At 42.4% G+C, this 71012-nt stretch overlaps 5 protein-coding genes and 1 long non-coding RNA gene across 9 annotated transcripts in view; 3 read left to right on the top strand and 3 right to left on the bottom strand.

Moving 5' to 3' along the window:
• The first annotated feature begins 30920 nt into the window (after nucleotides 1–30920).
• On the top strand, nucleotides 30921–36526 carry pai2b (Polyadenylate-binding protein-interacting protein 2B). 2 transcript variants are annotated; one of them, XM_014194631.3, is made up of 4 exons: nucleotides 30921–30998; nucleotides 32364–32536; nucleotides 34491–34664; nucleotides 35540–36526. In XM_014194631.3, the coding sequence occupies exons 1-4, from the start codon at nucleotides 30989–30991 to the stop codon at nucleotides 35594–35596; spliced, it is 414 nt and encodes a 137-aa protein (XP_014050106.1). In that variant the 5' UTR covers nucleotides 30921–30988; the 3' UTR covers nucleotides 35597–36526.
• Nucleotides 36527–36541: 15 nt separating this feature from the next.
• On the bottom strand, nucleotides 36542–42766 carry LOC106602212 (uncharacterized). Its single transcript, XM_014194722.3, has 8 exons — nucleotides 42289–42766; nucleotides 41976–42101; nucleotides 40603–40689; nucleotides 40074–40368; nucleotides 39771–39905; nucleotides 38922–39027; nucleotides 38164–38350; nucleotides 36542–36826 (listed from the first exon to the last, which is right to left on the bottom strand). Exons 1-8 carry the CDS (start codon nucleotides 42310–42312, stop codon nucleotides 36785–36787), a joined length of 1002 nt encoding a protein of 333 aa, XP_014050197.1. The 5' UTR covers nucleotides 42313–42766; the 3' UTR covers nucleotides 36542–36784.
• Nucleotides 42767–42807: 41 nt separating this feature from the next.
• Nucleotides 42808–48602, top strand: LOC106602211 (docking protein 1). Its single transcript, XM_014194717.3, has 6 exons — nucleotides 42808–43073; nucleotides 43985–44143; nucleotides 44535–44693; nucleotides 46242–46311; nucleotides 46549–46724; nucleotides 47242–48602. The coding sequence occupies exons 1-6, from the start codon at nucleotides 43017–43019 to the stop codon at nucleotides 48169–48171; spliced, it is 1551 nt and encodes a 516-aa protein (XP_014050192.2). The 5' UTR covers nucleotides 42808–43016; the 3' UTR covers nucleotides 48172–48602.
• Nucleotides 48603–48762: 160 nt separating this feature from the next.
• On the top strand, nucleotides 48763–62385 carry LOC106602207 (semaphorin-4F). Of its 3 annotated transcripts, XR_006769534.2 has the most exons (16): nucleotides 48763–49199; nucleotides 50242–50375; nucleotides 50803–50862; nucleotides 52075–52173; nucleotides 53534–53633; nucleotides 53716–53826; nucleotides 54834–54973; nucleotides 55129–55310; nucleotides 55539–55683; nucleotides 55912–56116; nucleotides 56247–56356; nucleotides 56524–56666; nucleotides 57266–57321; nucleotides 58029–58611; nucleotides 60472–60555; nucleotides 61337–62385. XR_006769534.2 is itself a non-coding variant. In XM_014194709.3 (15 exons), exons 1-14 carry the CDS (start codon nucleotides 49097–49099, stop codon nucleotides 58565–58567), a joined length of 2127 nt encoding a protein of 708 aa, XP_014050184.2. In that variant the 5' UTR covers nucleotides 48763–49096; the 3' UTR covers nucleotides 58568–58611; nucleotides 60472–62385. The 3 variants fall into 3 exon arrangements, 2 of the variants coding, with proteins under 2 accessions (XP_014050184.2, XP_014050185.2); XM_014194709.3 differs by having other exon boundaries at nucleotides 60472–62385; XM_014194710.3 differs by lacking the exons at nucleotides 60472–60555; nucleotides 61337–62385 and having other exon boundaries at nucleotides 48763–48920; nucleotides 49032–49199; nucleotides 58029–60022.
• Nucleotides 62386–67388: 5003 nt separating this feature from the next.
• Nucleotides 67389–69022, bottom strand: LOC145878544 (uncharacterized). Its single transcript, XR_014391984.1, has 2 exons — nucleotides 68864–69022; nucleotides 67389–68758 (listed from the first exon to the last, which is right to left on the bottom strand). It is a non-coding gene; the product is annotated as an uncharacterized LOC145878544 (long non-coding RNA).
• A 1629-nt stretch (nucleotides 69023–70651) lies between these two features.
• LOC106602167 (erythroblast NAD(P)(+)--arginine ADP-ribosyltransferase-like) overlaps nucleotides 70652–71012 on the bottom strand; it is a 2022-nt gene continuing 1661 nt past the window's right edge. The window contains exon 2 of the mRNA XM_082973949.1: nucleotides 70652–71012. This exon is cut by the window's right edge and continues 1374 nt beyond it. The gene's annotated coding sequence lies outside the window, so the exon portion shown is untranslated.

The raw sequence follows: 71012 nt of genomic DNA, 5'->3' as shown, positions 1-71012 counted from the left end.
TTGTCCCAAGATCAATCAATCAGCACTGCTTCCTATGCGATCAACTTCATCCTGGGTCTCCCCAAAAATATCTACAGCATGTTGATATTGACTGAAGTAGAAGGGAGGATGGCCTCTGCGTTCTTCGCTCTCAACCTGGCTGTGTCTGAGGTCCTCTTCTGCCTGTCAGCTATCTTGTATTTTATCTGGCTACACCACCCCACAATCGTTGTTTTGTACATCATGGTATTTTCTTAAGGTTTTCGAATGACAGGCCGTCCCATGTTCCAGTGCTGTATCTGTATGGAGCGCTACCTGGCAGTGGTGCAACCTGTGGTCTACCTGAAGTACAAACCCCTGAGATACAGGGTGGGGTGTTGTGGTGTTGTCTGGCTGATGGTGCTTGGGTCCTTGCTGTTCCTTACGATTGGGAGTGAAATAACTTTTATGTTTACTGGGGTGAGTTTCTGGTGTTGTTTTTGTTGAAGCTATTCTGCTGCCTTTCAGTTCTAAGGGTTCTGAAACATCCCGGGTTGGGGAAGAGGAGATGGAGTGGATAAATAATTTACATTCGTCATTTAGCAGACGCTCTTATCCAGCGCGACTTACAGTAGTGAATGCATACATTTCATACATTTTTTTTTTCTTTCCGTACTGGTCCCCCGTGGGAATTGAACCCACAACCCTGGTGTTGCAAACACCATGCTCTACCAACTGAGCCACACAATAACACAAAGATGAGTGCCCTCAGGATGATTTTGATCATAATGTTGTCTATGGTGGTGAATTATCTTTTTGTTAGCCTTAAGCATTTGTTTCACCATCAATGTGATCACTGGGTTGGTGCAGCCCCTCCTCTACCTCCACAGGGATGGGAAACTGTCCTGTATCAGAGGTCTCCAAGAGATAATAGAGGCTACATAATAGGCTTTATTGTGTCTCGTAGGTCTACCACCTGAATCCAATGGTGAGTTGTGTAATTGATGTGTATATAGATATGAATAGTGTAATTGATGTGTATATAGATATAAATAGTGTAATTGATGTGTATATAGATATGAATAGTGTAGTAATTGTTTATTGATGGGCTCATCTGCAGAAGAGATTGGAGTCTCAGCATGACTCCTTGCTTAAATAGAAGTAAATAAAATTTAAAAAATCACAAATATAAAACACCCAAGAGATGCTAATCTCTCAACGTTACAATAACAGGGGTGGTTAGCATTTTTGGGGGGGAGGGGGGTATGTCATTTGTGCATCTTTAACTTTCTCATTCATCATGCATTCCGGTTTATGTGTAATCATGGTAGCATCCACATGAATCTAGAAGTGTTTTGAAACATATTCTATTCTTATTTAAATAAAAAGACACTGTATGTCATAATTTAGAAAAAGCTAAGTGGCCCCAGCAATCCAATGCAAGTCAATGGTACCTGAATTAGCATTTTCATACCTGGAACCAAAAAGTGTTCTAACTGGAACCAAAAAGGGTTCTCCTATGGGGATAGCCGAACAACATTTTTGGAACCCTTTTTTCTAAGAGTGTAGTTTCCCCACGTTACCCTATATGTCAATCATTTCCCATGAAAGTGGAAGAATACATTTTTTTATATTCTTTATAGAGCTAGAACTATACATTACTTTCATATCTATATTTAATAGTGACATGGGGTGATAATACCCACATTGTACATGTTTTTATTTTATTTTTATGTTGCATTATCATGTTTATTTGGTGTTTTTCTTTAAATACTAAATAAAGACTTTTGCTGATCTATACATGCATCCTTGTATTACCTGTTGTAAAGCAGAGAAAACGTCCAGACCTCATTACTAGTGCTGAGCAAATAGCCTACATTATTATTATTAAACAATGTTGTTTAAATTACTTTAATTCCAATTTATTACATTTTTTCTGATCCCAACGCGCCATTTTTCTACAGAGAAATCAATTCAGGAACTATGTGGAAATCTGGGCTGAGGGCAGTTGTAGTTTTCATTCAACCTAGTTCAGCACAGAAACATGGAAATTAACTCCAACTCCAATGGATAATGGTCATTGCATCAGTTTTATCCGGCTCACAGACCGTTCCAAGAGGAAGAGGCAAAGCAAAGGGTTTCACTAGCACCAAAATAAGTCCAATGCATTTCTATGGGCTTATTTTGACCTAAGCTTGTCGACCTGCCTTCCCGCCCTCGGGATAACGACTCCCATTGTTAGGGCAGTGTCACGGTTGTCGTAAGGAGGAGCGGACCAAAGTGCAGCGTGTGTGTCGTTCCACATTTTAGTTACACTGTGAAACTATGCAATACATATATATATATATATATATATATATATATATATATATATATAACCTTGAATAACAAAAAAACAACAAACCGTGACGCAGACGTGAAACATACACTGACTCAAAGATAATCTCCCACAAACCCAGGTGGAAAAAAACCCTACTTAAGTATGATCTCCAATTAGAGACAATGAGGACCAGCTGCCTCTAATTGGAGATCATCCCAAACAATAACCCCAACATAGAAATACAAAACTAGAACCTGACAACATAGAAATAGAAAACATAGAGAGAAAGAAACTGTCACACCCTGACCTACTCTACCATAGAAAATAACATCTTTCTACGATCAGGACGTGACAGGCGGAGACATGAGCATCTCATCATTGTATACAAATCTCTAAAAGAGAAATGTACACAACGACTGGGAGAGGGGAAGTTAGTGATTTTACTTTGAAGAACTATAACTATTTCAGCAGACAGCTCTGCAGTGTACCTAGACAGGCTACAGTGAGGGGGAAAAAGTATTTGATCCCCTGCTGATTTTGTACGTTTGCCCACTGACAAAGAAATTATCAGCCTATAATTTTAATGGTAGGTTTATTTGAACAGTGAGAGACAGAATAACAACAAAAATCCAGAAAAACATATGTCAAAAATGTTATAAAATGATTCGCATTTCAATGAGGGAAATACGTATTTGACCACTCTGCAAAACGTGACTTAGTTCTTGTTGGCAAAACCCTTCTTGGCAATCACAGAGATCAGACGTTTCTTGTAGTTGGCCACCAGGTTTGCACACATCTCAGGAGTGATTTTGTTCCACTCCTCTTTGCAGATCTTCTCCAAGTCATTAAGGTTTCGAGGCTGACGTTTGGCATCTCGAACCTTCAGCTCCCTCCACAGATTTTCTATGGGATTAAGGTCTGGAGACTGGCTAGGCCACTCCAGGACCTTAATGTGCTTCTTCTTGAGCCACTCCTTTGTTGCCTTGGCCATGTGTTTTGGGTCATTGTCATGCTGGAATACCTATCCACGACCCATTTTCAATGCCCTGGCTGAGGGAAGGAGGTTCTCACCCAAGATTTGACGGTACTTGGCCCCGTCCATCGTCCCTTTGATGCGGTGAAGTTGTCCTGTCCCCTTAGCAGAAAAACACCCCCAAAGCATAATGTTTCCACCTCCATGTTTGACGGTGGGGATGTTGTTCTTGGGGTCATAGGCAGCATTCCTCCTCCTCCAAACACGGCGAGTTGAGTTGATGCCAAAGAGCTCCATTTTGGTCTCATCTGACCACAACACTTACACCCAGTTGTCCTCTGAATCATTCAGATGTTCATTGGCGAACTTCAGACGGGCATGTATATGTGCTTTCTTGAGCAGGGGGACCTTGTGGGCACTGCAGGATTTCAGTCCTTCACGGCGTAGTGTGTTACCAATTGTTTTCTTGGTGACTATGGTCCCAGCTGCCTTGAGATCATTGACAAGATCCTCCCGTGTAGTTCTGGGAGGATTCCTCACCGTTCTCATGATCATTGCAACTCCACGAGGTGAGATCTTGCATGGAGCCCCAGGCCGAGGGAGATTGACAGTTCTTTTGTGTTTCTTCCATTTGCGAATAATCGCACCAACTGTTGTCACCTTCTCACTAAGCTGCTTGGCGATGGTCTTGTAGCCCATTCCAGCATTGTGTAGGTCTATAATCTTGTCCCTGACATCCTTGGAGAGCTCTTTGGTCTTGGCCATGGTGGAGAGTTTGGAATCTGATTGATTGATTGCTTCTGTGGACAGGTGTCTTTTATACAGGTAACAAACTGAGATTAGGAGCACTCACTTTAAGAGTGTGCACCTAATCTCAGCTCGTTAGCTGTATAAAAGACACCTGGGAGCCAGAAATCTTTCTGATTGAGAGGGGGTCAAATACTTATTTCCCTCATTAAGATGCAAATCAATTTATAACATTTTTGACATGCATTTTTCTGGATTTTTTGTTGTTGTTATTCTGTCTCTCACTGTTCAAATAAACCTACCATTAAAATTATAGACTGATCATTTCTTTGTCAGTGGGCAAACGTACAAAATCAGCAGGGGATCAAATACTTTTTTCCCCCACTGTAAATGTTGTTTATTTTGTCTGTAATTATTTTTATTTTGTCTGTGAACTTGAGATGTGTGGGGTTGTGGAGGGGAGATGCTTCACATGCACAATAAAGTTTGTGTGTGTGTGTGTGTGTGTGTGTGTGTGTGTGTGTGTGTGTGTGTGTGTGTGTGTGTGTGTGTGTTCTATCTAGAACACTCTACATAGGGTTCTTCAAATAACCCCCTGTATATCGTTCTACCTAGAAGCCTCTATGAAGGGTTCTACCTAGAACCCTCTATGAAGGTTTATATCAAGAACCATTTTATCATCTAAAGGTTCTTCCTAGAATTGTCTATGAAGGGATCTAAGAATAACCCTTTTATCTTTGGAGGGTTCCTAGAACTGTCTTTTTACAGTTCCACCAACCTTTGTAACCTTTAAAAATGTGTGATTTATGACACTAGATTACCTATATAAGGCCTTTCTTTGAGGTCCTAGTTATACACTAACACAGTGGTGTTACGAATCTCCTGGTTAACAGGCCACATCAGGCCTGCAAGTCACATTATGCTGGCTTGCAAAGTGATGTGTAATTCCTATTGGAATCCAGCCAGAGTTCAGATATCCAACAAGTGGATTTGTTAATCACCTGCAACCGGCATTCAGAATGACTGGCAGGGTAGTGAAGATTGTATACGGACACTACCTCCATCATCTAAACTGGAACAACCATCTCAGTAACGAGTTCAATAAATCCAATTACTAACAGATTGGATAAGTTTAGACATGGAAAATGAGTTAAGTTAAGGACTTGTCACGCCCTGACCTTAGAGATCCTTTTTATGTCTCTATTTTGGTTTGGTCAGGGCGTGAGTTGGGGTGGGCATTCTATGTCCTTTTTTCTATGTTTTGTATTTCTTTGTTTTGGCCGGGTATGGTTCTCAATCAGGGACAGCTGTCTATAGATTAGCTTTAATATTGTGGAAAGATTGTCGTTTCCATCAATGTAATTGTCTGCATCACTTCCAATCCCCCATATATTTTTTTGCAAAGATATATAATAGATATACACATACATACTGCACGTATAGAGGATACGTGCAGCTTCTAGAGTCGATTATCAAGCTCCTGTTCTTCAAATACCAGGATCTGTCGACCATTACCAAGCAGCTGTATGCTCTGTAAAGAAGAGCAGGTCAGAGATTGGATTCTTGTCTCCAATTACGGGTATAATCAGAAAACAATGTCTCTGGATTTTCCCTCAGCAGTGGCCCCTAAATGGAATAAGCTGTCCAGGGTACAGGGTTGTAAAACAGGGGAAGGCGGTCCATCCACTTGTCCCACAAAGACTCCATTGCAGCTAGCTTGTCTCTCTGCCAACGAGCTGGTCTGGTGGCAGACCAGCTCGGTTATCGAAGTGGATAATCCTGGAAATAATGTGAAAGTTTTCCAGAGACACTGTTGCACGGAAAAGTTCTCTGCCAGGATCCACAGAATCTCACATGGATTCTGTGGATTCCCCAATGGATCTGGAAACACCAGCAAGGATAAGAACCCCAAAGTATGCATGTAAATGAGTTTGGTCCATCTCCTTCCACCTCTTTCCAAAAACACGTCTTCTCTCCAAATTAGTGCAGTCCAGAATTATTTTCTGGATAGTGTCTGGGATGAACACTTCAAAAGAAGACTTTATGTCCTGCACACGAATAACCGCCATCCGCGTCGGCACTGGTTGCGTCCTTATCACATTGACAGCCATGTGGAGTGGCTCATTCCTTGGGCAAGAAGACCATTCAATTGCACAATTTTTTGACATCCATATTTATCCTCCTGCAGGCTGCTGATGAGCTGGTTGCTGACGGGCTGGTCCTGGGGCTGGCTGAGCGTCAATCTCATCCTCTTCTTCCAACTCACTGTCAGACTCCGAATTGACAGAAACATGATCTTCATATTCTGAAAATTCTTCATCTTCCAAAGTGAGAGACGCTCCTTCCACACTAGCTTCTTTCTCTGCAAAAAATATTTCTAAGGCCCTCTGAGCAGAGATTATTTTTGCCATACTGATTGATTGTGGTAAGGAGCCACACATGCGTAGCTATTTATTTGTTGGGTCCCTCTTCCAATTTGCACCAGGCTCGGGTAGTGTGGGAAAATACTGCATTTTTTACAATGTATCAAAATAATGTATCGAAATAATGTATTGTAATAACATTGTGCAGGTTCCCGCAAGACATTGTGTAGTTTCACACCCTACAAAGGGTAAATAGTGTGAGAAAAGTGCGAGACAGGCAGACAGGCAAGGAGACAGACAGGTTCTTGGTGCTATGTTGAAACAGCAGGCAAAGGGAGGAGGAAGACAGAGTGAAGGCACACAGCAAACCTTTTTGTTTCATTTTTACTTGTTTTCTACTAAACACATACTTTTCCACACTGTTAATACACTCGGGTCCAGTGGACAGGAACACCACATATGTAATATAAATGTGTAGGACGGCGCACAGTGTGCACTCAATGAAAATCTGTTATTTACATGTTCCTTGCCGAAAATGAGCCAAGGCCAATGAGACTCGGGTTGAAAAAATTATTAATTGTACAATTTTTATTTTAGTAAACATTGAAAATGGGTCCCACAGACTCGAACACCACACAAGGGTTAAATTGTCTTCATACTTCAGAGAAGGAAAAGGGGATATTTTCTTCTACCAATAAACAATGTCAGTGATATCATTTCACAATAGGAGATCATGGTATTGACTTCTCACCTGCTATCTCTCTTCATCCCTGATCCATGATCCATCCATGACTTCTGAACTGTATTGAGTAGCTAACTGCTTACCTTTCTTAATTTATTTAGTTTTCTTAGATTTCCTGATGTAAACATATTCAGCACTTAGCTGCCATGCATACTGAAACTAAACTAAACTAATATTTTGTTCTCTCCAGTACTTCCACTGAAGATATTAATACGCCAGTGGAAATGCCTCCTCCTATTCCTCTGGATACTGCTGGGATTTCCATGCCAGTAACCTTCCCGTCTATGTGTCCATCAGCATGGTCTACTTTGTGCTTGGCGTACCCATCTTCGCATACGTCATGTGGCTGATTGCTACTGGCAACTCCATTTCCCTGAGATCTTCATTTTCAACATGGCCGCCGCCAAGCTCATCTTCTGCCTGTGAGTTTTGGTCATAAGCACTGTCTACTTCTCGCCTCTGACCTTCTACACTAGGTAGAAACCATCGTCTTCCCTTATGCCGTTGTCTACTGCAGCCACACCCTGTTCTACTGCTGTATATGTTTTGAGCGCTTCCTGGCAGTAGACCACCCTGTGGTCTTCCAGAAGTACAAATCCATGAGGTACAGGGTGGGGTCGGTGATAGTGGTCTAAAGAGATGTAGCAGCGTTCACTTGTTGTTTTACGCTTACCTTCCTGAGTTTCCTGTTTCTGGATACAACATCCTCTTGGTGATAGTAGATCTGTTCTGCAGCCTTTCCATCCTCCCCATCTTGAAGCGCCCCGAGTCAGGGCAGGGAGAGATGGAGAGAAGAGGAGGCAGAAGAGGAGGAGGAGGAGAGTGGACTCAGCTCCCGTTCATCATCATGTACTTCCTGTTTGGAAACATAAAGGATTATGTGTACATAAAGGATTATGTAAACACATCGACAGTGTTTCCATATTCTTCAGTTGTGCCTATGGGTTGGTGCAGCCCCTCCCCTACCTCCACAGTGCTGGGAAACTGCCTTGTATCAGAGGTCTCTGAGGAAAAGGTGACACCAGGCCTCCCATTCATTTTAACATTGTCATTCTCTTCATAGATATAAACTTAGATCAGGAAAATGGTGTTAATATGAGACGCATACTATTTTAAATGATCTCAAATACTTTTGTCTTGCCTGGCTGGTGGAACTAGTAGAATAGTTCCTAAACTACTAACCCTGCCCATCTGGCACCCCAGGGCTCCGGGGTGACGTTTCCGTCTCACACAACGTGAAGTTTCCCCTAGGTACAGATCTAGGATCAGCTTCCACTCCCCCAATCATAGCCTTAACCGTTATTGGGGAAAGTGCTAAATTGACCCAAGATTAGTGTTTAGGAGCAACTTTAACCTCCTGCCACCCCAGTCTAGATCAGTGATCCTGGAAGGACTAAACACTTCTGGTTTTCAGCCTCTCCTTCTAATAAGGGACTATTTCAGACCTGGGACACCAGTTGAGTGCAATTAACTTTCAGTCTTCCAGGACCAGAATTGAACAACCCTGGTCTAGAGCAAAGTTCAAAGCATTTAAAATATTTCAAATAGTATTTGAAATAGTAGTATCTGTTGAGATAGATACTGTCACGACTCCTACCGAGGGTGGCTCCTCTCCCTGTTCGGGTGGCGGTCGTCGTCACCGACCTACTAGCTGCCACCGATTCCTTTTTCTGTTGGTTATATCTTTATTAGTTGCACCTGTGTTCATTTAGGTAATTAGTGGTGTTATTTAAGCCCGCCTCCCCACCTGTTCTGTGTGCGGGCTTGTTACATTTAGTTTCACTATGTTTGTGTAGTGGATCGTGTTTTGGACTTGGACTTGTTACGCCTTGTTGTTTTGGACATATTCTCTTTTGTGGTACTTATTAAAGAAGTATTGTACCAAACATTTTTCTGCCTCCTGCGCCTGACTCCACACCCAAGCGTTACAGCGTTACAGAAGCCCGCACCACAAGCATGGAGTCAGCAGAAGCAGCCACCACCCCTCTACCATTGATGGAGGAACGGGTCCTCCATCACACCACCGTCCTCCATCGGATTGGGTCAGCCATGGACCAGATAATGGAGAGGATGGACCGATGGGAGAGGAGTGGTCTCCTCACTTCACTTCCGGCTCACCCGACGAGTCCACCTACTCCACTCCCTTCCCCGTCTCGATCTGGGGCACTGCGTCTTACACCTCCGAGGGAGTACGATGGAGCAGCGGCAGGGTGCCAGGGGGTTCTGTTACAACTAGAGTTATACCTGGCTACCGTGAGGCCGACTCCCTCGGTGGAGGAGAGTGTGAGCCTCCTCATCTCCTGCCTGACGGGTCGAGCATTGGAGTGGGCCAACGCTGTTTGGAATGGCCCAGACTCAGTAAGGGATAACTACCCTGAGTTCACCCGCCGTTTCAGGGCCGCATTCGATCACCCCCCAGAAGGTCGAGCGGCGGGTGAGCAAGTGTTTCACCTTAGGCAGGAGATGAGGAGCGCGCAAGACTTTGCCCTGGAGTACCGGACCATGGCTGCTGAGGCCGGGTGGAACGACAGGGCCCTAATGGACCACTGCCGGTGTAGCCTCCGGGAGGATGTCCGCAGGGAGCTAGCATGTCGGGACACTACACTCTCCCTAGATGAACTGATCGACATGTCTATACGACTGGACAATCTGCTGGCTGCCCGCGGGCGTTCAGAAAGGGTCCTGCATTGATTATAGAGGTCTCAATTCCATTACAGTGGGGTTCAGTTACCCGCTACCTCTCATTGCTATGCTGGTGGAATCATTTCACGGAGCATGTTTTTTCACGAAACTGGATCTCAGGAGCGCTTATAATCTGGTGCGTATTCGGGAGGGAGACGAGTAGAAGACCACATTTAGTACCACATCGGGCCACTATGAGTGCCTCTTCATGCCGTATGGGTTGAAGAATGCTCCTGCCGTCTTTCAATCTTTTGTGGATGAGATTCACAGGGACCTGCACAGGCAGGGCGTGATTGTGTATATCAACGATATCCTGATTTACTCCTCCACACGCGCCGAGCATGTGTCTCTAGTGCGCAAGGTGCTTGGTAGACTGCTGGAGCATGATCTATACGTCAAAGGCTGAGAAGTGTGAGTTCTTCAAAAGAGCCGTCTCCTTCCTGGGTTATCGCATTTCCACCTCAGGGATGGTGATGGAGTGTGACCGCGTTAATGCCGTGCGTAATTGGCCGACTCCAACCACGGTGAAGGAAGTGCAGCGGTTTTTGGGTTTTGCCAATTACTACCGGAGGTTTATTCGGGGTTTTGGCCAGGTGGCGGCTCCCATTACCTCACTACTGAAGGGGGGGCCGGTGCGTTTACGGTGGTCGGCAGAGGAGGACAGAGCCTTCAACCAGTTGAAGGCGCTGTTCACTGATGCGCCCGTGTTGGCTCACCCGGACCCCTCTTTGCCGTTCATAGTGGACGCGTCCGAGGCTGGGGTGGGTGCCGTTCTATCACAGCGCTCGGGTACGCCACCGAAACTGCCCTTTCTTTTCTAGGAAGCTCAGTCCGGCGGAGCGGAACTATGATGTGGGGGACCGTGAGTTGTTAGCTGGGGTCAAGGCTCTGACCCTGTGGAGACATTGGCTTGAGGGGGCTAGACACCCTTTTCTCATCTGGACTGACCACCGGAACCTGGAGTATATCCGGGCAGCCCGGAGACTGAATCCACGTCAGGCACGGTGGGCCATGTTTTTCACCCGATTTCAGTTCAGGATTTCATATAGACCAGGTTCCATGAACACCAAGGCTGACGCGCTGTCCCGCCTCTATGACACTGAGGATAGGCCCATCGATCCTACTCCCATCCTTCAAGCCTCTAAGCTGGTAGCACCAGTGGTATGGAAGGTGGACGCGGACATTGAGCATGCGTTACAGGTGGAGCCTGCGCCTTCTAACTGTCCTAGAGGCAATAAGTACGTTCCGCTTGGTGTCCGTGATAAATTGATTCGATGGGCTCATACGCTACCCTCGTCGGGTCATCCTGGGGTGGCGAGGACAGTGCGAGGCCTTAGGGGGAAGTACTGGTGGCCCACCTTGGCTAAGGACGTGAGGTTTTATGTCTCTTCCTGTTCGGTTTGCGCCCAGAGCAAGGCTCCTAGGCACCTTCCTAGAGGGAAGTTGCAACCCCTCCCCGTTCCACAAATGCCGTGGTCTCACCTGTCGGTGGACTTTCTTACCGATCTTCCCCCGTCTCAGGGGAATACCACGGTTCTGGTAGTTGTGGATCGGTTTTCTAAGTCCTGCTGTCTCCTCCCGCTGCCTGGTCTCTTTACGCCCCTACAGACTGCGGAGGCTCTATTCACCCATGTCTTCCGGCATTACGGGGTGCCGGAGGACATCGTCTCTGATCGGGGTCCCCAGTTCACGTCCCGTGTATGGAGGGCATTTATGGAGCGTCTGGGGGTCTCGGTCAGCTTGACCTCCGGTTATCACCCCGAGAGCAATGGGCAGGTGGAGAGTGAACCAGGAGGTGGGTAGGTTTCTGCGGTCGTACTGCCAGGACCGGCCAGGTGAGTGGTCTAGGTACTTACCATGGGCTGAGCTGGCGCAAAACTCACTCCGCCACTCATCCACTAACATGTCGCCTTTCCAGTGTGTGTTAGGCTACCAGCCAGTCCTGGCTCCATGGCATCAGAGTCAGACCGAGGCTCCTGCAGTGGAGGATTGGGTGCAGCGCTCCAAGGAAACCTGGAGGGCTGTTGAAGAATCTCTGAAGCAAGCAGGAGGACGGCAGAAGAGGAGCGCTGACCACCACCGCAGTGAGGCCCCCGTATTCGCACCGGGGGACAGGGTCTGGCTCTCGACCTGAAACCTGCCCCTCCGCTTGCCCTGCCGGAAGCTGGATCCGCAGCATGTAGGGCCCTTCAAAGTCCTGAGGAGAATAAACGAGGTGTGTAATAGATTAAAACTCCCTCTTATTATCGTATTAACCCCTCGTTTCATGTCTCTCCTCAGGCCGGGGGTAGCTGGTCCCCTACAAGACGGTGGGGTGCCGGAGGTCCCTCCGCCCCCTCTGGACATCGAGGGGTCCCCGGCGTATACAGTACGCACCATTCTGGACTCAAGACGCTGGGTGGGGGGCCTGCAGTACCTCGTGGACTGGGAGGGGTACGGTCCGGAGGAGAGGTGCTGGGTGCCGGTGGGGGACATACTGGATCCATCATTGTTAGAGGATTTCCATCGCCTCCATCCGGATCGCCCTCCGGGTCTACCCCGAGGCCGGTGTCGGCACGCTGCGGGAGCCGCGCGTCGGGGGGGGGGGGGGGGGTTTTGTACTGTCACAACTCCTACCGAGGGTGGCTCCTCTCCCTGTTCGGGCGGCGGTCGTCGTCACCGGCCTACTAGCTGCCACCAATCCCCTTTTCCTTTTTCTGTTGGTTATGTCTTTATTAGTTGCACCTGTGTTCATTTAGGTAATTAGTGGTGTTATTTAAGCCCGCCTCCCCACCTGTTTTGTGTGCGGGCTTGTTACGTTTAGTTTCACTATTTTTGTGTAGTGGATCGTGTTTTGGACTTTGGGTTTTGTTACGCCCTGTTGTTTTGGACGTATTCTCTTTTGTGGTACTTATTAAAGAAGTATTGTACCAAACATTTTTCTGCCTTCTGCGCCTGACTCCACACCCACGACGTCCAAGCGTTACAGATACAAATAGTATGTGTTGAGATGCTGAGTCTAATCTCTAATCAGGGGCCCATCTAGATCAGATAGAAACTGAAATTGTTAATCTTTAATTTTTGATTGTAAATCACTTCTGATCTGATTTTTATCATCTTGTTTTATCCTCCTGTACTTACAAGAAAACACCCCCAATTGTTAATTTTGTTTCACAGTAGTTTGTTACCCAAAGGATTTTCCCTGATTAGTCTTTCTCAAAACACTTTTTCTAACTGTTAATTTGAGTAAAATGTGTTGCTTCTTTTTAAGTTTATTATTTGTAGGTTTTTAAGAGGGTCTTGGCTGACTAAGTTGTCATATCACTGCTTTAAACCAAGAGTGCATCTTATTTGCCTACAAACTGACACTCCTCTTGTTGGTGCTCTGGTTGACGTCTGAAATGGCACCCTATGCCCTATATAGTGCACTTCTTTTGACCAGGACCCATAGTGAATAGGGTGCCCTTTTGGATGCCCTGTGCTCTAAATCACCACATTCACGTGTTTCTCAGGTGTGGCAGAGCAGGACAGGGTTGGCAGAGATTTGTATTAGCTCCAACACCACAGACACAACCACACCACACACCAGGCGAGAGGGAAGCTGTGTCAAAACAGGTTAGCAAAACCTTTGTTTTTTATTCATTTATGTAGCTTATGGCCAAATATATTTGTTTAACATCTAATGTATATTTTTATTTCAATATTGGCAATTTATGCAGATTTATTGACACATTTTGATACTTCGTCAAGTTTACAAAGTGATCATCTCTATTGCATATATTATCTAGAAAGGATTGTAAGAGAGTATCTTTTTTACTTTAGCTCCATCAGGTTTTTAGCTGCCTATGGTACTCAACATTTTACATGTATTTTTCAACCAGCAGAGTGACTTAACTTAACACCCTATTGTTCCAAAAATCTGCTGAATAGCTTCTACCCCCAAGCCATAAGACTGCTGAACAGCTAATCAAATGGCTAACCAGACTCGCTACTGTTATTTTATTGTTGCTCTTTAATTATTAATTATTTTATTATTTCTATTTTCTTCATTTTGTAAAATATTTAGTAAATTCTTTTTTAGCACTTATTTTTTCTTAACTGCATTGTTGGTTATTAAGGGCTAGTAAGGCTTGCTTTATTGTAAGTAAGCATTTCAATGTAAGCTCTACACCTGTTGTATTCGGCGCTTGTGATATTTATCATTTGATTTGATTATATACTGCAGTGGTTATAGAATGATTATATGTGCGTTTATAAGATGAATAAAGACTGATATTATAGCGAAAATAAATACTTTGCATGATATTGTTTCTTGAACCTGTTGTTTCTGTCTCTCTCTCTCTCTCTCTCTCTCTCTCTGTCTATCCCCATCCCTCTACCTCTCTGTCCCTCTCTCTCTCTCTTTGGCTCTTTCCCTTACAGATCCCAAGAATTTTCACGCATTACAGTTACATGCATCATTGAGATGAATGTATCTGAAGTCAATGATACGTCCAACCCTCCTCCGATTGCCCTCCTTAATCCGGGTGTACAGGGTGTTCATGTGGCACATTATGTCCCCATGCTTACTGCTTCCTTTTCAATCAACATCATCCTGGGTCTCCCAACCAATGTCTACATACTGTGGCTGATACTGACTGGAGCTGGAGGGACGATGGCCTCAGAGTTCTTCTCTCTCAACCTGACCGTGTCTGAGATCCTCTTCTGTCTCTTTAATACCATCAGCATGGCTGGTCTCTACATCCAGTCTGGTTTTGTCCGCAAAGCTTCTCATTTTTCTTTTGGGTTACTTTTCTCTGGTCGTCCTCTGTTCCAGTGCTGTATCTGTGTAGAGCGCTACCTGGCGGTGGTTCACCCTGTGGTCTACCTGAAGTACAAACCCCTGAGATACAGGGTGGGGTGTTGTAGCGTTGTCTGGCTGATGGTTCTTGGGTCCTGCTGTCTATGTTTATTTGAGTTGTTTTCACCACCTTTTGTTTACTCTCTCTTTGTCCAGACAATGATCTATTTTTCTCTGATGTCATTCTGCTGCCTCTCAGTTCTCTGGGCTCTGAAACGTCCAGGGCCAGGGGATGGGGACAGGGAGGGGACAAACAGCATTAAGATGAAGGCCTTTAAAATCATTTTGATTATCCTGGTGTATGCTGTGGTGTCTCAACTCCCAGTGGCATTGATGGCACAGACTCAAAGTTACATTCCATATATGGAGTTTTTTTCAGGAACGGCCATTTGTTTCTGCCTCCATGTCATCTCTGGGTTTGTGCAGCCCCTCCTCTACCTCCACAGGGTTGGAAAGCTACCCTGTATCAGAGGACTCTAAGATAAAAAGTTAAATCTCTTCAACCCATTAGTGCCTTAACAAATGTAGGATATGTCATTATATTTATGTTTTGTGTTTTTCCATAATCATTTGTGAATTGAAATGTATTATTTTTTACTAAATGGATTTTATTGTTTTCCATTCCTGATGTTTGAATGTATTTCCAATGTAATCAGTGGCCTAAAAAGCAGGGGTTGGAACCAGTTCATAGAACAGAACAGAAAAATAAGACCAAACCATGAACGAAACTGATCTATACTGTTCTAAAACAGAAACGTTATTTTTAAAAGCATGAGAACTGGCTTTTACATTCCGGGAGTCTTTTTTTATGTCTGCAAAAATGCTTTCAAAGCGCTTTTACAAATCCCTCACTTTGTCACTCAGAAACATATTACAGTGTATACCTAACTTCCATCTGAAAATACTTGCCAGTATTTGCCAGTAGGCAAGCTGCCCTTCCCCTTCTGAAGCATAGTTTAGTAGCTTCTTGAATTTACAAATGTGATTTGGAAATTAGGGAGAGAGATTTTAAATTAGAGAAGAAATGGATTAACATTTTCAATGCTAGTTAAGAATACTGTAGTTATCACGTTTCACTTTGGGTTCATTAACTCCAAAAAGGTATGTATGGTTTTATAATCAATTCGGTTGCTGCTTTGCACTCACTGGTTTGTTAGCTAGCTGGTCCAACGTTAAGCTAACTCTCGGAATTTCAAAGACATTCACAGTTCCTTCATAGAAGCTGCTCTTCCGAAGGTATAATTCTGTGGGCCTATTTCAGATAATGCATGTCTTAACAAAAAGATGCACAACGCTTCAAGCCAAGCTTCCTCCTGCTCCACCCTTTCTCGCTCTCTCCACACCTGCAGAATTTCAGACGCATCTCGCGCCTTACACACACCTTTGTCCAATGCATGTTAAAAGTTTTCCCGTTCCGCTCCGTAACAAGCTGCTCTATCCACACTGACTGGTTAAGTAATTTAATGTCGATCTAAATGTAAAAAATAAATACAAATCAGAGGTTTTAAAAAATAAATAACGAAATAACTAATAAATAACAACCGGTTCAGAACTTTATTTTGATGGTCGGAACAGTGGAACAAGAACAAAAAAATGTATGATTCTATTCAGAACGAAACAATTGGAAAATGATTTTGGTTCCAACCCCTGCTAGAAAATGATGGTTGGATTCCACCCGCTGTAGATTTTGTTTTGATAATATTGGGCCATCAGTTTATGTACTCACACAGTGTAAACCAGCCCAAGTCCATAATTAGATATATAGGCCGAGTTTCAAACCAATCTAGCAGGTAGAGAATGCTGCTTTTAAAGGCAACGGAAGAGCGTTCACGGAGATGGTATTCAAGGTAAACACTGCACATGTCGGCTCAATTGGAATTTACATTTAAATGTCAATAGCGCTACAGCATAGTTTCATGTTCAGCTGGCTAATGCAGAAACAGACAGGCACCAAACATTTACATGTGTTTTCTCTTGAAATTATGGATAATGATTGTGCTTGAAAGTTAAAATGTAGATATTGTTGGGTTGATGGGATTAAATACATTATTAATAAGGATCTCCCTGTCACTCTGTCTTCTTTAAAAAAGTAAAAATAAAGGATATGTATGTATATTTATAATAAATCATTACAATAATTACAATAACAAATAAAATAATAACATTTCAACATACTTATTCTTAAAGTCAATGATCAGGTAACACTATTATGGTATCAGAAAATTGCATTACATAACATTGACTAGTTCTGTATTGACTGCCATATTGTTTAACTAGGGACCTGAGTTTTTCATGAACTTTTAACCTGCCCTAGTTTGGGGAAACTCAGGCCCCTATCCATCAATAACACATTCTACACAACACAACATATTCTCTTCAACCATACTAAACACCACTTAGTATTGTCATAACCAGTGGAAAACACTTGCATGTCAGGTGTGGTCCATTATGTGAGGTGATGGGCAGCATCAGTTTACAGACAGGAGCAACACATGTTTCTTGGTAGTGGTGTAAACCTGATCCTAAACTTGATCTTAAGACTGATACACCTAAAGTAGACATCTCCTCTGCCAGCTCTATGGCCATAACTGGTGGCAAGGACAGACTGTGGGAACTACGTCCTCTGTTTGACAGGACCCACTGTCTCAATCAGTATTAAAAGATGACAAGGGACAGGGGTCGGTACTAAATAGGAGGACTCACTATCTCAGTCAGGAGTGTTTCTTATAGGACAAGTCCAGGTTGTCCCTCCCTTATTCAGTCCATTCACTTCCAATTGGTGCCTAATGAACATGACCCTGATCTGCCATTTATTCTGAGGTAATTTGCCTATGCCTTGCCACAGGAGCAAAAAGATAACCGCCAAGCCAGCTCTTAGGTAGAATAGTGCTTGAGATACGTTAGCCAGCCCACTGCATATGCATAGTAGTGGTTGATAAGTGGTCAATGATTGGTAACCTGGTTTACATAGATTAATAGTTGTGGTCAATGTAGATGAGTGGTTGTGGTGAGGTTAGATAACCAATTCTATCCAGAAAAGTTGTAGATATGGTAACCACTAGATGGCTAGATAGATATGGTAACCGCTGGATGGCTAGATGTTAAACTGTGGTAGATATGGTAACCACTAGATGGCTAGATGTTAAACTGTGGTAGATATGGTAACCGCTGGATGGCTAGATGTTAAACTGTGGTAGATATGGTAACCGCTGGATGGCTAGATGTTAAACTGTGGTAGATATGGTAACCACTAGATGGCTAGATGTTAAACTGTGGTAGATATGGTAACCGCTGGATGGCTAGATGTTAAACTGTGGTAGATATGGTAACCACTAGATGGCTAGATGTTAAACTGTGGTAGATATGGTAACCACTAGATGGCTAGATGTTAAACTGTGGTAGATATGGTAACCGCTAGATGGCTAGATGTTAAACTGTGGTAGATATGGTAACCGCTGGATGGCTAGATGTTAAACTGTGGTAGATATGGTAACCGCTGGATGGCTAGATGTTAAACTGTGGTAGAGGAGAACTCAGACAAATGAAATGGTGGTACGTAGAACCATAGGGGAACCCATTTTGGTGCTGGGTAGAACCCTTTGCAGAGGGTTCTATCTAGAACCCTCTATGTAGGGATCTTCAAATAACCCCCCTTCAAAAAACTGTTTTTGATTTGTCATTAATTTATGTAGATTGATGAGAAGAATAAAAAATCATGATTTTTAGAATAAGGCTGTAACAAAACGTAACAAAATGTGGAAAACTGAAGGGGTCTGAATACTTTCAGAATGCACTGTACAAGAAAGAGCAAGAAAGTATTTCTATCATAGTGTAAGAAAAATGTTTCAACCCCTAAAGTCGATTTCCGCGGCCCCACGAAAATCTAATAAGCATAATACTTTTTAAAAATCCCTTTCAAATTCTTAAGCTAGAGTTATCTGGGATTTTTTGGACTATCTGTTGAATTGTTTTAAGAAGGCCATAGCAAGGATCATTTAGATATTTGATTTGGAATTTTAAGAAGTATCCAAAAAATCTAAATAATTATTTCATGAAACATTGAATTTGGCCTTACTGCATTAACTGGTAACAGAGGGACCTTCAGAGGAGTCTAATGAGGCTTGTGGGTGTCCTAGAGCAAAACAACTGACATGTACATGTTCCTGAGAGACTTACCTTTCCACATATTAGTGTGTAGCCCAAACTGTTCGGATGCTTCAGACAGAAATTGGCAGATCGGATGTACCGACTTCAGACGAGTCCTTCTTGTGTGGGGGTCGTAAAGCAAAACAGAGAACACCATTGTGTTCACAAGAGTCTCATCTTTTCATAGAGGGGTCAATAGTTTTTAGGACTAAACCGTTCTGACGCTACAGACGCTATTTTCTCATGGTCTGACAAACACAGCCTAGCTCTGCCACCTTTCACCTTAGACGCAGAAGTACGACATCGATGGATTGAGAGCCATACAATGCAACAACAACAAAAATGGATTTCTCTATTTTAAACTGACGGATTGTGATGGGGATTGTTTTATTATGCTAATTACATTTCCACGGGCCGCGGGAATTGACTCTTAACAGAAAAAATCTTGCATAATAATTTTTTACTTTCAAAGCAACTGGGAAAAATCCATGGCAGGCATTAATGTCACCTTAGCTTGCTACATAACTTCTGAGTGATAGGAAGCACGAGCACCAATCAGCCTACACCACGGCGCACACACCCGTCATCACTACGACAACTACAGTAGACATGTCAACACGTGACTGCTGTCTGACCGCACACAAATCCGATTTGGTCACTAGTAACTTGCTGTTTCGACAGTCAGTATTCCAAAACTGATTTGAAAAACGAAACTGATTTGAGAATTAAGGCCTGAAGTGTGAACAAGGATTCACAAAACCTCCTCAATCAATCATAGACTGTGTATGGCCATTAGGTCCTGACAAACACAATCATTTGAATAGGTGTAATGACCTGCTGCACCTGTTTGTGACTCACAGGTGTTCAAGCTGGGACTATTAGACCTGACTTGTGTTCAGGACACACCACATGGAAAAGGGGTTAAAAAACTAAGATGATCAATGTTATTTGATACTGGTAGGAAGTACCTTCTCCATTTCCATCAGTTTTGCCCCTGTTATGTTGTGTCTGTTGTGTATGACTCAGCATTCAGTTCTTGATGGACACAGTTTCCAGGAGAGAGAAGAGCTCCATCAGTCGAGGTTTGAAATTGTTATTTTTCCTCTTTAACATCAGTATTGTTGCTGTAGAAGAAGTATCCAGTTCACTTCTGAGGTTTTCCGGTTTAGTTTTCAGTACAAGTTCTGGAATTAAACAATGTTTCATGGCAGAAAAAAATTAGGTATGGCATAATTTATCCACTTTTGTTATGAATATCTTACAGAAATGTGTATTTTCAGTATTGAGGAAACACCTTAAAAGGCATTTTAAATGAGCTGTATATTGTATGATCTAGTGTTGATATTTAATGCATCTCTCTCTCTCTCTCTCTAATATTCTCTCTCTCTCTAATATTCTCTCTCTTCCTTCCACAGTGATCCTTGGGACATCAAAGCTGGTACTTCCAAACTGAGCTTGAGGTTAGGGCTTTGTGATGGCCACTCCAATACCTTGACTTTGTTGTCCTTAAGGCATTTTGCCACAACTTTGGAAGTATGCTTCGGGTCATTGTCCATTTGGAAGACCCATTTGCGACCAAGCTTTAACTTCCTGGCTGATGTTTTGAGATGTTGCTTCAATATATCCCCATAATTTTCCTTCCTCATGATGCCATCTATTTTGTGAAGTGCACCAGTCCCTCCTGTAGCAAAGCACCCCCACAACATGATGCTGCCACCTCCGTGCTTCACGGTTGGGATGGTGTTCTTCGGCTTGCAAACCTCCCCCTTTTTCCTCCAAACATCATGATGGTCATTATGGCCAAACAGTTCTATTTTGGTTTCATCAGACCAGAGGACATTTCTCCAAAAGGTGCAATATTTGTCCCCATGTGCGTAGTCTGGCTTTTTTATGATGGTGGTCCTTTGCTGTTGTTCTGGGATTGATTTGTACTTTTCGCACCAAAGTACGTTCATCTCTAGGAGACAGAACGCGTCTCCTTTCTTTTTTTCTGATATCTTGGCTGATTTCTTTTGATTTTCCCATGATGTCAAGCAAAGAGGCACTGAGTTTGAAGGTAGGCCTTGAAATACAGCCGCAGGTACACCTCCAATTGACTCAAATGATGTCAATTAGCCTAAAAGAAGCTTCTAAAGCCATTACATAATTTTCTGGAATTTTCCAAGCTATTTAAAGGCACAGTCAACTTAGTGTACGTAAACTTCTGACCCACTGGAATTGTGATGCAGTGAATTATAAGTGAAATAATCTGTCTGTAAAAAAAAAATGACTTGTGTCATGCACAAAGTAGATGTCCTAAACGACTTGCCAAAACTATAGTTTGTTAACAAGAAATTTGTGGAATGGTTGAAAAACGAGTTTTAATGACTCCAACCTAAGTGTTTGTAAACTTCCGACTTCAACTGTACGTGTTTATAGGGAGGTACAATCAACTTTATCATAAAGGATGCAGTGGTGAGTGTCTGTCAGATGTTATACAATGAAGTGCACTATCATAAATTGTGTCCAAGGGCTTCATACAACTTTTAGCTGCATTCATGTTTGTAATATCACCATCATCTATAACAGGAATGAATGTAGACTGAATGATCTGTTTTCTACTATTTAGTGAAAGGCAAGCCCTATTCCTACAGAAGAAGCCTAACTTAATTCTTCATTTCTTGACTAACTCGTCAACATGCTTTTTAAAAGATAGCTTTTCATCAATCCAGCTTCATAACACTTTTAGCTGCATTCATGTTTGTAATATCACCATCATCTATAGCAGGAATGAATGTAGACTGAATGATCTGTTTTCTACTATTTAATGAAAGGCAAGCCCTATTCCTACAGAAGAAGCCCAACTTAATTCTTCATTTCTTGACTAACTCGTCAACATGCTTTTTAAAAGATAGCTTTTCATCAATCCAGATGACCAGGTATTTATAGGCGGGGACACGATCAATAAGGGCACCATCTGACGTACTTATGCACAAATCATCAGTTACATTATTACGTGATTAGGAAAATAACATGTACTTGGATTCAGATCAACTAAGGCTTTCTGCAAGGTAGTAAAAGCAGACTGAAGAGTCAGAGCCTGAGCTGCCGTAGGGGCAGTAGCATATACAACAGTGTCAACAGTGTTAATCTTGGGTCTGCAGTTTATGTACACACATAGAGTGTAAACCAGCCAAATAGCTTCTCAAATTGTTCATATTTTGCAAGAAAATTGTGATATAGGCCGGGACTCAAACCAATCATGCTTGTAGACAATGCAGCTTTTAAAGGTAATGGTACGTTCACGGAGATGGTATTCAAGGTAAATGCTGCACATGTCGGCTCAATTGGAAATTACCTTTAAATGTCAAGCGAGGTAAAGGATTTCATGTATTGAATCCCGGCCATAATGTACTTGTTGTAAATAGACCTAGTGCCATTCTGTTTAAACTTTAGCGTGACATTTTATTGGTTGAGAGACCGACAATTTAGCGGGTTAATGCCGATATAGACTGGCGACAAACGTTGGCATGTGTTTCTCTTGAAATTATGAATGATTATTTTGCTTGAAAGTTACTATGAAGATATTGTTGGGTTGATGAGATTAAATACATACTTAATAATGATATTCCTGTCTCTCTGTCTTCTTTAAAGAGGATAATTAAAGCATATATCTGTATATTTGTAATAAATAATAACAATAATTATAATAACAAATACAATTATATATATATTATATTTTTCCATGAAATCAATGGTCAGTTCCAGCAATAATGGTGTCATGAAATTTACATTGAATACTTCTGCACTGGCCACCATGTTGTGTAACTAGGGCCTGGAGTTTATCCTGACTTTTTGACCTGACCTGGTTTGGACAAACTCAGGGCCTATCTATCCATAACACATTCTACACAGCACTGCATATTCTCTTCAACCATACTAAACATCACTTAGTGTTTTCATAACCAGTAAATATTTGCATGTCAGGTGTGGTCTATTAATTGAGGTGATGGGCAGCATCAGCTTACAGACCGGAGCAACACAGGTGTCTTAGTGGGGGTGGCTGATGGTGTGGTTGTAGGTGAGGGAGGGAGGGAGGGAGGGAGGGAGGGAGGGAGGGAGGGAGGGAGGGAGGGAGGGAGGGAGGGAGGGAGCAAAAGAGAGAGCGACACGTGTCCTCTCTGTTTGGAGGGTGGTTAAAAAGGTTAAGGTTCAAGAACTCATTCTGAATGGTTAAGGTGAGAGTTAAAGTTTGAGATAGGGTTCAAATAAAAAAGTGTCCCCGACTGATCACGAGTCATGGGATTACGCTCATAACACCCAAACAAAGCGTACTTGATGGTATTGCGCTCCCTGTTGCCCCTAGTGGCCGTTTTAAAAGGCATTTCCCGACATCCTCAGGACATGGATAGGCATCTAATCTCCCTGTGGACACTGGACTGTATCAGGTGTATCAGGTGTCACTGAGGAGGAGGTGACTGAGTCGTTCCAAGAATAGATTGCCTTTTGGGTAATGTAATTTTGTAAAAATGTATTTCTTTCACCTCATTAGAACATTCCAAAATATGGAAAACACTTTTTTTCGAATCTCCAGAGAAAAATTACTTAACGGAGACACTTAAAGTAACAGAGTTGACCGTTGAATGCAAGCTTAAAAAAAATAATCGTACTTGTTATTTGCCTACAATCTGACACACCTCTTGTCAGTACTCTGGTCGACTTCTAAAATGGAAACCTATATCCTATATTTATTTATTTTATTTTAGTTCAACTTTATTTAACTAAGGCTCTGGTCAAAAGTAGTGCACTTTATAAGGAATAGGGTACATGGTTTGTGGTCTACATCAGCAGGTTGAGATGACACGGCAAGCAGGTGTGGCAGGGCAGAGATTTGGATATTTAGTGTGAGGTCATCTGTTCCAGCACCTGTGACAGACACAACCCACCACACCTCAGAGGACAGAGACACTGAATCAATAGGCTACAGGTGAGTTAAATAGTTTCATTTGTATTTTTAAATTATAATTTTTCATTTTGAATTTCATTCATCTCAACTGATATAGATTGATGTAGCTTGTGAGCAAAAATATTGTAATATTAGCAATTTATACAAATATATCGACATATTCTGATATTTTGTCATGTTTACAAAATGATCATCTCTATTGATTATATGATCTACAAATGACTGTGAGAGAGTATCTTTATTAATTTAGCTTCATCAGGTTTTTTGTGTGATTCATTGTGATTTTGGCACAGCTGCACACCTAGTTGACGGTACTCAGTGTTTTTAATACATTTTTCAACCAATGTAAAAATAATCTGTCATTACCATAATAATACTGTATCAACACCCTATTGCCGTGGGTGCAGAATGATTATATGTGCATATATAAGATGAGTTCAGTCTGCAATTATAGCGAGATAAATACTTTACATGATCCTGTTGCTTGTATAACTTTCCTCCTCTCTGTTTCTGTATCTCTCTCTCTCTCTCCTTTCTATCCCTCCCTCTCTCTTCCTCTCTCTTTCCCTCCTTCCCCCCACCCTCTCGTTCTTTTGCTCAATTTTTTGGTGTGCTTTCTTGTGGTTCTAACTAGGCTGCACACCTAGTTGACAGTATGCAGCGTTTCACATGTTTTTCAAACAGGGTAAAAAAAAAGGTGTATTTACCAGAGTAATACCTAACACCCAATTAGACTGGTAACAGAATGATTATATGTGCAAATATAATATCAATAAAGACTGATATTATAGCGAGAGAAATACTTTGCATGAACCTGTTGTTTATATAACAATCCTCTCTCTCTATCTCCCCCTTTCTCTCTCTCTCTCTTTCATTCTTTCTTTCTTTCTTTCTATCTTTCTATCTCTCTCTTTAGCTCTTCCCTTTACAGATCTCAAGAACTTTCTCACATTACAGTTACATACATCGTTGAGATGAACTTAACTAAAGTCAATGATACGTCCACATCTCCTCCTGTCTCCCTCATTGATCCTGGTGTAAAGCCTTTCCTTGCGGCATACTTATTCCCCTTTCTTGCTGCTTCCTTTTCAATCAACATCGTCCTGGGTCTCCCCACCAATATCTACATCCTGTGGCTGATACTGACTGGAGCGGGAGGAACGATGGCCTCAGAGTTCTTCGCTCTCAACCTGACCATGTCTGAGATCATCTTCTGCCTCTTTAATTCTGTCAGCATGGCTGAACTCTACATCCAGTCTTATTTTATCACAAAAGTTGCTATTTTGTCCTATGGGTTTGTTTTCACTGGTCGTCCCCTGTTCCAGTGCTGTATCTGTGTGGAGCGCTACCTGGCGGTGGTCCACCCTGTGGTCTTCCTGAAGTACAAACCCCTGAGATACAGGGTGGGGTGTTGTAGTGTTGTCTGGCTGATGGTTCTTGGGTCCTGCTGTCTATTTTTGTTTTCTAACTATACACCAATGTTCTTCTACTTTATATTTGCCCAGTCAATTATCTATTTTTCTCTGATGTCATTCTGCTGCCTCTCAGTTCTCTGGGCTCTGAAACGTCAAGGGCCGGGGGATGGAGCCAGGGAGGGGACAAACAGCATTAAGATGAAGGCCTTTAAGATAATTTTGATTATCCTGGTGTATGCTGTGGTGTCTCAACTCCCAATGGCATTGATGGCACAGACTAAAAGTTACATTCCCTACATTAACTTTTTTACAGGAATGTCTATTTGTTTGTGCATTGTTATAATCTCTGGGTTCGTGCAGCCCTTCATCTACCTCCACAGGGTTGGGAAACTACCCTGTATCAGAAGTCTCTAAGACATGATGTTAAATCATTAGTGCTTTAGAAAATGTATAAATGTCATTATATTTATGTCCTATGTTTTTTCATATTAATTTGTGATTGTTTTCAAATTCATGATGTTTGAATCTATTTCCAACGTAATCAGTAGACTAGAAAGTGATGGTTTGATTCCCCGCCCTGTTGATTTTGTTTGGTAATATTGGGTCTGTAGTTTATATACCCACAAAGAGTGTAAACCAGTACAAGCACTTCTCAAATCTTCAATTTTTAGCAAGAAAATGTGGATATATAGGCCGGGATTCAATCCGATCGCACTTATAGACAATGCAGCTTTTAAAGTCAATGGTACCGAGTTCGCGAAGATGACATTGAAGGTAATCGCTGCACATCGGCTCAATTTGAAATTACCAATGTCAAGCGTTATATAGCGTGGCTTTGCATTGAATCCCGGCTATAATGTACTTGTTTGTAAAAAGACCTAGTGTCTTTGTTTCAACTTTAGCTTGATATTTATTGGAAGAGAGACAGACCATTCAGCTGACTAAGGCAGAAACAGACTGACACCCAACATGTACATGTGTTTTCTCTTGAAATGATGGATGATGATTGTGCTTGAAAGTTACAATGTAGCTTTTGTTGGGGATGATCTGATTCAATGAATACTTATTAAGGATCTCCCTGTCTGCCTGTCTTCTTTAAAGATGATACACAAAGGATATGTCTGTATATTTATGTAAAAAATAACTAATTATAATATCAAACAAGGTAACAGAAAGCATGTTGTCCCCCACGAATGAAGCAGCAACCCCACAACAATTCAAGCTCAAACAAGACAAGAGATATCCTTCTTCAATTATAGCCCCTTGGGCTTATAAGTGTCAGTAAATGACGGATCTCTATGGCTAGATGCATCTTTTAGTCAATTTTCATAAATATCCCGCCAGTGCTGACTGAGATATCGCATGTGACTAACGGTCGCCTCCCTGATTTAATTGTGGGGGACAATACAATAATCATATTTCAATATATTCATCCTTGAAATCAGTGGGCAGTTCCAGCTATAATGCACTAATCACCATATTTTGTAACTAGGTCCTGGAGTTTTTCCTGACCTTTTGACCTGACCTGGTCTGGAGAAACTCAGGGCCCTATCCATCCATAAGGCATTCTACACAGCACGGCATATTCTCTTCAACCATACTAAACATCACTTAGTGTTGTCATAACCAGTGGAAAACATTTGCATATCAGGTGTGGTCCATTAAGTGGGGTGATGGGCAGCATCAGTTTACAGATGGGAGCAACATAAATGACTTGGTGGGGGTGGCTGAGGGTGTGGTTGTAGGGGATGGAGGGAGAGAGAGAAGGAGAGAGAGAGGGAGGGAGGTAGGAAGGGTCGGACATGTGTCCTCTCTGTTGGGCCAAAAACATGACCTTATTGGATGCAAGGTTTTCCCCTTTACCTCCATGTTTTTATTATCCACAGAGTCAGTCATTCCAATCCAGTACTCATCATCATAGCAGCAAACTAGAACACAATATATCTGCCAGGAACCAGCAGCTTCCATCACTTTGTTACACTCTTCAAAAGCCTCATAGGTGCAAAGAGAGTTTGCAGTGACACAGATTATGCCATTAAGTTTGACGTGGTCCTTGGGAAACCCATAGATGAACATACATCTGATTTTCTAGTTTGCTGCTATGATGATGAGTGCTGGATTGGAATTGCTGATGCTGTGGATTATATTAAACATGGATGTAAAGTTGAAATTCATTCTTCCCAAGTTATCCAGCAAGATCCTATTCTTGGTCAAACAGAGGGGACACATGTTGTGTACCAAAAACAAGCATCATCTGCACCATCAAGGAACCAACCACTGCAACTGGTCACCAATATGATTCGGGACGTAGCAACACAGAAGATGCAATGAAGAAAGAAAATGAAAAAATGAAATGAGGAATGAGTAGTCCTCAAAGCAGTTTTTAGTTTTCTTGGGCAAGTACATTGTTCTAATTTAACTATCCACTCTGCATTTATAAATGATATAATTTGAAGTTCAGCCTTGAATTAACATTGGGGGGGGGGTTCTTCACACTTTTTTCAACTAATAGTAGGAACAGCACCAGAACATGGTAATATTAGGTTGTGTGATGGTACAGGAACCTAGGAACTTCAATGACTGATTTCTCTGAACAGGCAGAAATAAGCATCACCAAATTCACAAAGAATATATAACATAGCATGAAGAAACAATACCCCTAGCCGCAGCTTTGTACTACTTGTCAGACATAGAGAATTAAGCATGTATACTGACCGTAGGGGTGGCCTTGGCGTGGGGTTTCTGGGGTTCCGTGGGGGGCTTTTTTTTTTATATACCCACAAAGAGTGTAAACCAGCCCAAGCACTTCTCAAATCTTCAATTTTTAGTAAGAAAATGTGGATATATATAGGCCGGGATTCAATCCGATCGCACTTATAGACAATGCAGCTTTTAAAGTCAATGGTACCGCGTTCGCGAAGATGACATTGAAGGTAATCGCTGCACAGCTTTGTACTACTTGTCAGACATAGAGAACTAAGCATGTATACTGACCGTAGGGGTGGCCTTGGTGTGGGGTTTGGGGGGTTCTGTGGGGGGCTTTTAACCGTTTATTTGGATTCCTCACATTTTAATCAATGTTAAGGAAGATGTTGGGTACTATGTTTATTGAATATTATATCAATCCAATGAATTGAAACGGCCAATTTGGGTGCAATTAATTCACTTAATTTGTCTTTCAACAAAACAATGTTGCAGGAATGCTTATCTTATCAGTTTATAACTACAGAAACTATTTCAGAACGACGAGATAATGGGTGTCGAAATCCTCTTTCTTGTCTTTTTGAGATGGATAACCCTCTATAGGGCGGAAGGTAGCCCAGCGGTTAAGAGCTTTAGGCCATTAACTGAAAGGCTGCCTGTTTGAATCCCCAAGCTGAATAAGTAAAACATCTGTTGATGTGCCCTTGAGCAAGGCACTTAATCCTAGTTGCTATGAGTGTCTACTAAAGTGTCTACTATTAGTCTAATTTCATCGACAAACAGGCAGCGCAGTTTGTAAATGTCAGATGACAAAGAAAAACATTTGCCGCCAACCATTGCAATGAATTCAAATTAATTAACGCATGTATGCGCTAATAGCATCTGTTTTTGCAGTGTCATGGCATTTCCATAGCCTTGTCAACAGACGAGGTGAGGTGACATTTGAAGAGCCAGGGACAGAGAGGGGAGGCAGTAGTCAAATGGAGGTAGTTGCATATGCTCAGCGGCAGGTAGCCATCGGTTAGAAGCCATACAGCAAACAGAGGGTCATTGGTTCAAATCCCAATCTATTTCCTGCCGTTATGCCCGGGAAAAAGGCAATTAATGCCTACATTGCTTCAGTGTGTGTCACAGCCAGGTGTGTGTGTTTGTCAGGGGGATGGGTTAAAAGCAAAATACATTTCTGGGACTTGAAAAGAAAACACACATGATGTGAATCTTTGTCAATATAACGTTTTCCTAGATTTCTGAAAATTATACATACAGTATATGAAGTAACCACATAATCTCCAACCTTTTTAACCTGTCTCTCCTTTCTGGGGATGTTCCCACTGCTTGGAAGGCAGCCACAGTTTGTCCTTTATTTAAAGGGGGAGATCAAGCTGATCCTAACTGTTATAGGCCTATTTCTATTTTGCCCTGTTTATCAAAAGTATTGGAAAAACTTGTCAATAATCAACTGACTGGCTTTCTTGATGTCTATAGTATTCTCTCGGGTATGCAATCTGGTTTCCGCTCAGGTTATGGATGTGTCACTGCAACCTTAAAGGTCCTCAATGATGTCACCATTGCCCTTGGTTCTAAGCAATATTGTGCTGCTATTTTTATTGACTTGGCCAAAGCTTTTGATACGGTAGACCATTCCATTCTTGTGGGCCGGCTAAGGAGTATTGGTGTGTCTGAGGGGTCTTTGGCCTGGTTTTCTAACTACCTCTCTCAGAGTGCAGTGTATAAAGACAGACAATCTGCTGTCTCAGCCACTGCCTGTCACCAAGGGAGTACCCCAAGGCTTAATCCTTGACCCCACACATTTCTCAATTTACATCAACAACATAGCTCAGGCAGTAGGAAGCTCTCTCATCCATTTATATGCAGATTATACAGCCTTATACTCAGCTGGCCCCTGCCCGGATTTTGTGTTAAATAATCTACAACAAAGCTTTCTTAGTGTCCAACAAGCTTTCTCTACCCTTAACCTTGTTCTGAACACCTCCCCCAAAAAACTCATGTGGTTTCGTAAGAAGAATGCCCCTCTTCCCACAGGTGTTACTACTACCTCTGAGGGTTTAGAGCTTGAGGTAGTCACCTCATACAAGTACTTGGGAGTATGGCTAGACAGTACACTGTCCTTCTCTCAGCACATATCAAAGCTACAGGCTAAAGTTAAATCTAGACTTGGTTTCCTCTATCGTAATCACTCCTCTTTCACTCCAGCTGCCAAACTAACCCTGATTCAGATGACCATCCTACCCATGCTAGATTACGGAGACATAATTTATAGATTGGCAGGTAAAGGTGCTCTCGAGCGGCTAGATGTTCTTTACCATTCGGCCATCAGATTTGCCACCAATGCTCCTTATAGGACACATCACTGCACTCTATACTCCTCTGAAAAGTGGTCATCTCTGTATACCCGTCACAAGACCCACTGGTTGATGCTTATTTATAAGCCCTCACTCCCCCCTATCTGAGATATCTACTGCACCCCTCATCCTCCACATACAACACCTGTTCTGCCAGTCACATTCTGTTAAAGGTCCCCAAAGCACACACATCCCTGGGTCGCCCCTCTTTTCAGTTTGCTGCAGCTAGCGACTGAAACGAGCTGCAACAAACAGTCAAACTGGACAGTTTTATCTCAATCTCTTCATTCAAAGACTCAATCATGGAAACTCTTACTGACAGTTGTGGCTGCTTTCTGTGATGTATTGTTGTCTCTACCTTCTTGACCTTTGTGCTGTTGACTGTGCCCAATAATGTTTGTACCATGTTGTGTTGCTACTATGTTGTTATGTTGTGTTGCTGCCATGCTGTGTATCTTGTGTTGCTGCCTTGCTATGTTGTTGTCTTAGGTCTCTCTTTATGTAGTGTTGTGTTGTCTCTCTTGTTGTGTTGTGTGTTTTGACCTTTATTAATATTCTATGTATGTATTATTATTTTAATATTTTAAAATCCCAGGCCCCATCCCCACAGGGGCCTTTTGCCAGGCCGTCATTGTAAATAAGAATTTATTCTTAACTGTCTTGCCTAGTTAAATAAAAATAAAAATAAAAATAATAATCGCATGCCCATGACATCAACCTCTCAGTTGATGCGCTGAGGTAGGTATATGACGACTGATATAGCGGGCTAGGGGAACTCAACGACGAAACGGAAGTCCCCCGTGAGCGTCTTGATGGAATGTAGTGAGTTGGCTAGCTTGATAGCAAATTAGCTGTAAAGTCGACGAATTGCCCTGTCAAACATTGAAGATATATCGAGTGGTCTTTAAATAATTATTCAACGATGCCAGGTAGCTACGTTTTTGTTGCGCTACTGGCTGCTGTGCATTCCAGATACAATTTGACCTGAATCGTGTGTGCATGTCATGCAGTTAGCCTTCGAGCTAAGTTTGGTTTAGCTTGTTACTACCACTACCAGCCAACAGTTTTATAGCTAGCTATAAAGACAATCCAAGGTAGTAAGAAGGCTTTGCTGGTTACAGATGACGTAACATTCACTCTGTACATCAAAAACAGCTAGCTAGTCAAGTTGGTCCATGTGTGATCCAATATGCGTGTTTTTATATATTTCAAGTTAGTTAGCAAATTTCGCTAGCCAAGTAGCTTTCTAGCTCGCTAGTGGTATGCCAAAGCCTTGTTCGGAGGGTGTTATGTAGCGAATGTTAACTTAAATAACTAGCTAGGTAACTTGTTTAATCAGTGATTTGATGGCTATAGTAAATTTAGTCGAAACTACAACTCATTTTATCACAAATTATTTTCACACTGCTTAAGTTGGCTATCTAGTTAGTTAGCTAGTCCGTGCTTGTTTTCTGAGTTCGCTAGCTATCACACTTGCTAGCTACGTAGTTAGCTAACGTTGTCTACCAACTAGCAAACTACCTAACGTTGTTTACCAACTAGTAAGCTAGCTACTGTAACTAGCTCACTAGCAAACCGACAATACTCAAAATAGGATTTGTGCTGCGATGAACGGTAACGTTAGCTGTAAGTAACGTTACTCCAGTTAGCTAATTGTCTGGCTGGCTTGTTGCAGCTGTGACACGCAGGTAGGCCTCGCTCCGTGTGGGGTTTGTTATCACATTTTTCTCATGACATGTGCATCCTTCAATGCTGACGATACAGGTAACGCGTTAAGTATAGTTGAGTTCTGCCGTTATAACGGTATCAACTGGCTTGTTAGTAGTTGTAGCCACGTCAGCTGTAAGCGCAGCCACTGACTCGCTACTCTTGGTCTATAACTAGTATGATACTAGCAAATATTAGAACTAGCCTAACACTTTCATCTGTGATACTACTAGCTAAGTAGTAAAATAATGACATCTGCACTTTATTTGCGTTTTGGCAATATATACTTTTTCATGTGTTGGTAGATAACGGTTTAACTTTCTACTCTTATGTTTTAGGTACGTTTTTTGACCTTAATGTTTATTAAACACGTAATTTATTCAGTTTACCCAAACTGAGCTTTACTGTCAATTTGAAAACCATTTGCTTAGTTTAAAGTGGGTTGCCATTTATGTGTATGTGAAAACGTTAACCCTGCAGAGCCTGCGGAGATGAACAGTCCTGAGATGGCGAAAACACCAGGCGGCAGCAGTGCCCCCGGGAAAGAGAATGTGGCCAATGGGCACAAGGAGGGAGAGGTGGGCAACAACAACAACAACAACCCCTTTGCTGACTACATGTGGATGGAGAATGAGGAGGATTACAACAGACAGGTCAGTGATTTAGGACCACTCTTTATGTACATGCACACATACGTATGCACACAGGTGCACACACACACGGACACAGTGATAGACAGAGGGACACCCACACAGATGTACAGACCACACACACACACACTAAAAGGTGAGGAATGTTGCCCTGGATAGATATTGCCTGGACTTGTACACAGATCTAGGATCAAGTTACTCTACTCTCAGGATCAAGGGACATGTACATTCTTCCTTGCAGATTTTCTCAAGCTCTGTTAAGTTAGATGGGGAGCGGCAGCCAACGAGTTACATTTGTCCCATCAGATCACAGAATCGTTTGTCTTATGCGCTGTCTTTCACATGCCTTTCTGCAAACTCCAGCCATGCTGTCATGTGCCACTCTAGAAAATAAGGGAAAGCCGCACACTCTAAGAGCTCAGATGCAAAAATGTAATAACCTAATAACCAACGTTTCGACAGCAAAGCCGTCTTCATCAGGGTATCATCACAAACACTGCGAGATGAGTCATTTATATTGTGTCAAGAGACACACAGGTGTTTGTAATCATGGCCAAGTGATGGTTAACTCAAATATTTAAAAATAGTTTTCTACTCCGCTAGCCAGCACCTCGCCTTTTATAGGTGTGCGTTTCTTTTTTCTAGATTGTCATGTGCCACTCTCCCGTAAAGCCCAGATTGGTGAAGTGCTGTAGAGACTGTTGTCCTTCTGGCAGGTTCTCCCTTGCTCAGTTTGGTCGGACGGCCAGCTCTAGGCAGAGTCTGGGTAGTTCCATATTCCCTTCCCCAGATATATGCCTCATCACAATTCTATCTTGGAGATCTACGGACAGTCCCTTGGACTTCATGCTATAGTTCATACTCTCTCATGCACTGTCATGACATAGACTGATCAGGTGAATCCAGGTGAAAGCTATGATCCCTTATTGATTTAACTTTTTAAATCCACTTCAATAAGTGTAGATGAAAGGTTTTTTGAAGTCTTGAGACTGAGACATAGATTGTGTATGTGTGCCATTCAGAGTAGTGTTATATACCAGTACCACGATACCAAACTGTCATGATACTTATGACACCAACATTTTTAGAATACCGCATTACTGTTTCGTATGATACTACCACATCTAAAGAACCCACTGGCGCCTGTTTATAAAATGCGTATGAAGTCAGTTTTGTTTCTAAATTCAGTAAAAAAAATATATATAATAGTTTATTGTATTTGCCGGTCCTTATATGCGACGGGTCCAATAATGTTCATAATGTGTCATCTCTGATCAGCCAGCCGCATGGCCCACATCCCCTTCCAGCCGTCACTCACCTGCTTCTCTTCGTCCGCTCTTCCTGCACATCTATTCTATTTTTTTCCATCCATTTTTTTATATAATTTAGCCGGCGATCAGGGATGCATACCCTTATCATTCTTCCTTACATTTGATACATTGGAGCAGCCCGCAGAGTGAGCAAAGTTGATACATTGTGTCTTTTCATCCTTGGTATAACCAACAGCATTGGCCAATCTGCGTAGGCTTTGCAAGTTGTCACTCAGCAGTGCCAGAGAGGGAAAACGGATTCGTGACAGTCATGCTTTCAGCTTCAAAGGAAAGAAAACGGCTTGTCTCTAGCTCAAACGGTAAAAAATTCAATAGAACCCATATTACGTTGGAGCATTGTGGTCCACATGGTCCAGCATCCCTGTGGAATGCTTTGGCCACCTTGTAGAGTCCATGCTCGGATGAATTGAGGCTATTCTGAGGGCAAAATGGGGGGGGTGCACCTCGATATTAGAAAGGTGTTCGTAATGTTTTGTACACTCCCCTCGAACCTGGGCTGCCCTCCAGTGCTCTTTGAGAAGGAGGCAAGGATAGAGGACATGAGGAAAGACATGTTAAGAAATAATCATCATCTACTGCTGATTGTAATCCAGCCCTATTCTTTCCCTATTGTGTGGTCATCCCAGGTGGAGGAGGAGCTTCTGGAACAGGAGTTCTTAGAACGCTGTTTCCAGGAAATGCTGGAAGAGGAGGATCAGGATTGGTTCATCCCCGCCAGAGACCTCGCCCCGGGGGTGGGGCAGATTCAGCAACAGCTCAACGGGCTATCTGTCTCCAACGGCAACGCAGATGAACTCGCGGTAAGTCCTGTCAGAATGTTTGTCCGTCAGAATGTGTCACAGTCTGTTTACTCTCTACACGAGCAGCATGTCTGATGAGCGTCATCGACCAAAACGTCACTATATTTATAGGGCCAGTTTCCCAGACACAAATTAAGTCGAATCCTGGACTAAAAAGCATGTTCAATGGAGATTCTTTATTCAGTCCAGGAAGAGGATTCATATTTTGTCCTGGAAACCGGCCCTTAGAGTTCACCTTAGAGTTACAAGGCTGAGAAGTTCAGTATTTGCTTTGGAGTGTCATCCACATTCAGTACCTAGATACCTTAGGTAGCCCATCTTCTCCAGTTGTTTGATCAGACACCATACCTCTTCTACTCTTAGGGACGGTCTCTCTTCTCCAGTTGTTTGATCAGACACCATACCTCTTCTACTCTTAGGGACGGTCTCTCTTCTCCAGTTGTTTGATCAGACACCATACCTCTTCTACTCTTAGGGACGGTCTCTCTTCTCCAGTTGTTTGATCAGACACCATACCTCTTCTACTCTTAGGGACGGTCTCTCTTCTCCAGTTGTTTGAACACAGACACGATACCACTCCTTCTCTTGGGCCCGGTTTCCTGGAAAAAGATTAAGCCTAGTCCTAGACTAAAGACCATGCTGAAAGGATATTCTCCATTGAAATAGGTTTTTAGTCTAGGGTTAGGCTTAATCTGTCAGGGAACCGACCATCAGCTGGAGACACTATCCTGTGGTGCATGTTACAATCCGAACCATCTGTTCGGTGTCTGCTCTTGTCAGTTTTTAATGTTGAGGCCCTGTTATTTTTACCTGTTCTCTCAGGTCTGGGTCCTTTTTATTTGCTCCTATACTAAATCTCTCCTCTCTTTTTACAGCGCAAGAGCAGCTTGAACCCAGAGGCGAAGGAGTTTGTTCCGGGAATGAAATACTAGGGTCCTCCCGCCAGTAGGGGGAACCCTCATAAAGACTCTTTGTGACTGCTGGCTTCCCAGCAGACACCCTTGCACTCGCCTGCTTTTGGGCTGTGTGGGGTACATGGGGTGGGGTTGGAGGGTGGGCTTGGGTATACTCTTCAATAAGCTTTTGGTCGCATTCCCCTGCTCAGATGTTGCATGCATCAACCTATGGTTACGTGCCAAGTCATCTACTGTGCCGTCGGGCACCAGATTGCTATGACATGTGGTTAGCTGATAAATAAAATGTCTATCCAGGAGTTGTAAGATCTGGAATGCGTCAGCACCGTCTTAGTAGGGGAACGCAGCCTTTTATTTCCGTTTTGTTCCTATGTGGTTAACTAGGCAAGGGGCAGTGATGGGAGAAGGGTGGGCAGGGGCCATATCAGTATAAAATAATCCTATTGGACAGAATGGGAGGGGCCATCAGTATAAGATTTTCTTATTGGACAGACGGCAGAACTGGAGGTCAGATCTGCATAGAAAGTTTGTTTATTTTTGTTCTTTCTCCTCGATCTCAAGTGCAGCCGTGTAAGTCTGTCGTCGTGGTGATCGTGGCTGGAGATTTGTCTCTCCCCTGATCATTGTTGCGGTTTCTTTTTTTCTGTTTTCTGGATGTTTTTCTTTTCCTCAGAGGCTGGTTTTAGGGTAGGTAGTGTGTAGGGGCGAAGTAGGCTTGGCGAAAGATGGACAGACTGCAGTGTACAGAAGGATTGGATGCAATCTGGCTGTGGGGGTGGAGCTGACTGAAGGCAACTTGAAACCTGCGAGGGACTTCCGTGGCAACAATTTCATTTTTTCGTTTGGTTGATATGTAAAAACTTGAGTTGAGATCCTGTCACAGTGTGCGACTTGCATTAACAAATGAGGACAAAGTATGATGGAATAAAGATCAGGTACCCTCTGGGACTTTGGTGTCTTGTTCATTGTTTTATATACAGGTTTGATTCTGTTATTACATGTCCAGTAACCTGTCATTACCTTAGCTAAAAGTCCACTAAAAAGACCACGCTGTGGGTTTTGATAAAAAATGTTGACACAAACAAGTACCTCTGAATTGTCAAAATACCTTTTTTTCTATATTAACCTTTGTCAGGTTGAACATCGAATAGAGACCATGCAGGTCTAATCCTGCAAGATGGTTCAGGTCAGTTGTCTCTGTTCTGTCTACGCAGGGCTGGTCTTGGGTCTGGACAGGCCAGGGTAGTTCTGCAGCAAAATCAGAGGAATAACATAATGAATTGTATTGTCTTTCCTCCTTTTGCTCAACTGCCTTTAAATTATTGAAGTTATCAGTTAATTGTTTGGCTGGATTTATACTGCAAGTGTAACCTGATCCCAGACCTGTTTGTCCTCTTGTCAACACCATCGCTGTCATTGTGAACCCAAACATGGTATGACAGTGAGGTTGCATGATGGTACAAGAAGACTCTCACTACACCAAACCCCTATTCACATCGACGGGAACGCAGTGGAGAAGCTGAAAAGCTTAAAGTTCACTGACAATCTGAAATGGTCCAACCACACAGTGTGGTGAAGGCGCAACAGTGCCTCTTCAAACTCAGGAAGCTGAAGAAATTCGACTTGGCCCCTAAGACTATCACAAACTTTTGCAGATGCACAATTGAGAGCATCCTGTTGGGCTGTATCACCGTCTGGTACATCAACTGCATCGCCCACAACCGCAGGGCTGTCCAGAGGGGGGGTGGTCTGCCCAGCGCATCACTGGGGGTACACTGCCTGCCCTCCAGGACACCTACAGCACCCAATGTCACAGGAAGGCCCCAAAAAATCAAGGACATCAACCACCTGAGCCACAGCTGGGTGAACCGGTAGATAACCTAGCTATCAGTACAGGTGCATCAAAGCTGGGACCGAGAGACTGAAAAACAACTTCTATGTCAAGGCCGTCAGACTGTTATATAGCAATCACTAACCGGCTACACCCCGGTTACTCAACCCTGCACCTTAAGAGGCTGCTGCCCTATATACATAGACATGGAATCACTGGTCACTTTAACAATGTTTACATACGGTTTTACTCATTTCATATGCATATAATGTATTTTAGTCAATGCCACTTCAACATTGCTCACCCTAATATTTATTAATTTCATTATTTTACTTTAAGATGTGTGTATTGTTGTGAATTGCTAGATACTACTGCGCTGTTGGAGCTAGGAATGCAAGCATTTCACTACACGCGATAACGCCTGCTAAATATGTGTATGTGACCAATACGATTTGAAATGTAAACGTTAATGGGGTAGGGACGTCCCTTGGATTCCGGATAGCAAGGGCCTATGTGAATGTACAACCTATAGCATATAAATCTCAATCTCTGTGTAGAGCCCTCTGTGCACCATGAGGTGAAAGTCACAGCCTCTACAGTGTCTAGTGTAGTGGTGTGTAAGTGCAGCCATATGTTTACTCTAATAGGGAGCCTTAACTGGGTCTTCGTCCCAAAATAATTTTCACAGTGCACCATAGGCCCTGGTCAAAAGTAGTGCACTACGAAGAGAAAATGGTTCCGTTTGGGATATTACCTTCTTGGTGAAGTGCCTCTGATACTCTGAGCGGATGTGCCCTTGGGTTTGGTCTGCGGTGTGGGCACCAGGCTGGTACTCGGTGGTGCAGGGCTCCTTCTCCAGGCCACTAGGGGGCTTCCTCTGCCCAGGGACGTAGCGATCAGGGCCCTGGTACCGGTCCTGGTACTCTGACACCCAGGCCCTCCTGGATGGATGGAGAGGATAGGATGGTGAAGCATATTAAAGTCTGTCATAATTCGGTCCTTCCCCTCGGCCCTAACCTAGCTATGTTTTTTATTTTTTTATTTAGGGGGTAGATAACCTAGTTATGTTTGCAGATCTGAAGGTCTGTAGGACAGGTATAAGCAGTAGTGGTGGAGCTGCTAAAATTCCACATTACTCCCCAACTGGGTTTATTGTGACATCACTTTTACCTCTGGCTATTACAGACGCCAGACTACATGATGGACAAAGCCTCTGCTGCACCACTTGACTGTTAATGGGTTGCTGGGTGAAGGGGATTGCTATGAATCACTGTATGTGTGAATCACTATGTAATCTGCTCTGTAGTAGTCTGCAGTTATCTGTTGCAGTGAACAGATTGCAGGAGCTTGAGACAGATGCAAAGAAAACTGGCATGGGGTAGAACGAGCTGGAGGAGACTGTCCAGAACAGAGTGCGAAGTGCCATGCCTGTGCACCATGGCATTAGGTAAGTAAGTATGAACAGATCCCTCCTTTCAATCCGTGTCGGTATGTCGATGTGATCCACTGTACCAGTTCAGTGTGGCTTCAGGCTGGATGCGCGGGCCTCTCAGTGTGGAGGGGTTGTCCCAGTGTGTGTAACTCTGGCTGTAGGTGGTCACACCGTCGAATGGCAGTCCTACACACACACACACACGTGGATGAGAGTTATCATGAATAATCCCATATACAGCTTCATACTGCACCTACGTCACAAGTTTAACATGTTATTGCCATTGAGGTTTGGCCAGCAGGCTCTCGAGAAAGTAGGTGGCTCGGCCCGTATTAAAGCGTCTCAGAGTAGGGAGTGCTGATCTAGGATCAGAGTGGATGGTGGTGGCACTGCCCGTATTAAAGTGTCTCAGAGTAGGGAGTGCTGATCTAAGATCATGGTGGATGGTGTTGAGTACTATGTTTCTCTCTACTGGGTGGCTATTGGATCTACCAGGGTGCATGAAGGCTGTACATCCCAAATGGCACCCTATTTGCAATATAGTGCACTACTTTTGACCAAAACCCTATTCCGTATATAGTGCTTATAGGGTTCTGGTAAAAAAAAAAGTAGTGCACTCTATCTATCTATCTATCTATCTATCTATCTATCTATCTATCTATCTATCTATCTATCTATCTATCTATCTATCTATCTATCTATCTATCTATCTATCTATCTATCTATCATAAACACACACACATATACATACATACATACATACATACATACATACATACATACATACATACATACATACACACACACTCATGTTCTATTTGGGACATAAGGCTGGTGGTAGAAAGCCTACCTAGGTGCATGAGGTTAGACTGGGTGGCTATGGGTATAGAACAGTGTTTAATATATTGTTATGTCTCTATAGGACCTACCTAGGTGCATGAGGTTAGACTGGTTGGCTATGCGCTGGTTGATCTGGCCTTCCTGCCTAGATGAGTGGGTCATGTCCCGACGGAACTGCTCCTCCCTTAACCGCTCCACCTGCAGCGGGAGCTCCCCATCACTTCCTGTGACAACAGGAACAGGTAGTACACACACATATGTTATTGGTGCTGGTCTATCATCTTGCACTAAAGGAAACAAAAGCGGATAAAATGTGGAGTTATAAGGCCATTCAAAGCCTCAAATAAAAACATGTTGTCAATACAAAATTAACAGGGTATTCCCTCTCTCACCTTCTCCACTGCCGATGTGAGGCAGCTCCACCATGTCCTTGGGTGTCGTTGTGACCCCTGTTGGGTCCCCTGTTGCCTGTGTCCATGCCTCTTTCCGGGCAGGGCGGGACGGGATGGAGTTACGGACTGAGGTCGAGGGGAGAGAGGGAGAGACCGACCTTCGTTCCCCAGAGTCGGAGCTCGAACGCTGTGGTGGTATCTGGCTCTGCCCCTTCTCTGGAGGAGCTGTCCTTTCCACTTGGATCATACTGAAATTCTCACTCTCCAATGTAGCTGCCCTCACTGTTCTCCCCTTCTGGAGAGAGACACAGAGAGAGAGACACAGAGACACAGAGAGAGAGAGAGAGAGAGAGAGAGAGAGAGAGAGAGAGCACAGAGAGAGAGAGAGAGAGAGAGAGAGAGAGAGAGAGAGAGATATTTGAGACTGACTAAGATAATATCAATGCATCTACCATTAAATGCCCCTAAGGTATGCCAGTCAAAGGACAGGTAAGACAAATAAGTTAGTTCTTGTGGCTGAGGGACTCACCTGAGTGAAGGCAAAGGCGGGGTTCTGTGGGCCGTTGGTAATGGTCTGGAAACACTGTCTGTAGTACTGAGCCCACATATCCGCCAACTGAGAGACAGACAGGCAGAAAGACAGACAGACACACAGATAGGCAGACAGATAGACAGACAGGCGGGCCAAATCAGGGCAGTGTGAATGTGTACAGTGTGTTAAGGGATCAACAAAGGTTCTTCTACGATCCTCAAAGTCCTTCAAAGAACCGTAGGGTTCTTGTCACTGAAAATTGCCCCAAAAGGTTCTTAGAAGAACCCCATAGCAGGTGGGGTTCATCGAGGAACCACCTTAGTTCTTGGGGGTTCTTGCAGGAACCTAATTGCCCCTCTGAACATTTGGATTTGAATTTGAAAGGACAGCAGGTGCAGGCACTTAACTGAAAAATGTAAAGATCTCCTCAATTTAAGATAAGGATTGTCCCTTGTATGATCTAAATGTATATTGTTTTATGATAATACCATCTATCTTTTCATATTTGTGCAAATCTTTCTAAAACAGAAAATTGACAATTTAATGGATATAAAACCAACAAAGAGATAAGAATATGTAGGCTATAAGAATATGTTGAAGGCTAGCTGTATTGGGTGCAGATGACTGAACTGATCACCTTTGTGTCTGTCTTCAGGTATACAGAGGAGGAGGCATACAAAGGTATGTCAGTTGGTATTGGTATGTTATGCAGATCACATGTACCATCCTCCTCCCTTACCTCTTCAATGAATATCCCATAGGCCTTTACATTATGGACAAGGTATGTGTATGAAAACCATTATCAAAACAGTTTTTTTTCATTCACATTCACCACAAAAACCTAGGTATGAATACTGTCGTGTGCATGTTTTGTTAATCATCTGTATAATTACTATTTTTTTGGATTCACAGACTTCACCCTCCCTACACCTCTGATGAATATAACAGGAAACCTGTTCGATCACCATGCACTGCAAAATAATTCTGGCTGTGGATACGGAGAACTTTAACACAGTAATTTAACATCAACAGGCCAGAAGATATACCCATGTGACTTGGAGTTCTGCTGGGAGTTCACCTCATATTGAGATGAGTGAATTCTGCTTTGCCACTAAAATCATAATAAACACTGACAATTAAAATATTGTGTTATTGTTATGGTGATTGTTAATAATACATTAAAAAAAAATAGGGGGGGGGGGGGGGTAGTTCTTCAAAGAACTTGGGTTCCCCCACAGTTTCAATTTGAAGAATCCCTAAAGGATACTCCAGGAACCTTTTCCTTTTAGAGTGTATGGCGTTAGTATACAAGTTGAAAAGTGTTGGTGTGTGTGTGAGAGAGAGGGAGAGAGAGAGCGAGTTAGTTGTACCTTCTGGTGTGTGGTGCAAGATGGCTCTGCATGGAGCCTGAACAGCCTCAGGTGCCGATCACTGGGGGGCTTGTAGTCAGCCCCATAGGTGCTTTGCTGCCCCACTCTGGCCTGAGGGCCCCGAGACTGGAGGAGAGAAGAGTGGAGAGATGGATGAACCCTCACCTTTAACCAACCAAGAGCATCAGTGAAAAGTCTTAATTCTCTGGAAGCATTATGAGACAATCTCATTGATTACCTATTCTTACTAGTTGAATAGCCTAGTGTTTATGTTATGAAAATTCTCAAATATGGCCACCCGTGCTAGACATACCTGAATTTGCCTTAAAGAGTGCATTAAATTGCTCTTGTTCCCTGATATTTAAGATGGTCCTTCGTCAAGGATAAATCGGAGTCAACGCTAGCGAAACTAAAACAGGCTACATGAGACAGTGGTTAAATGTGTGTTGGAAAACCCATAATAGTCTATGTTCCATAGAACGTTGGAGTCAAAATAATATACTTTTTATCGATTCCTTAGTTACGCAGCGATATCATAAATAGGGTGATGTCACAGCATTCCAAAATAATCTGAGTCTTCGTAGCCGTTCTAAAAACAATGGTCATAAATGAAAGAAAAATTAACAATACAAATATCGTAATAAAATCAACCATGAATGGGAGGTTTCACTTCCTTCATTCTTCACAATACATGTCTTATTCACTGTATGGTTCTCTGTGTAGGCTATTATTCGTTGTATGATATCACAAGGGTTGGTCTTTGTACATTCAGGTAGTAAGAGGGACGTGCATTAACGCCCTGGACCAGACGTAGTAGCCTGGGGGCGTGAGAAAGGTGTGGACGCAGTCATAATTTCACAGTAGTATTTGCCGCTAACGTAACGAAAGAAAGAAAAGCACACCTACATTTGTCAGGGGGAGAGTTTTGCCGTACAAAAATCACAAGTGTAGGATTATGATACCGTAAACTAACATATATCAAAGTCAAATCCAAGTTAGTGGTTAAAGTTCACTTGTATTCCGAGAGTCTCTTTGAACATAATGGACACTCATGTGAAAGCAGGACAAGTTTACCTTCAACACCGACATGTAGAAAAGGTAAGCACGTAACTTTATTTAGCTCACTTAATTGTACACATCCTGGTACCTTATCTATCTTGTTTTTGTGGAATGACAATAATAGTCAATAGGAACATATTGTATTTATTTCGAATTTGAAAGCAGCTTTATAACAGTCTTGTAATGTAAGTTTTTATTTTGGTTATTTCGAGTGTTTTGATATTGGCTATTGCTGTTATCATGTAAACTGCCACCCCCTTGTTTATTGCATGTACTGTGTATGACAGCAATCTAATCCGTATACCATTCCATTTTACATTTGAATGTATATGATTGCAGTATACGAGGACATTTACTGTAGCCTACATGTTGAAGTCTTACTTGCAGAGACAGGCTAAATTGGTAATGGTGCGTGTGTAAAGGTATGAGGGTAGAACGGATCCTCACTTGCGTGCCCAGACACAGTACTGCTCCCAGTTTCCTCATGGCACGTTCCAACATAATGTGTCCCAAATGGCACCCTATTCCCTTTTCAGTGCACTACTTTTGACCAGGACTCACAGGATCTCTGGTCAAAACTAGTGCACTATGTAGGGAACAGGGTGCCATTTGGGATGTAAACCGAAACACTGCCAGGCACACGTAAAACAGAGGGAGGGGCCAAGGCAGTACTGTACCTGAGCACACATACCTCATCTACCACTGCACCTTTATTTAATAATAGGCCGATGTGCTGGGGGGGGGGGGGGGGGGGGGGGGGGGTGATGATATTCTGAGTCTGTCATATGACTAATGTTTTGTCAGGGAAATGGGAAAACTAGATACTCACTTTTTTTTAATTCTCTTTCTCACCCACAAATTTTCCTCCCCTTCTCTTGGCCTTTCTCTTTTTCTCCCCATTATTTCTGTCTTCCCTCTCTGCCCTCATCCCCTTTCTTCCCTCCCTCCAGAAGTGGAAGCAGCATTGGCTGGCTCTCTACCCCTCCAGCCGCTGTGGTGTAGCCAGGCTAGAGCGCCTGGAGGTGGGGGGAGGAGAGCGGGCCGGTCCCTCTGGGGTCTGGAAGCACCAGGACAAAGTTAAGGAGAAGAGGGTGATCCGCCTGTCAGAGGTAAACCTTACTGCTGTACTTGTCTTTCTTACTAACACTGACTTTGCTTATAGCTGCTTTATTGAGGATTTGTTTTTTTACTGGCACTGACGGTGATACAGTATGTGGTTGTCTTACCTAACTTAGTGCATTCAACTATGATTGGCTCTGGATATGGATAAGCCTAAGGCCCTCCGATAGACTCGCGTCCTGTCTAAAGGACGTACTTGTACATCAAACTGGCTCATGCTACAGAAACAGGAGATAGGCCCCTGCTCCTATGAGCTGTTTGAGCTTGCACAAGCCTTACCCCCAATCTATCTCCTTAATGCTGAGTGCCAAGCAGAGACGCACCAAGTCACATTGTTTACAGTCTCTGGATAAGAGTGTCTGCTAATGGAGTAAAATGTAGGTGATCAGGGTCCTGAGGCTGCCCCCACACGCTGAGGCCTGCCCCAAAGACAACATGGCCGCCTTCTGTGTGGAGACAGACGGCAGGAGGTACGTCTTCGCGGCGGACAAGGACGACTGCTTGGAGTGGGTGGAGAGGATGTGTGACATCGCCTTCCAGGTGAGAAGAGCAGCTTCAGTTACAGATAGAAGTAGAATCAGACTTTATTAGCGTTCAACATAGGGCTGAGCGATATGGACCAAAAGTCATATCCCGATATATTTAGGCTGAATATCGATATAAGATATATATCCCGATATTTTTTCCGCAAAGTGAGAGCAAATGTTCAGTCAAAGTCAAAGCCAGATATGACATGTCTCAAGTAGTTTTATTGAAACCGGCTATTTCAGTGAACAGTTGAAAATTCAAATGAATAAATAATAAACAGGGCGCTTCACCTGGTTCAGATTAAATGCTCAGCTGTTCAAATAACAATAACATGTAAACATAAACACTGTATATCAACAGGAGTACCTTTTTTGAAATCAAAGCTCCATAAGGTGCCTGACTTCAGTGTACATGTGTGGCAGTGCTTCTCGTGCAAAGTAGTTGCGACTGGGAAGCTCATATCTCGGGTCCATAGTTTTCAGTAGCTTTTTGAATCCGACTTGTTCCACAGTTGCAACAGGGACCATATCCTTAGCAATGTGATAGGACACCACTTGCCAATTTTATTTTCATAAGGCACACTGCGGGAAAATGAAGTTTGCAGTGAGCTTTGTTTCGGGGCTGGAGCTTTTTCGGGTTGTCGACGGCTTGCGGCTGGGGCTTCTGCAGCGCGCAGTTTCACACACTCTTCGTATTGCAGTTTGTGCCACTGTTTTAGGTGGTGAAAAAGATTTGTAGTGCTTCCACCCCTGGCTGTAACTTTTTTATGGCACTGCCTACATATTACGTGATTTTGTTGCTCATCTGATACTTTGAATCCGAACCATCTCCAAATTACTGAGCCAATGCTTTTTCTTTTACTAACCAATTCCTCATCAAAACGCTCCGCAGACGCTGTTGCTTCCTCCATGTTTGTTGAAGTGTCTGTTCCTGCCCCTCCCCCTCTGTGCATGAAAGAGGAGGCGCGGGGAGCAGCGTAGAGAGCTCCGGGTCTGCAGCTTGCTTGGAGCAAGGATCAAAGCGCAAATTTGAACTATATCGATATATGCGAAATGGTCTAATTTCATATCACATTTAAAATATATCGATATATTTTTTATATCGATATATCGCCCAGCCCTAGTTCAACAACGCTGATAGGAAATTGTCTCGGTATTGGTACAAGGCTAACAGCAAACGCCATTGTTCACTGGTCTCTCTATCATTAAACTCTTTTCCTCACCAAACAGTTATTATATAGAGGATGTGCACACTCTTAGAAAATAGGTTGTAAAAGGGTTCTTCTGCTGACCCCTTCTAGAGAACCACACGACTTTACCAAGTTTGTATTTTTTTATCTGTTTTAAAACAGAAACGGGAAAAAAAGTTCCAAAATAAAAATAATCTTCCCTGTATAAACCTCTGTAGAAAGGGTTCTACATGGAAGCCAAAAGGGGTTCTCCTATGGGGACAGCCGAAGAACCCTTTTAAGGTTCTAGATAGCACCTTTTTTTCTAAGAGTGTAGGTATCTGTGAGGACAGTTCTCACGGTCTAATCTAAATACATGTCTTCTCTCCCAGGGAGGCTCCACTGGTCAGCAGCCCCAGATTCAGATGGAGGACAACCAGATCTACGTCTCCAGGGAGGAAGGTGAGAAGCACATCAGATATCCTAGTGGCCACACAAACTATAATGAACAACCATTCTTCTGTCTGTTTATGTCTAATGGGCGTATGATTACTGCTGTCTTGGAACAGGTTCTTCTTTTCAAAGATATTACTACGAATAAAGGAAAGATATACACAAAATAGAAAACTAAAAATAGAAAGGAACACCATCCATAGTGCTTCGGTCATGACCCCCACTCTCCCTCCTCTCTCCCCTCAGTGAGTGAGTTCAGGGTGGGTGTGAAGCAGACACATGTAGCAATGCGCTGCGGCCTCCAGGGGGAGTACTATTGGCTGCAAGTGGCCCAGGAGGGGCTGGTCCTTAAGGAGGAGGAGACCAGGAAGAGTTTGCAGGACTGGCCCTATCGGCTGATAAGACGCTATGGCAGAGACAAGGTCAGTAGAACCATGGAATTTAGAATCTCATTGAGCCATAGAATTAGATTCCTAATCTGTTATTAGTTTTAATCTAATGCTACTCTCTAGTGTCTAATTTCAAGGCCATCACAGTACGGTACTATGCTGCGCTACAAAGGCAAAACGCAGTAACTACGTAATTTCTTTTACTGCAAATTCTGACTTCAAAATATTTTTCTGTCTAGACAGACAGCAATTTCTGGTACTTCATGATATGTTCTGATCAACTGGCTTGTTTTGTGTCTGGAAACAAAATCCCACATTAATCAGATAATATACCTGGTCATTACAACAGATCAAATTTACTGTGTTTTGCCTTTTTAGGGCAGTGTGGGTCCAAAACAGGATGTCTAAGGATCATTGTAGGGTCATCAGTGTCCATTCAAGAAGGTTGCAGGTTATAATACGTATGGTGCCCACATTAAATGATGCAATTTTCCAGTGAACACCTGTGGGAATTTTCACAAATCATTGTGTCCTCTTGGTTCTCCCACAGTTGACATTCTCCATCGAGGCGGGCCGGCGCTGTGACTCTGGACCCGGAACCTTCACCTTTGAGACGTGCCAAGCTGACGACATCTTCAGCCTCATCGAGACCGCCATACGGGAACAGAAGGCCGTCGCCGGGGACGAATTTGAGGGCGACACTGTGGTTGCTAACTGTAGCCGTAATATGCCTCGTGCTCGTTCACCACTGCCCAAACTACCAGATAGCGCAGCCATTTTGGAGGGGAGCTACAGTTTTAAGCCAGTATTTTCAAATGCTATTGGCTCAGAGCAGTGTGTGTACTCACAGCCGCCTAATTTTATTGGCTCTGAGGAGTGTCTGTACTCTGAGCCAGCAGACAGCATTAAACCCAAAGCCCCTGGCCTCAACTCCTATCTGACGCCCCCAACAGCCTCCACCCTCACCCCCTCTATCCCTCTATACCCCCGCAATCACCATGGCAACCGAACGGAACCAGTGTACGCCGACCCAGCAGACATTCTCTCACTCATACCCCCAAGATCTACACCACCACCGCCCACTTCCTCTTCCTGCTCTTGTCACCACGGCAACAAGCCAGAGCCGGTCTACTCCGAGGTGTACGACCGTGCGAGTCGTCTACCTGACAAGACTCAACAACAGAACCAGGACCAGCGGGGGCAGGAACCTGGCAATGAGGAGCCCATCTATAGTGAGCCTTGTGTGGGGACCTCAGCCAAGGGCCCCAACACTGACCCGTTCGCCCACCTTTACAGCCGGGTCTGCAAGCCAGGCTCTTCATCACCATCCTCATCTTCATCATCATCCCCCTCTTCCTCAATGGCCTCCTCTTCCTCCTCATCATCATCGTTGACCATTACCAGGACCTTGGCCACCAGGAGGCCCACTGCTGGACGCCAGTCACCAGAGGTCATCTATGAAAACATGGGGTTCATTTAGGATACTCTGCTGCGTCTGAAATGGCACCCTATTGCCCTTTAAGGTGCACTACTACTGATCAGCGCCCATAGGGATATATTGAGACCAATCCACACATTCACTCATTTCACAATGTTATTGTATACTTACTTTATTTATTGAACTTGTTTTCACATACAGAATCATAGTTTTTTCTTCTGATGTAATAACTTTTCTATAACCTGTTATGAATATCAACATTGCACACCAGTGTAATGAACATGAGAGAGGGAGAAAAGAGCGACAGAGATCTTCCAGAAGTCTGCCAGTGGTCGATGTAAATATTACAAACATTGTTAGCCTCCTCCTCTCCCCAACAGAAACAAATGACTTCCGCTCAGTCTCACATCCTTTTCCTAATTGACTTTGTTTTACTGATGTGATTCAATAAAACAATAATGGGTGTGTATCCAGTAACTCTCCTTCCACTATTTGTTTTGTGCATTGATTGTTTAAAAAAATATATCTTTATTGTGCCCCTCAATAAATTAGACTACTGTTCAGTTCAATGCTGTTTACATGGGAATATGTGAACGTTAATAGGCCTACTACTGTATATTTCAGGTTCCTCTGTGGTTGTGGACGTGTATTGACGTTTGATATAGTGAGATTTGAACGCTTCCTGGATTAACACTGTAATAGTTCTATTACATACTGTACTGTACCTGACCTTTAGGCGAAGTAGCCTATTATACCGTGTTAGAAATAGAACCAAATCGGACACCGAATAGGTAGGTGAGAATAAAAAAACACGCCGTATTTTGATACACTTGAACCGTACTTTTTAGTTTTCTTGGTTTCTGTAAGCGTTTCGTTCCCCCCTGTGCATCCTGTATTGACAGAACGCCCCGAGCGCACTTTTAATGATGAGTAACTGACGCTCGGTCATCAACGGACATTCTTCCTGATGTCACTTCTCAACATGTCGACCACCTGTTTTATGGCCGTGATCTTGTGGCTCACAACTGGTTCAACTCGTTGTCAAACAGCAATTCCCAATGTTCACGGAGGTGAGTACGGTACAGTTGGACAAACGGTCTCTCTCTACATACAAAATGTATCGCAATTTTAAAATGTATCGCAATTCCTAATGGATACGGTAACGTGAGGTAGGCTACAATCTAATTAGTCATAGCAATGCAAATGATGTTGCCTAAGCAAACAAGTACATTTGTAAGAAGTCTATTATCTGCACCCAGTGTGGTTTTGGTAGGCTAATTTATTCATCTGGGAATGGAGGTGGTTAATTACTTAATCCAACATTTAACCAGATGGAAAGGACGGAGGCATGGTGGAGAAATGCCCATTAAACAACACTTTTAAAATGACTGAAGACAGGTGTGTCATTTCACTGCTGTTTTCACAAAGTACCCGGAATATAGCAGAGTGAGTATAGACTGGGGTTACAGTGTTATCCTAATTTTGCCTGCTTTCATGGATAGATAGGCCTAGGCTATAGGCTATAGGTCTTAGATTGTAATACAGAGAATGTGGAGGTTTGAGATGCCCCACTCTTTGTGGTGTGTGTGTGTGTGTTAACACACAAATGCAACAAGGAGCAGTTTACCGGACACATATTAAGCCTATGTCACGGACTAAATAGCAAACGCAAAGGAGAGTTTAGCCCCAAAATTGTCTACCTAAATCAACTTTGAGTGACTGGTGAGTAGGGGTTTATTTATTACGCTGATTCTGTTGCAAAACATGTCTTAAACGGAATGAAATGGGGAGTGACCTAACTGAATTTGTCCAATAGAAACCATTTTTTCGTTGTGTGGACTAATTATTGCACCCCAGCTGTGGGTAGCAGCCTACCGACCACAAGAATGTTTCTCAGTAGAGGAAGTGACACAATTACTGATGCTTAGAAATGGTTCCGTAAAAGTCCCTGTAAGTCAGTCTCATCCTTCACACATTCACTCAAAGGTCAAAGGCAAATAAATGGGGCAGAGGAGGGGAGTCTATATATTACGGAGCCCTGGTCCAAAGTAGTGCATTGTAGGAAATAGCCATTTGGGGCACATCCCTAATGTTATGTCCTGTTCTCCTCAGGGGTAGGTGCAGTTCTGGGGGTGTCCAACGCCAGCGTCCTCCTGCAAGACCCCAGCTCTGAGACACTCTACCTGGGAGCCAGAGGCTCCATCCTGGCCCTGCACACCTCCAACCTCACCTGGAAACACCCATCAGTGAGACAGAAATGGAGGGAGAGACAGAGATAAGGGGGGGAGAGAGAGAGGGAGATAAGAGGGGGGGACAGAGAGATGGGAGGGGGGAGACTTCTTCACTTGACTGTCTGTGTGTGCACGCTTATCTGTGCATATTTCCACTCTTGATCTTAGCCAACTGGCAGTGAAACGAGTGTGTATTTGTTTCGGTGTTTTCATGATGGGAGTATTCATGAACACAAAACCATAGAAAAACCTACGTCTTACCTGGGACAAACACACTATGCCAGACATAGGTTAAACCTAGTCCTGGACAACTTTCTCAATAGAGATTCTCCACTGACACTGCTTTTTAGTCCAGTACTGGGCTTAACCTGATGTTTAACTGTGTGATGTAACTGTATGCGTCTGTGTGTTCTCTCTTTGACTTCCGTCTCTGTCTCTGCAGATTAAGTGGGAGGCAACAGAAAAGGAGAGGAAGTCCTGTATGGGTAAAGGCAAGAGAGAGGTGAGCAACGTGGGGTGCTCTTGATCTGTGTTTGAAGTGGCAAGAAAACTGTGTGTAGTAAGAGGTGTCTCTGTGGCAGTGGAGGCTGGTGGGAGGAGCTATAGGAGGACAGGCTCATTGTAATGGCTGGAATGGAGTAGATGGAACGGAGTCAAACATGTGATTTCCATATGTTTGATTTGTTTGATACCACCCATTAATTCCATTCCAGCCATTACAATGAGCCTGTCCTCCTATAGCTCCTCCCACCGTCCTCCGCTGCTCTGTAGTGTATGTATATGGTTAAAGGTGTCCCGGGGCGGCAGCGTAGCCTAGTGGTTAGAGTGTTGGACTAGAAACCGAATGGTTGCAAGATCAAATCCCCAAGCTGACAGGGTACAAATCTGTTGTTCTGCCCCTGAACAAGGCAATTAACCCACTAGGCTGTCATTGAAAATAAGAATTTCTTCTAAACTGACTTGCCTAGTTAAAAAAGATATATATATATATAACACTTTGCCTTTAGACATATGATGTTACCATAACGACTGCTTTACTGACTCTTCAGCTTCCTGTCAACAACACATCACATCCTGTATGTTTGGCTTTCAGATGACTTTTCACTTTGTATCTGGTCGTCATTCAAAGACTGATAAACAGGCATGACGTACCTTAAATAGTCAGGGAGTTAGAGTTATTGTTATCGCTACCGTTTATTCAATGGGAGTAATATGAAAACCAACCTTGGCCTGTTCACATTGGGTTCCTGGCACCTGAGTTGAGAAACCCTGCATTATACTACTGATTCTAACCATATTTTATTGATCTGTGTAGAGCTAGGTTCTCCTGATCTAGGATCATGTTATCTACCCCAAATCCTAACCGTAGCCATTATGGTGAGGAATGTAAACTGACCTGAGATCTGGGTCTAGAGGCAACTTTATCCTGCTCTGTTATGGCCCTGTGCTACGAAGGAGTTGCCAAGCGAGCTTCAGCCTAGCTTAAACTAAAAGGCAATCAGGGACTTGAAAATCCCCCAAATATTCCTTATCCCAGGGCACTTGAACTGTTTCCGCATAGATCGTAAAGATGTATTTACGAGATACAAACAGGCTTACGTTTTCCCCCTCTGCTAATCTCAAATACTCCCTATTCAGTGCACCACTTTTGACCAGGGCCTATAGGGGAGAATAGAATACTGTTTGAGACATGGCTCTTTGTCTCCCTCTACAGGATGACTGTTATAACTACATCTGTCTGCTGGAGGTTCTGAAGGATGGAAGGATCTACGTCTGTGGCTCCTACGCCTACGATCCCCAGTGTGGTTTCATAGTCAGTCACGTTCTCTCTCCTTTGTCTCTTCTCATACTCTACACCTATATTATCATTATTATTATTATACTCTACACCTATATTATCATTATTATTATTATACTCTACACCTATATTATCATTATTATTATTATTATTATTATTATACTCTACACCTGTAATATTATTATTATTATACTCTACACCTACAATATTATTATTATAATTATTATTATTATACTCTACACCTATATTATTATTATTATACTCTACACCTATATTATTATTATTATTATACTCTACACCTATATTATCATTATTATTATTATTATTATACTCTACACCTGTAATATTATTATTATTATACTCTACACCTACAATATTATTATTATAATTATAATTATTATACTCTACACCTATATTATTATTATTATACTCTACACCTATATTATTATTATTATTATACTCTACACCTATATTATTATTATTATTATTATTATTATTATACTCTACACCTATATTATTATTATTATACTCTACACCTATATTATTATTATTATTATACTCTACACCTATATTATTATTATTATACTCTACACCTATATTATATTATTATTATACTCTACACCTATATTATTATTATTATACTCTACACCTATATTATTATTATTATACTCTACACCTATATTATTATTATTATTAAACTCTACATCTATATCATTCATTATTAGCATTATACTCTACACCTATATTGTTATTAATATACTCTACACCTATATTATTATTATTATTATAATACTCTACACCTATATTATTATTATTATACTCTACACCTATAGTATTTTTTATTAGTATTATTATACTCTACACCTATATTATTGTTATTATACTTTACACCTATAATATTATTATTATTATTATGATACACCTGCTAGATGCTCTTTTACTGTTGTGGTCAAATACATGTTTTTCATTCAATTCATGTATTTAGTTGATAGGCTTAAACACATGATATTCACGTCACAGGCGGTGGGACCTTAATTGGGGAGAACAGGCTCGTGGTAATGGCTGGAGCGGAATCAGTGGAACCATATCAAATACATGGTTTCCATGTGTTTGATGCCATTCCATTTGCGCCGTTCCAGCCATTATTATGAGCCATCCTACTGGGGCGGCAGGTAGCCTAGTGGTTTGAGCGTTGGGCCAGTAATCAAAAGGTTGCTGGATCGAATCCCTGAGCTGACAAGATAAAAATCTGTTGCTCTGCCCCTGAACAAGGCAGTTCCCCAGTAGGCTGTCATTGTAAATAAGAATTTGTTCTGAACTGACTTGCCTGGTTAAATAAATAAAAAAGATATATATAGACTGTGTGTGTGTTCAGGACCCAGTGACGTTTACCCTGGTGAAGGAAGAAGGTGACAAAGTTGGGAAGGGGAAGTGTCCTTATGATCCCAGACAACCTCACACTGCTGTTACTGCAGGTTAGACACACACACACGCTCACACTCACACACACACACACACCTCACACTCTATCACATCCTGTCTATATGTGTACTGTAGATGGAGTGCTGTACACCGCCTCCCCTTCTAACTTCTGGGGCACAGAGTTTGACATCACCAGGGCAGCAGGTCAACAAGTGCGCATGGATCAGTCCATCAACTGGCTCAGTGGTGAGACCCCTCTGTCAATCACACACACTCCCAATGCATGTTGGGAAAGATTATAAAATACTTCTACTGTCCAAACTTCTGTAACACCAAACAACAGAATGTGTCCAATGAAGAGTTTAACTCAGGATGTGGTTTAGCAGTGTAGTGTTACCTACCTAATGAGTTTGTTCTTTGATGATGGTCTATATCTATAACCATCCACATGTTTTATGCCAGTAACGTCATACCGTATAAAATAAAAATCATGACAGCTCTGATGGAAACAGGATGTTTTGGTACAATTTTATAAATGCCAACAGATAACTTGTCCGTTCGACATGGTGGGATCTTTTTGTGGCGGTAGAATGAATTATGTGAGAAGTGGCGATGGAAACGCCTTTATGTGTTAGTATTAATGTGGAAGTAAACTTGGAGTCATGCGATGGCATGTTGTGTGGTCCTCCCACTATGACTCGGGAAATCCTGCAGTTTATTAGGCTACAGACGAAATAACTGAAAGTGCAAGGTGATTTTGACGCTCTTTTCCAATGAATATCGAGGGTCTTATTCTGGTGACATGATGATCGATGCTTTACTGCAGTTTGACAAATACAAATATTCTTGCTCTTATCCATAGTAATCTCATCATGTAGACTAGGCTTCCCATACTGTATCTGTGAGCTGTTGGCTAGAGCGCTCGTGCCAAGACCAGAATATGCACATTTGCTATTTAACCTAACAGTTTTTGGGACATAACTATCGGTACAGTTGAAAATGGAAACACATTGAACTTTACATTTTTATTAGGTACATGAAAACTTAAGCGAAAAATGTTTTGTGTGTCTACGTCATCACACATTGATTTTTATCCGCAAAAAGACAGTTCAGTGGAAACACCACTGATGAGAAAATGTGCAAGTTTGTCTGGGGCTACAACGAAAATGTGAACTGTCGGGGGTGTTGAGGACTGGAGTTGGGAAGCACTACATGCAATATATCATCCATATGTAATTTTCTGATGAGTCCAGATCCAGAGTTTGTGAGTTCGGCCCTGGTCAGGGAGAGTCCTGGAGACGATGATAAAATCTACTTCTTCTTCACGGAGAACGCTATAGAGTATGACCTTTATACCAAGGTCAGGGTCACACGGGTGGCCAGAGTCTGCAAGGTGAGATACATCTCTCTCTCTCTCTGTCTGTCTCTCTTTCTCTCTCTCTCCCTCTATTTTGCTCATGTGTGCTTTGTCTCGTGCTCTCTCTCTATACTTCTCATCCCCCTCTCCCCCATCCCTATCTCCCCCATCCCTATCTCCTTATCTGCCAGGGAGACGTGGGGGGCTCTAAGACCCTGCAGAAGCGCTGGACCAGTTTCCTGAAGGCTCAGCTGGTGTGTCGGGACCGGGACAGTGGCCAGTACTACACCGTCCTGACCCACGCCTACCCCCTGGAACACCGCCTGGGAGACCCCAGCAGCACACACTTCTACACCCTCTTCACCTCCCAGTGGTAAGGGGGTGGAGGGGGGGAGAGGGGAAGAGAGAGGGACGGGGGGATAGAGATGGGGAGAGACGGAGGTAGAGGAGGAGTAGAGATGGGGAACGGGGTGGAGAGAGAATGAGAGAGGACAGATTGCGAGGGAAAGAGAAAGGAGAATCACTAAATATGATTATCATGTTACAATGACTCATACAGACGGCATTACTGTAATGAACATGGTAATGTGTGTGTGTTTAGGAAAGGAGAGCGCGTGTCAGCAGTGTGTGTGTACAGCCTGGCTGACATCACCAAGGTGTTTGCGACGGGAGGCTTCAGAGATATGAAGAGGAACTGTGTGAACAGTGGGAGCTCTGAGTCTGTACCCGACCCCCGTCCTGGACAGGTATTCACCAGACTCACCTGGGTTGTATTTATTAGGGCATGCAATGGAAAGCATTTTAAAAACGTTTTGCAGCGGATAGCGAAAGTTAGTGCTTCTTTCGAAAATGAGTGTTTCTTTGTTATTGGACGAATCCAGGTAGTCATTTTCCATTTAAGGGTTATTATCATATAGTGTCCTAGTATGTCCATCATCGTCATAACAGGCTGAATTGGTCTCTGTCCCCCTCAGTGTATCAATGATGACCTGAGAGCCCAGGGTTATAACTCCTCCTTCGACATGCCCGACCGCGTGCTGCAGTTTGCCAAGGAACATCCTCTGTTGACGAGCACTGTGGACGCAGCGCCCCTTCTGGTGAGGAGGGGAACCACATACACCAGGATCACAGCCACCAACATCTCCAACAGTGATGCTGCCCTACTACATCTGGGAACAGGTGAGAGAGAGAAACATCAAGTAATCAATAGACCAGGCAGTTAATTGACTATGCTGAACATATCAGAAAATATTCTCATTTTGTGGTTGATTATGTTCTGTGGTGTGAATTGATGTGTGTTTTCACACAGATCAGGGGGAGTTACACAGTGTGTCTATCGTTGGTCGTATTGCTACTCTGCTGCAGGAGATCCCTCTGACAACCTCAGTAGAGCCCGTCAACAACATCCTCATACACCAGGTATCAGACGCACACACACACACACACACACACACACACACACACACACACACACACACACACACACACACACACACACACACACACACACACACACACACACACACACACACACACACACACACACACACACACAGAGACATCTTTAACCCTTTGCTCCCTCCCAGGGCCATGTGGTGGTAGGCTCCCCCTCCTCTCTGTCCCGTGTGCCAGTAGAGGGGTGCAGGGTGTACTCCAGCTGTCAGGTGTGTGCCCGGGCAGCAGGACTAGGTTGTGTGTGGGACGTCAACAAGAGAGCCTGTGTTGCGGAGTGAGTCTACATAGCATTCTCTTTGTGGGGGTTTGAGTCTCTCTCTCTCTCTGTCTCTGTCTCTGTCTCCCTCTCTATGTCTCTCTCTCTCTCTCTCTCTCTCTCTCTATGTCTCTCTCTCTATGTTTCTCTCTCTCTATGTCTCTCTCGCTCTATGTCTCTCTCTATGTCTGTCTCTTGCTCTGTCTCTCTCTGTCTCTGTCAATTCAATTTCAATTTAAGGGGATTTATTGGCATGGGAAACATGTTTACATTGCCAAAGGAAGTCAAATAGATAAAATAAACAAAAGTGACATAAACAATAAAAAGTTTACATTTAACAGTACACTCCAAAAGAATAAAGACATTTTAAGTGTCATATTATGTCTAAATATACAGTGTTGTAATGATGTGCAAAAAGGAAAATAAATCAACATAAATACAGGTTGCATCTCTCTCTCTCTCTCTCTCTCTCTCTCTCTCCTCTCTCTCTCTCTCTCTCTCTCTCTCTCTCCCTCCTGCTGTTCAAAACATTGCTTTATCTTCCTTCCTTTCAAACTAGTTGTTTCACTGTCACCATCACATCTCACCATCTCTCTTTCTTCTTTCTCTGTTCTCAGCTCTCCAGTGCAGAGGGAGTCAGAGGACCCTTTGAAGGTGTGTGGCACTGGAGAGGGTGAGTATGAACACTATTAAACAGGTTGATTTTAATTGTAGTGCTAGAGGCGTACTACAGACCCTTGTTTGAGTCCAGGCTGTATCACAACCGGCCGTGATTGGGAGTCCCATAGGGCGGCGCACATTTGGCCCAGGATCGTCTGCTTTAGGGTTTGGCCGGGGTAGGCCGTTATTGTCCCATAAGAATTTGTTCAACTGACTTGTCTAGTTAAATAAAGGTTTTAAAAAATATATATAATAATTATACTATATAATTATATCAATTATATTCCACTATTACCCATGCATAAGGTTCTTATATCACATCTAGTCCACTATTAAACATGTTTAAGGCCCTTATATAACATCTATTCCACCATTAAACATGCATAAGGTTATTATATCACACCTATTCCACTCTTAAAAACGTATAAAGCCCTTATCACATTTTCCACTATTAAACATGCATACAGCCCTCGTACCACATCTATTCCACTATTAAACACATCCACCAAATCTACTACATTTCCAAACAGAATTAGGACGATCTCTCGCTCTCGCTCTTCCTCTCATCTTGTAACTCCCTCCCTCCTCTTGCCCATCTCCCATACTTCCTATCTCTCCCTTTCTCTCTCTTTTACTCTCCATCCTTCCTTCTCACTCCTCCTCTTTCTATCTCTGCTTCTGCCTCTCTCTGTCCTCCCTCCCACCCCCTTCCCATCGCAGGTCGTTGTTCCCCTGTGGTGAAGGAGCTGCGTGTGAAGAAGGGCCTGGTGGTCCTCCTCCCCTGTGACCACCCCCATCTCTCCCCTCTCCCCTGCGTCTGGGAGCACCCCCAGGGCCGCCACACCCAGCAGCACCACTCCCACCTGGAGGTCACCGTCTCCGGATCCAGCCTGGGCTTCTACTCCTGCCGCTGCTCAGCCCAGGGTGATTATTCCTGGGGTAGCGAACCCTGCCTCACAGCCTCCTACCAGCTCATCATGGAGGACCTCAGTGTCAAAGGCAGGGTGGACCCGGGGCTGTGGAGGTCACCGGTATGGGTGTACATCTCCTGTGTCCTGCTGGGGGTGCTGGTTGGAGCTTTAGGAGCCACTGTGTTCCTGAAGAGGCTGTGCTGGAGAGCAGCCCAGCAAACCCAATTAGTGGACAGAAATGGGAGGGGAGCCAATCAAGGACAGCAGGGTCGTGGCCCCACCTGCTATGAGAATAAGCTGGTTATGAGTGACACGCCGGTCGGCCAATCGGGAGAGAGCGTTTTGTGAAGAGATGTCCAGCATTGACTTAATTGAAGGGAGTGTTTTGCCAGGTACCGCTTACAGACTACTCTCTCTGACGCTTTCTTTCTTTCTTTCTTTCTTTCTTTCTTTCTTTCTTTCTTTCTTTCTTTCTTTCTTTCTTTCTTTCTTTCTTTCTTTCTTTCTTTCTTTCTTTCTTTCTTTCTTTCTTTCTTTCTTTCTTTCTTTCGTCTCTCTGTCTCTCTCTCTCTGTCTCTCTGTCTCTGTGTCGCTCTCTCTGTCTCTCTCTGTGTCTCTATGTCTCTCTATGTCTCTCTCTGTCTCTCGCTCTGTGTCTTTCTGCTTCTCTGTAACCAGGTTTCCATCCAATCTTTTTATGCGAGTAAAACATGTCACGACAGGCCTGATGGAAACAGCACATTTTTGGGTAAACTTTCCAAATGTCGACAAAACAAAATACACTAGACAAGGTGGGATCGTTTTGCGTTGGTAAAATTAATTATGTGAGAAATGGCAGTGGAAACACCTCCTTTATAGGCAAATATTGATTTGATAACCATCATATCGATGCGATTACATGTTGTGTGGTCCTCACACTACGACTCGGGAAAGCATGCAGTTTATTAGGCTACAGATGAAATAAGTTATGATGAACTTCACACGGAGGTGAAAGTGCACAGTGATGAGCTTGATGCTCCTTTCCAATAAATATTGGGGGTCTTATTCTGGTGACATGATGATCGATGCTTGGCTGCCGCTTGACAAATAAAAATAATCTTGCTCTTATCCATAATATTGTCATGTAGCCAAGCTCTGCCAGCTGCTGAATAGAGCGTACATGCAAAGACCACATTTGCTATTTATCGCAACACAGTTGAAAATGCGATGGAAACCCGTCCCCACCCACTGTTTCCGCAAAGTCAGTTTGCCGGAAACACAGCGCTGGTGGGAAAATGTGCATATTTTCCTTATTAATATTTTAGAATATTCACATGAAAATCTGTCGCCAATTGGATTGAAACCAAGATAGTGACATCACAGGGTAGGATTAAAATAAAAAATTATAGTGATTTCCAAACCTGCAACCAGTTTCTAGCCAGCGGTAGGGTATATACTTGCTCCCCACGTCACTGCAAATCTCAGTGTTTGATGAAAATCACTGTTTTTAAAATGTTTTTACTTTTAATGTCATTGGCTAGAATGTTATATATTTTTCGACAAAACGTAGAAATGCGCCGTTTTCACGTTTAGACACTGGCATTGTGCTGGAGATAATGAACATGAGGATGACAAGTGGTAGGATTTCCCTTTAAGTTGTCTTTTGTGCATGTACATTTGACTTTCTTTTTTTTTACATGATTTTGCATCTTTTGGGGGGGAAATGTATTTTTGTAATATTTGAGAATGTTTTGTTGTTGTTGTTATCCATTGTCTGCTATTTCTGAACAAAGCGTATTTCAGTAAATATTCCTACAGTACCAATTGGTAGTTTTCCTGTATAATTTATTGAACCATTTAACTTTGTTCATTCAGTATGTCATATAATATGAAATCTTAACTATAATCAGTGGGCCATGTAATATTATAATTCAGAAGAGGGAGGTGAACACATGTTCTACTTAACTATGTAATATTAGATTTTGAAGATTTAGGTCATTCAAAAGGTTAGTACAACAGAAGTTCAAAAAATGCATGAGACTTTTACTAAATCAGGGATGGACCACAAAAAAATCAGGAGACGTGCCGTTACCCCCCTCCCCACACCTATTGCAAGCAAAATATTTAGTGGCCCCACTCTTGACAGCAGATATGTTTTTTATGTTTTAGAGTTAATTTGTGCAATTCTACACATGTTGCTTTGGGATGTAGAGAACATTTTGCAGTTTTCTAACTAACTAATGCAATTCTTCTCATTTTGCCATGGGGCGAAGAGGAAAATGAGCTGTTTTACAGCTCATTTCCTGTAATTTTGCCTGACTACATTGCAGACGCCTGCCAGATCTCACAATGATTGGGTAGGTGTTGAACGTATCAGCTAAGCAGATTATATGTTATAGCAATCGGATGTCCGACTGTGTAGTCGATGACGTGGCACCGACCATTGGTTGATAAAATGCAACATCTGCAAGGAAGTGGGCCTGGAACTCGAGCAAGACATTCAACATGTCACTAATGTCACGTGTTACAGGCTTTGTTATTTTTTGTCATTATCGACAATATGGCAATTCAAGTCACTTTTGGTTGTTTTTGTGCTCTCTAGTTCGTAGACAATCTCACATTCACTCTTATGATCTTTGTCCTTATCTTCCAATACTTTATTCTTGGTCACCTCAGCCATTTTGAAAACCTCATATGGTGAAATCAACACCTCTTCTTCATTGTTCAATTGAGATAAACCTGCCAGGGACGCACCAAAACAGGTAGTGATCTTAAAACATGTCTTCCAATCTGCAAACATTTTAGCCACATGCTCGTAGGTAGATGATGAAGCAAACTGGCCAAATCGCATTGTCATCTTTTTTTCCTTCGTAAGCTAACCAGGAAGGTTTCTACACACTGTTTTCCTGGGTCTTTAATAAGAATACGTAAGGCATCTGACAACAGGAAATGCAAGGAGTGATGCTTATAAACTGTCTTGTAGCTCTTCCCTAGGGTAGTGGCCTCATTGAATGTTCTCGAAAATCATCTCTGTTGGATTCACATACATTTCAATGTTATGTTTATGGTTGTCATAAAAATCCATAGCTTCCCACCAAGCGCATTGACATTTTCTGTACTTTTTTTCTCCTTTGGTAGGAAGTTGTTTGTCACCTCACAGAGCATATTCTCCCTGCAGCCCTCATAGGAGTCATCGATAGAGTCATGGGCCATGTCAAGGGGTGTTGGGTTGGGATTGCGACGATTCAGTCAGGGATGAATCTTCAGAATAGGGAAGAGATAATGATAACACTTTAATTACAGTGGTGAAATGTATTATTCATAAAGCATTCATAAAGCCTTTATATGCATGACATTGTCATAAATCCCTATTATCATACACTCTTTATAAGCCTACATAGTTTTATGTAGTCTTATGCAGTAATGACATAAACATTATAACACCCACTCCACATGAACTGTTATAAGCAAGCTACATTGTCTCTGCCAAATGTCTCTGTTACACATATATTTATGTTATGAAGCCTTTATGTGTACACAAATTTATACATGTATTGGGTACAATCAGTGAAGACACATTAGCGTTTACAAGCACTAGTAACTGATTCATAAATTATTTTCCACCACGATTGGTAAAGTGGCACGCTCTTTTGATGTTAAAACACATTCATAGGAATTTAAACTTATTCATGAATACTTTACTGTGACTTACTGAAAAATGATTACATTTTATTGTGACATTTTGGCCTTACTCAGTCCTCCTTTAAAGACTACTGTCACGTCCTGGCCAGTATAAGGGTTAATTGGTATTGTAGTTTGGTCAGGACGTGGCAGAGGGTATTTGTTTTATGTGGTTCAGAGTGGTGTTTTTGGTAAAAGGGTGTTTGATTTAGTATTTCCGGGTTTTTGGTTTATGATCTATGTTTAGGTAATTCTATGTCTAGTCTAGGTAGTCTGTGTTTCTATGGTTGATTAATTGGGGTTGGGACTCTCAATTGAAGGCAGGTGTTTTCTCTTTGCCTTTGATTGAGAGTCCCATATATTAGGGTGTGTTTGTGTTTGGGATTTGTGGGAGATTGTTTTTGCATTGCGTGTTTTTGTGAGCCTGCAAAACTGTCATTTGTCGTGCTTATTGTTTTCTTGTTTTTTCTCGTGTTCAACGTTCTTTAATAAATTAAGAAAATGAACACCAACTCTACTGCGTATTGGTCCACACTTTCAGATGACGATTTCGCTATATCATCGGATGATGAAGAAGTTCGTGACAACTACAGTCTGTAGGTGCTACAAAGTAATAATTGGTGTAATTTTAAGCTTTAATAGCGTGCTGTGTAAAATGAGTAGAGTTTCGCTAACAGTTTTCTTACGTTAGTTAATGAACCATGGAGGTACCCTGCTCTACAGGTGGTATCATTGGATCTGATTCATTTGATTAAACGCAATTACATGTTTTAGGGCTGCAACCATAGAAATACAATGTATATATTCTACTAAAAAGCTATTGTCAACTTCATGTCTATAGTTATTTTGTTCACTGTTCACTGTGAGCCTGTTTGTGCAACTATTATTGAATTTGCATAGAAAAGTAATTTGGTTGCAAATGCAACTGGGGCCATGTAAATCATTTTTAGGCTACTGATTCCACCAGTGGCACCTTGTATGACCATACAAGTCTATTATGCGACTGAGCACAGTCAAATTATTTGGTTGCAAAGTCACTGCCCTGCCCTACCTCTGCCCCACAAGGACCATTAACACAAGGCTTATAGTTCTGCCTGGACAGGAACATTAACACAAAGCTTATAGTTCTGCCTGGACAGGAACATTAACACAAGGCTTATAGTTCTGCCTGGACAGGAACATTAACACAAGGCTTATAGTTCTGCCTGGACAGGAGCATTAACACAAGGCTTATAGTTCTGCCTGGACAGGAACATTAACACAAAGCTTATAGTTCTGCCTGGACAGGAACATTAACACAAGGCTTATAGTTCTGCCTGGACAGGACCATTAACACAAGGCTTACAGTTCTGCCTGGACAGGACCATTAACACAAGGCTTATAGTTCTGCCTGGACAGGACCATTAACACAAGGCTTATAGTTCTGCCCGGACAGGAAAATTAACACAAGGCTTATAGTTCTGCCTGGACAGGAACATTAACACAAGGCTTATAGTTCTGCCTGGACAGGACCATTAACACAAGGCTTATAGTTCTGCCTGGACAGGAACATTAACACAAGGCTTATAGTTCTGCCTGGACAGGACCATTAACACAAGGCTTATAGTTCTGCCCGGACAGGAACATTAACACAAGGCTTATAGTTCTGCCTGGACAGGAACATTAACACAAGGCTTATAGTTCTGCCTGGACAGGACCATTAACACAAGGCTTATAGTTCTGCCTGGACAGGAACATTAACACAAGGCTTATAGTTCTGCCTGGACAGGAACATTAACACAAGGCTTATAGTTCTGCCTGGACAGGACCATTAACACAAGGCTTATAGTTCTGCCTGGACAGGACCATTAACACAAGGCTTATAGTTCTGCCTGGACAGGAACATTAACACAAGGCTTATAGTTCTGCCTGGACAGGACCATTAACACAAGGCTTATGTTATGCCCGGACAGGAACATTAACACAAGGCTTATAGTTCTGCCCGGACAGGAACATTAACACAAGGCTTATAGTTCTGCCTGGACAGGAACATTAACACAAGGCTTATAGTTTTGCCTGGACAGGACCATTAACACAAGGCTTATAGTTCTGCCTGGACAGGAACATTAACACAAGGCTTATAGTTCTGCCTGGACAGGACCATTAACACAAGGCTTATAGTTCTGCCTGGACAGGACCATTAACACAAGGCTTATAGTTCTGCCTGGACAGGACCATTAACACAAGGCTTATAGTTCTGCCCGGACAGGAACATTAACACAAGGCTTATAGTTCTGCCTGGACAGGACCATTAACACAAGGCTTATAGTTCTGCCTGGACAGGAACATTAACACAAGGCTTATAGTTCTGCCTGGACAGGAACATTAACACAAGGCTTATAGTTCTGCCTGACAGGAACATTAACACAAGGCGTATAGTTCTGCCTGGACAGGAACATTAACACAAGGCGTATAGTTCTGCCTGGACAGGAACATTAACACACAGCTTATAGTTCTGCCTGGACAGGAACATTAACACAAGGCTTCTAGTTCTGCCTGGACAGGACCATTAACACAAGGCTTATAGTTCTGCCTGGACAGGACCATTAACACAAGGCTTATAGTTCTGCCTGGACAGGACCATTAACACAAGGCTTATAGTTCTGCCCGGACAGGAACATTAACACAAGGCTTATAGTTCTGCCTGGACAGGAACATTAACACAAGGCTTATAGGTCTGCCTGGACAGGACCATTAACACAAGGCTTATAGTTCTGCCTGGACAGGACCATTAACACAAGGCTTATAGTTCTGCCTGGACAGGAACATTAACACAAGGCTTATAGTTCTGCCTGGACAGGACCATTAACACAAGGCTTATTGTTCTGCCTGGACAGGACCATTAACACAAGGCTAGTTCTGTATCTTTACCTGATAAGGTACTGCAGGATAGAGTTCTTAAATGCCAAAGACAATAAGTCATGTTGAGACAATGGCTTCAACAAATGTAAAAAGTCTACTTAATTAATGTCCCTAGCCAGTGGGTTTGAGTAGGGTGTCTCCTTTCTCACTACTGGCTATTATATCATTCAGTGTCGTTTTAAATGTCAGAGCCTTATCTGCTACACGTTCCTGCACCATTAGAATGTTTTCTGTCTGCTTGGCCTTTATAACAATCGATCTGACAATAGCTACAGCTAACCAGTCAGTTGCTGAAAATATCCTATACCATGTAAATACACCTGGCTCTGTCCATACTGGTCTTTATTCTGTCCCTTTGAATAAACCTCAAGCACAACATGACATAATACTGTCATGTGTTCAATAGTGCCTCTAACAATTTCTGCCTTGAGATCATGTAAATTCTGCCATGAGATAATGTAAATTCTGGCATGAGATCATTTGAATTATACCTTGAGGTTTTAGGCTATTGTTCCAGCCCAGCACTAAAATACCTCATACAACTAGTTAAAGCCACTGTCTGCAAGATGTCCAGTAATTTCACATACTGAAATATGACTAGTTTTGAATACCTTTATGTAATTGTCTTACTTTATTATAACCCCCATAAATGTAGTGTAATCTGAGACTTATTTAGAGCTTCATATCACGTTTAAAACATGTCATGGGATGTCATTCCTTTAGCACTACAGGTATAGCATAGAAATCAAGTGGTCGTTCTGATATTTCTTCATTTCTTTCTTTTTACATTGGATGATGTGCTTTCTAGGTATTATTACTGCACGGTTGGAGCTAGAAACACAAGCATTTCACTGCACCTGCGATAACATATGCAAATCTGTGTACACGACCAAGAAAGTTTGATTTGAAGTGCTAGTTTCATGTGAAAATCTCGTAGCATGCATTTGTTCCATTGTTTACTGTCGCGACTTCCACCGAAGGTGGCTCCTCTCCCTGTTCGGGTGGTGCTCGGCGGTCGTCGTCGCCGGTCTACTAGCTGCCACTAATCCTTTTTTCTTCTTCGATAAGTCTTGTCTGTTTTGTTTGTGCACATGTTCCTTGTTTATGTTGATTAGTGTGGGTATTTATTTTCTCTCTACCCGCTTTGTTTCGTGTGGGTTTGTTTTCGTTTCCCTGTTTTATGTTGGGTGACGTTATTTTTGTTAATCAATTTCATTCAGGTTATGTCCTTAGGATTTTTGTTCTATTGGTCATTATCCGACAGTGTATTTTTGTCCTGTGCCTGTATGGTTTTGGATGGACTTTATTAAACTCTTGTGATTGCATTTATCTCCTCTCCTGCGCTTGACTCCTACACCCACCTCTCGTTGAGAGACGTTACATTTACATTGTTGTTGGTGGCCCATTTAGTTTAATCAATGCTACAGTAAATATAGTTACAGTAAATGCTACAGTAAATATAGTTACTGTAAATGTAGTTACAGTAAATGCTACAGTACTTATAGTTACAGTAAATGCTATATATGACCAGGCCTGGGTTCAAATACTATTTGAAATCTTTCAAATACTTTGAGTGTTTTCTTTAATCTGCCTGGTGTGCCAGGTGGGCAGGATTTGCACTTTTGGGACTTTTCTTTTGATTCCATTGCAGCCAGCATGCTCAATCAAGCACAGCTAAGGTATTTGAACCCAGGTCTGTATGCAACCTATGGTGAAGTTGTTGGTACTGTAGCAGTTGTTTCGCATTGGGTTTCTCCCAGTGTGGGCATTACGGTATGGAGCCTCCATCATATTTGTAGAAACGAAAGAAAGAAAGGTGGGGAACTTCCAGTGATGTGTTCCTATGGGAATACTTGAAAACAAATTGGAACATGGATTGCATCATTCAAGTCACGAGAGTATCCCAAAGTTGATGGGTTTATTGTTCCCCTCGCCACTCTCTAGAAGTCACCCTCTGAGTTTCGTCAGCAACACGTGACAACAGAGGGCTCACCGAGCGAATTGGTAGGGGCAAGGGGGTGATTTGGGATTCACGATCTCTGTCTGTCTGTCTGTCTGTCTGTCTGTCTGTCTGTCTGTCTGTCTGTCTGTCTGTCTGTCTGTCTGTCTGTCTGTCTGTCTGTCTGTCTGTCTGTCTGTCTGTCTGTCTGTCTGTCTGTCTGTCTGTCTGTCTGTCTGTCTGTCTCTCTGATTCTCTCTTTGTCTGTCGATCTCTCTCTATTTCTATCTCTCTTGGTCAATAACAAAAGTATTTATATGCCATTATTATTATTATTGTTATTTCTATTATGATTAGTGTTATTGTTCTTATTATTATTATATGTCATGTTGCCTTATGTTGCATTTTTACATATTTGTTTACATGATTCTAAATGTTTTTACATTACTTTGAATATTTGAGAAAAGTTATTTTATATTTTCCATTTCTACACAAAGCAGGAAAAACAGTAAAAGTTGCTTCAATGCCAACTGGTAGTTTCCAGTATCGCTTTACTGAACAACTAATTCATTAATTGAGTCATTCATTAGTTAATCGTGTGTCATGGCCTAAGTCTCTCAAAAGTGGAGAAGGCTTCAGTGGAAGTTTAACAAAGACATGAGAATGTAATAATGCTGAATGTTTTTCTTTATTAATGTTGGCAGAAGCTGCAAGCATCTCCTATGGAGTCCGTTACACAGGGTAGTACAAGTCTAGTGACTGTAACATCTTAATGTCTGTGTCCTGATGTCAGAATGTAACAATAACAGTGGACCACTAACTCATTAAAATATAACTAACAGACATTGAAAATATATTTGTATCACAAAATATATTTGTTAATTTTTTGTTTGTTTTGAAAGCAGAAATAGACTTGTTTGATTAAAACATCTTGACGGAAAATGAACCAAGATGAATGTATGTCTCGAAAAGATATGGACCACGCACACGACTCAATAGTTTTCTGAATTCACAAAATATAAGTTTACCCTAGATGTACAATTTAGAGTTGAATGAACTTGTACACTAATATGAGGTTATGTTAACAAAATGTCCCGTGTTGACATAACTTACCATTTTAAGGCAGTGGGTTATAACATTTTACAGTTTTGGTATTGATAGAAGCTGTAGACAGAGGCGCCATCTAGATGACAGATTTCAGTAAATGCAAGATGTCATATTTAGAACTTAAATCTCAATGCAAATAGGTACGGATATTGCTCATATGTTTCTCCACATACGGCAAAGTAGTAGAATCCTTATCTGATTCCTAACAGGGGCTTGATCTGTATTTACACTAAAGCACAGTTCAGATCACTTAAATATGTTGCACTTTTCAGTTTGAAAACAACTTTGCACCACAGGTCTTTGACTGTTTCTCTCTTTTTCACATCCTCAATTTTAAATTTCTCATAAGGGGGGATCAAAACCTCTGCCTCAAGTGGCCCCACGATCGTATATTTTTCCACAGAGGCACCATAGCATGTTTCAATTTCAAAACAATTTTCAGTTCCAAATTCTGCAGCAAGAGTCTGAGAAGTAGAGGTTGAGAGGAATTTGCCAAATCTAATTTCTTGATTTAATTGACCCTGGTAAACACGTTTGGTTCCACGGTATACGGTTTTCAAACATTCATTGGGATTATTTTTTTCTTTCAGAATACGTATGGCATCAGACAGTAGAAAATGCCATGCATAGAACTCAAATGTTTTTGCTTTGTATTTATCTTTTCCCACACGAACTGCATCATTGAGGTTTTTGTACAAAACACCAGAGTACAACTTGATTGCAAGAATATGTTCAACTGTAAGTTCCCCATCAGATTCTTTGTTGTCAAGAGCATCATAATGGTCTGTCCAACCAGTTCCGAAGTCGTCCGTATTGGCTGTAATCTCGTCTTTCAGGTACACTTTCACCTTAGTCAACATAGCTGGTACACAGCCCTTGTATGCATCATCGACAGATGAAAGTGCCATGTCCAGAACGGTATCAGGCCTCACCTTGGAGAGAAGAAAAAGGATTTAGCTATTTCACCTTTTTAGGATTTAAAATTCATTTTAAACATTCAGTTTGGGTATGTGACACGTGCACACACACAAACATACCATTCCATTCACCATACTGAAGGTCAATGAGAAAACAGCCCACACTGCAAACTTCACCATCTTCACTGCAATCTAGAGTATACTCAAAGATTATCCTAGTTATTATCAGGTTACAGCTCTCTGGTGCTTGTGGCTGTGATGTTACCAAGTTGCCTTCACTTTGGTGCGTCTCCCTCCCTCCGGACAGTAATTTATCCTGTATCTGCTATTTGCATAGCTAAAATGCCACTTCAGTACAGGTCTCATTCATACAATAGAAACTCTCGTGCCAGTCTCCCATTGGCTGTTTTTGCAAGTTAGTTTTGAATCTATGTTGGTCTTATTCCTCTACCCTTTTTTGTAAATTGAGCGTTGCCCAAGGAAGATGAAAACGGACATTTACATGTCACTTGACATCATGTTTACTCCATAACTCTGTACTGAGTAGGACCAGTTTGATACTGTATTGTAGCTGAGCTTCTACTGTTGTCAGTACCCAATGTTTGTTTTAGCTCGTTGCCTCTAAATGAATAAAACAGCATAACATATCTTTTAAATCTAGTTTTTGAGTGCTGACACAAATTAATCTGATGTTTTAACTTACATTGCTTCTCGACGCCCGCCTATGCCCAATTACAAAAAGTAATGTATGAACCACTAATTGTAACTCTAATGTCCCTAGGCGTTGTTTAACTGGGCTATATTCTCTCTATCTCACTCGTGACCATCCCCTTCACACCACTTGAACAATTTCAGGCTTATTCACTGTTTGTTCAGAGCTTAATCAGGTGCAGTCCAGGACCAGGGTTGTGGACCAATGACCTGCCGGCCAATTTCCATTTACAACTAACATGCCACTTCAGTTTAAGTCTCGTTTTTACCCCACAAACTCTTATGCCTGTCTAGTTACTGGTTTGTTTCAGAATAACGTTATACGTTGGGCTCATTCCTCTGTCCTTTTCTGGACATCAGAGGCTGACTTCTCATTCTGCCTGGACAGGTGTATTGACACAAGGCTTGTAGCTCATCTTGATAATGTACTATAGGATAGGGTCATTACCATATTGCTCTTCACATGAGCCATTGCTGTTGAGTGGTTGTAAGTCTACTCTGGCCAACGCTTCTAGGCTCCCCCTTACATCCCCCCAATACAATAGCACAAACAGCAGGCCTTGGGTCTATTTAACACACTCCTGATGTAATGGAATGTCATTCCTTGAGCACTACAGATACTGTCATGTCCCTAGTGCTATTTAAATCTCATATGTATTTACTCTACTGTAACTGATATACACTTTTTAAGAAGACTGTGGCTTTAAGGCCTTTGATGATGAGTTGATGATATGTTGAATTGAGTGTTTTTATTGCTGGGCTGGAACAATAGCCTGCATCTGTAGCTCTCCAGGACTAGAGGTGGTTACCACTGATGTAGAGAAGAGAGAGAGGTAGCTGAAAATAGTCGGTCTGTTTTATGCATGAAATGCTGCTCCCCTCTGGTAGTTGTGGAGAATGCACAATGTAATCACTTGTTGCCGGTGGACTTTGAATCCCATAGAACTGCTTTAATTGTGCTCAGTGATGCTTTATTGATGCTACAGGGCAAGTGCTCAAAATATATGATAAATCATAATTAAATATAAATTACACCACATTAGTGAATACATGTTTCTATATAGACACAGTAAATGCTACAATACATTGTTACAGTAAATTCTACAGTTGTCATATGCGTCGTAAGGATTGGACCAAGGCGCAGTGGGTAAAGTGCTCATCTTCTTAATTTATTAGAAATAACACTTAAACAAAAGAAACAAATGACGAAACAGTCCCATAAGGTGCACAGACTATACAGGAAATAACCACCCACAAAACACAAGTGAAACAAACACAACTAAATATGGCCTCCAATTAGAGACAACGACAACCAACTGCCTCTAATTGGAGGTCATTGCCAAAAACCAACATAGAGCTAGAAAACTAGAATAAACATAGAACAAAACCAAAAACACACAGAAACAACACCCCCCACGCCCTGACCATACTACAATGCCAAATTAACCCTTTTACTGGTCAGGACGTGACAACAGTACATATAGTCACAGTAAATACTACAGTAATTACAGTTACAGTAAAGTATACAGTAAATAGAGTTACAATAAATGCTACAGTA

This window comes from Salmo salar, chromosome 04 (assembly GCF_965601325.2).
Source record: "Salmo salar chromosome 04, fSalSal1, whole genome shotgun sequence".
NCBI classification, from domain to species: Eukaryota; Metazoa; Chordata; class Actinopteri; order Salmoniformes; family Salmonidae; genus Salmo; species Salmo salar.
The sequence above is the reverse complement of the archived record's forward strand: the minus strand, read 5'-3'. Positions and strand labels throughout refer to the sequence as shown.

Bases quoted from the DNA above. Each gene is read 5' to 3' on its own strand.
- LOC106602207 (XM_014194709.3), top strand. From the start codon at position 49,097: ATGTCACTTCTCAACATGTCGACCACCTGTTTTATGGCCGTGATCTTG. The intron at 54,974-55,128 runs GTGAGATACATC...CTTATCTGCCAG, and splicing joins GGGTGGCCAGAGTCTGCAAG to GGAGACGTGGGGGGCTCTAA. The intron at 56,117-56,246 runs GTGAGAGAGAGA...GTTTTCACACAG, and splicing joins CCTACTACATCTGGGAACAG to ATCAGGGGGAGTTACACAGT.
- LOC106602211 (XM_014194717.3), top strand. From the start codon at position 43,017: ATGGACACTCATGTGAAAGCAGGACAAGTTTACCTTCAACACCGACAT. The intron at 46,312-46,548 runs GTGAGAAGCACA...CTCTCCCCTCAG, and splicing joins CTACGTCTCCAGGGAGGAAG to TGAGTGAGTTCAGGGTGGGT. The intron at 46,725-47,241 runs GTCAGTAGAACC...GTTCTCCCACAG, and splicing joins GACGCTATGGCAGAGACAAG to TTGACATTCTCCATCGAGGC.
- LOC106602212 (XM_014194722.3), bottom strand. From the start codon at position 42,312: ATGCACTCTTTAAGGCAAATTCAG. The intron at 40,690-41,975 runs GTACAACTAACT...TCTGTCTCTCAG, and splicing joins CTTGCACCACACACCAGAAG to TTGGCGGATATGTGGGCTCA. The intron at 39,028-39,770 runs GTAGGTCCTATA...GTGTGTGTGTAG, and splicing joins GTCTAACCTCATGCACCTAG to GACTGCCATTCGACGGTGTG.
- pai2b (XM_014194631.3), top strand. The intron at 32,537-34,490 runs GTCAGTGATTTA...TGGTCATCCCAG, and splicing joins AGGAGGATTACAACAGACAG to GTGGAGGAGGAGCTTCTGGA. The intron at 34,665-35,539 runs GTAAGTCCTGTC...CTCTTTTTACAG, and splicing joins GCAACGCAGATGAACTCGCG to CGCAAGAGCAGCTTGAACCC.